General features: G+C 46.4%; 1 protein-coding gene across 1 annotated transcript; it reads right to left on the bottom strand.

Moving 5' to 3' along the window:
- Positions 1–29,417: 29,417 nt before the first annotated feature.
- On the bottom strand, positions 29,418–70,855 carry LOC142908435 (NACHT, LRR and PYD domains-containing protein 3-like). The gene is made up of 9 exons (XM_076059139.1): positions 70,584–70,855; positions 62,067–62,354; positions 55,275–55,658; positions 51,278–52,952; positions 41,691–41,777; positions 33,598–33,681; positions 32,930–33,016; positions 30,800–30,883; positions 29,418–30,037 (listed from the first exon to the last, which is right to left on the bottom strand). The coding sequence occupies exons 1-9, from the start codon at positions 70,783–70,785 to the stop codon at positions 29,956–29,958; spliced, it is 2,973 nt and encodes a 990-aa protein (XP_075915254.1). The 5' UTR covers positions 70,786–70,855; the 3' UTR covers positions 29,418–29,955.
- Positions 70,856–72,089: the final 1,234 nt, after the last annotated feature.

Here is a 72,089-nt window from a genome sequence, read left to right as displayed (position 1 = left end):
CAAAAGAGCATGCGTCTTGCCTTGAATCTCGTTGAAAATTGCACGCACAACCAGGCTGCTACAGAGAGCAATGCACATTATACCATCGGCAAGCCAATGTTTTATTCGTATATGTGACATTTAGTAAGATCAAGTGCAGATGCAAATGTAATTTCATTATTTGTGCAGTCATTGATGACCTGGCTGAGGCCATGAAATATCTGCACTAGAGAAGTCGCTCAATAACAGGAAGCTGGCTTGATTCAGATGAAGGATATTGGCAGTACCAGCATCGCGCTCTGCCCTTGGAGCTGCCTGGCTACTGTTTTCATGCCTTCTTGACTGATAGCATGACTGAAATATTAATGGGGATGATATAACGCTCTAACGTTGTTCACGTCTCACAGCCGGAAAACTGCCGACTGCTTCGCTCCTGACAAAGCGCTGATACACCGCTGGATCGAGTAGGATGGTCCTTGTGGCGAGGCTCTCAAAGTGGAAGATACCAAATCAGCCTCAACCCAATGGTGGTGTTTAGGAGAGCATGTATTTATTAGTATATATAGGCTGGCTGACAGATATGAAGTTATTCCTTCGGTGGTAATAAACAACAACAATAATAATAATTGTTACCCTTTGTCATACCACTTATGGGTGAAGTCTTTCCATACTCGATAAGTCGTGGAGATTGTTTGACCATACTCCATCATGCTTGTCAACGTGGGTTGATGACGAGAAGGCTCAAGGCCAGTTTGCTTGATGGTAACTATGACTGAGAATCAAACTAAAGTGGCCTGATTCATATTGCAATTGGCCAACCATTGTGCCACCGTTACACTCGTATGCATAAGTTAACAGGGAAAAAAACTATACCATTTTTGTTACTGTGAATAAAATGACAAAATAACATTGCCACTTTGGTCAACTCGTCGTCTTGAAATTACGGAATGTACAAATCTAAAGTCTTAGGTATAATGGAGAGAAGGGTTTTGCTAGTTGGGCGATCTCAGAATGGGTAGCAGGTGGCAATCCAAATCAAATGCCATTTTTCATATTTCGTGTGTTTAGGTCTGTTGTAGACAAAAAAACGGCCTGCGATGAAACATGTCCTCTATTCCGACATGTGTAAAGAAGCTCATTCGCAGGATACATTTTCATGATGATTTATTTCACGATAACATATTTACAGGCGAGAGTACGACTCACACGTTTCACAAGGCTATAACTACCGCAGTCCTGGTGGTTTCTAATAGAGTAATATCGAACAGTCTTTGTTGATGGTTTCCACCATGTAGATCTCCAACAGTCGGCCTCGATGTCGTCCACCTGCAGTTGTTCTTCAGTCCCCAAGGAATCAACCCATTTGCGGGCCTCGCTCCCCCTTATATACCCCTACGGCCACGCCCTGGTAACTTCCAGCACTTGCCCCCGGTAGATTCTATCAGCAAACTCTATCGTCATCTACTTCCCTTCTCTTCGATGGCAAAGGTTATAGTGGTGTCAGTGTTGATGGGTGGAGACAGGTACAGGGTACTTTACGGGGGAAGGCTCGTAAAAGTCGTACTCCTGCGTTGTAAATACTTTATCGTGAAATAAATCATCAATAAATTGGAACCTGCAAAGAAGCTTCTTTACACATGTGAGTGTAAGCCTGAGTACAATCTCACGTGTTGTTGCTGTAGAGTATTTTCATTTTACCAGTGGGTCAATGAGATAAGGGGATGGTGATTAAGTTAGTGAGTGATAGGATGGGTGGGTCATTCTTGAGAGCATGAAAAAGTGCGTGAGTGAGGTTGACACAGTGAATGATCAGGTGATTGTGTGAATGATCAGGTAAATATATGACTCATGAGGAGGGAGAGGGAGCATTTATGTAAGTCATAGAGTAAGGGAAGTGGGTGAGTTCATAATGGAGTGAGTGAGTACCAGTTTATTTAGTTGAACAAGGCGAGAACTAAAGCGACCAGGATGAGTCTCATTTGCAAGAGAGACCTGGATCACCCAAATGACCAAAGCTAAATAAAAACACAGAGTTACAGAAATGAAAGCAAATATAAATAATACAAAACAACTGATGTGTCACATGGGAAATCGACGTAATGGAGTTAAGGGATGATAGAATATGTGAGTAAGGTGCGACACGGATGTCCTCTGGCCCTTTCACGACTTAACATTTTTTTTGACTACGTAGTTTGAGACGATTTCCATGGATGTACCAGTAGAATTTATATCTGGTATAGATAAATGGGAGGCTGATCGATGCCCCAGTCCGGTCATGGTATGGATCTCTATTGTTAAACCATATTATGAATGCGGATGATCTGGTGATTACTTCCCACTCTATGGAGAAGTTGGAGACACTACAGCTAAACATGGAGCATGCTCATAAAAATTATGGGCCGTTACCATCAGCCTCACAAAAACAAATCACCTCCCTGGGTATTTTACATCATCAAAATGCTCCTTTCCCTCAATTCCCCATGTATTTTGGGGCAGTTGTGGAGAGAGTGGAGATATTTCCGTACTTGGGCAGTGTGCTGATGACCAACTCTGTTTCAGTAGCCGAGGTCTCACTTCGAATCATTCGAGCGGCATTATATTTCCATCAGCTGCTGAACACTGTGTGGAAGCTACCTGGCATGTCACTCCATACAAACCTTCATGTCTTCTGGACCGCAGTTATGCCCTCCCGTATCTCTCTCGAAAGTAACATCTGCGCTGGTTTGAAACATTTTGGTTAGCCCACGATCTATCCAGGGTTTAACCAGACTGGACTTTGTGAGGAGCTCAGATTCCTGGAATATCTGGACAAATGCCCATCTGTGGGCTCCTCCAGCAAGCGAGGCTGCGTTGGTTGTGTCATGCATTCCGTATGCACAGCCACGGCATCCCCCAAGCAGCTTCAATTTGGCTGGATAGATGGTGCTAAATGGGCGTGGTACGGGCTAGAGAAGAGATGGACTGATGTGGTACAGAAGGATGTGGAGCTGATTGGACTTATTGATGACTGGTATCAGCAGTGTCATGATCGGCTTCTGTGGAGGAGGTTCCTGAAAAGCGCTGCTGGGGAGGTGGAGGCAGTCGCCCTCCAGCAACAGCATAGGGCAGAGGAGCGAGGCTCAAAACAACGAGCAGAGCGCCAAACAACTGACACAAATAAAGTTGGCACAGTGGGGAGCACGGCTATTGCATCTGCCGATCATTTTCCCAAGTCAATCCATGGCATCTGCGTCTATTACATGACCTCCTGCCAGCCAGCCTTCGACACTTCACGTGGCCTCAAAATGCACCGAGCATGGCACAAGTGCTGTGGTGACACTCTTTGGTTCTATTGGGTAAAGTCACGTAGGTAAAAAATAAAAAAAACAAAAATCACGACGTTTCGGCCACAACACAAGCGGCCTTCATCAGGTGAAGGGACGAGACTGTCTGGAGGACAGCGAAAGCTTTAAATCTGCTGTGGTGATGTCACCGCCACTTAGGGGTGACCGACGGTTGTTGCGTTGTTGTTGTGCGTGTGTGCACGGACGCATGTACGCCTGTGAGTCTCGTGTATGGAGAGAGAAAGAGAGGCAGCCGTGCGTTGTGCTGGCCCGTGGTGCCATTCTGAGCTTCATAGGCGCTGCTCGCTAACAGCGCTTGCCCCAACATTCTGGTAAAGCTATACGGCGAATGATTGTCGCTGTTGTGTGTGTGTATGGACGTTCACCCCCTCTCCCACCGCCCCCGTGTGTGCAGTTTTAGGGACTCATTACGCCCCCTCCCGACAAGCAGACCAGCATCCGAACTAAAGGTAAGTGACACTAAAAACAGATTTTTTTTTCCATTTAAGTAACTTTATGTTTTGCTCACAATACAGTATTTATTACAGTGTTGCATGCAAATGTACGATATTTTGTCTTACATATGACTTTGACAATGTTTCCATGTTTTGCTGAACCGTGATAACATCTTAAAAAACTTACAGTATGTGGATTTAAATACAGTACACTATTGTATTCAGACTTATGAACCGTTCGACTTACGGACAGTTCTCAGGAATGGAACCGATAAGTTGTACTATTCGCTAACAGCACCTTCCATTGGTATGGTTGACTACATACGATGCAAAGAAAGTTAAATATAGATACATATATATTGTACAGCACTTTCCCCAATAGTATGTTGATGTTCTATGGGGTATGTTTGTCTTTCTGAGTAATGTTTTAATTGGGGCGGTGTCATTTTCACAATTTCCCCAATGTTTTTACATTGGCCGACTTGCGCGTCAGCAATTTTCGCACCCAATGGATAAATCTCTTCTTCTTCTTGTGCTTGGTGGCAGTGGTGGCAGAAGTGGTGGTGGAAGTTGTGGCAGCGGCGGTGGAAGGGGCATCGGTGGCATCATGGTACATTTGAGACAAGGCGCATTTCAATTCTTTCAGCTGGCTACTGAGATGAAGGTTCTCTTCATGCAGCCTCTCTTCCCCATGCCACATGTCCTCGTGACGCACCAGCTTCCCGCGTAGCCTAAACTGTTCCTGGCCTCTCTGTGGATCCAGGAAGTTCAACTCCGTCAGGTGGGCGTGCAGCGACCTCCGGAGATCTTTGTTTTCACAGCGCAGCGACATTTGCCGCTGTGCTGCATTGCAGTCTCGGAGAAAATCCGCATGGAGAGACTTGCTCTCCCTGCAAGGCACTCTCGTGGACTCCAGCTCCAACTGGCACTCTTTAAGCTGTTGAACCAGGCTCCTGTTCTCTCTCTGGAGAGTCTCTCGGTTCTCCATCAACTCCTCCTGCTGCTGCTGTAGCTCCAGACGGAGCATCTTGTTCTTCTGACAGAGCTCCACATTCTGCAGGCTCATCCTCTCCGTAGACAGCGTCGTGACCTCATGGTCAAAGTCTGAAATGGAAAGCGTAAAAAGAAGATAAATGAAGATCCCCATCCCAAGCATGGCCAAGACCAGAACGTCAACGATCAGCAGCGCCATGCTCAGGTCGTGTTGACGGCACGCGGGACGGAAGGAAGTGAGACACGTCACGAAGGGGCGTGTTATTTATACCAACGTCATTACCGGATGAGACGTACGCTATGACGTACCAGCCATCCCTGCCCACTTATTGTCAATCATTGCCCATAACGTGACTCCAGAGCCCCGCCCCTAACCGCGCAGCTCCTCCCCCATACTCTTCTTCCGCCTTCCCCACGTGGCGCGAAGCGAGCCAATCACGCGAGAGGCGGCGCGCGGTCGGCCCCGCGACCGCTTCCCGCCATTCTTGCAATGGGCGGTGGGGGGGCGAGATCACTCCACGTCGCGAGCGGGAGGAGGAGGGACGAGGGGGAGGGGCCAGGAGGGACGAGGGGGAGGGGCCAGGAGCAGGAGGGGGGGAGCCGCGGCGCCACGTGGAGACCGCGACAGCAGCAGCAGGAGGTGGTGGTGGTGTTTGTGGTTGTAGGCACGGGAGAGGTGGTGGTGGTGTTTGTGGTTGTAGGCACGGGAGAGGTGGTGGTGGTGTTTGTGGTTGTAGGCACGGAAGAGGTGGTGGTGGTGTTTGTGGTTGTAGGCACGGGAGAGGTGGTCACGGACAGGCGGTGAGTGCCGGGTGATGGAGGGGGGGGGGTGAGGGAGTGGATTGCAGGGTGAGTGAGTTAATGAGGAAAATTAATAGGTGAGGAGGGTGAGTGAGTTGAAGGGTGAGGTGAGTGGATTGCAGGGTGAAGCGACCTTTCCACAAATGATAGATCAGCTAAATGGCTAATCACGTTAGAAATGTGTAGCACCAGCCACAAATACTCTAGACATGGGATCCCCTTTGACAGGGTCAGTGTCTACTTAGATTCACTCACTCCGCCTATTGTCATGTGGCGTGTGCAGCTGCGTCGTGATACTTGGTAGAGTGCTGTCTTTGAGGCAGAGAGCTTTAAAACCGTGTGCAGTGGTTAATTTGCTTAACAGCTTTACACTGAACTCATTGCTTGTGGTAAAACATATTTGCGACTTTGCTGATTGAGAACTATGCAGATTTAGATTTATAGTAACATGTACTTGGTGTGAGATGAACTTCCATACAATTTCCTTTGCTCAACATCTTGGAATTAATGTCTTTTTAAATGGTCAGCTTAAGTGATTCCGTGATGTTTATGTAACTTGACCATTAAGATAATCTATGGAGCACAATTATTTCAGTATTATTTGTCATAAGTAAACTTTAAACTGAACCCATATGTGATATTATATTGCCTGATTATTTTATTTTTTAATGTAGTCTACATGCTCTTCTGGGGATATTACCCCACATTTACCATTCATTGATGTTCCCTTTGACATTGGTAATTGGCATTGTTACACCATAGTAATTCATGGGCAATTATGTAATTCTCTCTGTGTCTATCTCTCTCTGCATCTGTCTGTGTGGGTGTCTCTCTCTGCCGGTGTGTTTTTCTCTATATGCATCTCTCGTGTGTCTCTTTGTGTGTGCCTCTCTCTGTGTGTGGATGTCTCTCGGTGTCTGTGTCTCTCTTTCCTTTTCCACGATGTATTGTATTTATATGCAAATTCTACCTCTAGCCCCGCCCACTTACCCTTGGGCTGAGCTTATCTCAAGCCAATATAACTTCGTGTTTCAGCAGCTTTCTCGCTATATTTTTTCACCTGATGATGGTTGCTTGTGTTGCGATCGAAACGTCGTGATCTATTATTTTTTTCTACCTACGTGACTTTACCGAAAGAACCAAAGAGTATTGTGATTGTAATTTTGATTGTGATCGTTGTGGTGGAGGTGGTGATATTGATGGTGGTGTTAACGATAGCGGTGATTTTGGTGGTTGTAATGGTGGTATTGATGGTGGTAATGGTGGTTGACTATTACCCCTCTCGTGTCCTTCCACCACCAGGTTTAAGAATCTGCTGGTGTCTGTGCTGGAGGTGGACGTCGGATATCTGTGCGGTCTGGAGCGGTGGACAATAGACTTCTGCAGCTCAACCAGGTGGACGCACTGGGCAGGGGGCAAGATGGTTGTGGCCTTAGAGACCCACTTACTCCCACAGAGAGCCATAGACTCACTCACAGAGTACACTCACACAGAGAGCCAAAGTCTCACTGACACAGCCATAGGCACACTCACATGGAGACACATAGACTCACTCACACAGAGAACCATTGATTAACTCATTGTTTTTTTTTTTGGTAAAGTCACGTATGTAGAAATACCATAAAATTATATTAAAATAAATCAATCACGACGTTTCGACCGCAACACAAGCGATCTTCATCAGGTGTAAAAACAAATAGCACATAGGGTGACATCAGCGCAACACATAGAGAGCGTTAAACTGCACGGAGGTAAATACAACAAGAAGATGAGAGACGAGAATTCAAAAAACCTAAGAAAAATTTACGTGATGCAAAACCAGTCGGCCAACGACACAGTTAGACACTTGCCTGGCAGACCACGAATTTCAGAAGAGTGCTAAATTTCGTGTTCATCCTCTGGGTTGAACATACCAGCATAGACAGAGTGAACAAATACGAGGTATAATATAGCAGAAATACATATACAGGACACAAGAGGTAAGAAGAGGAAAGACGGACAGAGAAGCAAGAAAAAAGGGGCCGGAGGGATGAACAGACAGAGGCTTAAAATAAGTAGTAGAGGTGGGGGGAGGGGGAGGGGCCGAAGAAAGCAAGGGGCACGGCAGCAGCAGAAGAGGGAGGGGCAGGAAAATGTAAGGGGGCGCAATTAGTTTAGTACAGAATTGTAAAGGTAACTTCCCCGTAGAAGTGTGTTAATAAAGAATTAAAGCTTTCGTGACTGCATAAATTACTCATTGTTTTTTTCAGTAAAGTCACGTATGTAGAAATACCGTAAAATTATATTAAAATAAATCAATCACGACGTTTCGACCGCAACACAAGCGATCTTGTGTTGCAAGATCTTGTGTTGCAAGATCGCTTGTGTTGCGGTCGAAACGTCGTGATTGATTGATTTTAATATAATTTTATGGTATTTCTACATTAGTGACTTTACCGAAAAAAACTATGAGTAATTTATGCAGTCACGAAAGCTTTAATTATTTATTAACACACTTCTACGGGGAAGCTACCTTTACAATTCTGTACTAAACTAATTGCGCCCCCTTACATTTTCCTGCCCCTCCCCCCTCTTCTGCTGCTGCCGTGCCCCTTGCTTTCTTCGGCCCCTCCCCCCACCTCTGCTACTTATTTTAAGCCTCTGTCTGTTCATCCCTCCGGCCCCATTTTTCTTGCTTCTCTGTCCGTCTTTCCTCTTCTTACCTCTTGTGTCCCTGTATATGTATTTCTGCTATCTTATACCTCGTATTTGTTCACTCTGTCTATGCTGGTATGTTCAACCCAGAGGATGAACACGAAATTTAGCACTCTTCTGAAATTCGTGGTCTGCCAGGCAAGTGTCTAACTGTCTCGTTGGCCGACTGGTTTTGTATCACCTAAATTTTTCTTAGGTTTTTTGAATTCTCGTCTCTCATCTTCTTGTTGTATTTACCTCCGTGCAGTTTAACGCTCTCTATGTGTTGCGTTGATGTCACCCTATGTGCTATTTGTTTTTACATCTGATGAAGATCGCTTGTGTTGCGGTCGAAACGTCGTGCTTGATTTATTTTAATATAATTTTATGGTATTTCTACATACGTGACTTTACCGAAAAAAACAATGAGTTAATCAATGGTTCTCTGTGTGAGTGAGTCTATGTGTCTCCATGTGAGTGAGCCTATGGCTCTGTGTCAGTGAGACTTTGGCTCTCTGTGTGAGTGTACTCTGTGAGTGAGTCTATGGCTCTCTGTGGGAGTAAGTGGGTCTCTAAGGCCACCACCACCTTGCCCCCTGCCCAGTGCATCCACCTGGTTGAGCTGCAGGAGTCTATTGTCCACCGCTCCAGACCACACAGATATCCAGACGTCCACCTCCAGCACAGACACCGGCAGATTCTTAAACCTGGTGGTGGAAGTAAGGACACGAGAGGGGTAATAGTCAACCACCATTACCACCATCAATACCACCATTACAACCACCAAAATCACCGCTATCGTTAACACCACCATCAATATCACCACCTCCACCACAACGATCACAATCAAAATTACAATCACAATACTCTTTGGTTCTTTCGGTAAAGTCACGTAAGTATAAAAAATAATAGATCACGACGTTTCGATCGCAACACGAGCAACCACCATCAGGTGAAAAAATATAGCGAGAAAGCTGCTGAAACACGAAGTTATATTGGCTTGAGATAAGCTCAGCCCAAGGGTAAGTAGAATTTGCATGTAAATACAACACCACATCGTGGAAAAGGAAAGAGACAGACACTGAGAGACATCCACACACAGAGAGAGGCACACACAAAGAGACACACGAGACACGCATATAGAGAAAAACACACCGGCAGAGAGAGACACCCACACAGATAGATGCAGAGAGAGATAGACAGAGAATTACATAATTGCCCATGAATTACTATGGTGTGACAATGCCAATTACCAATGTCAAAGGGAACATCAATGAATGGTAAATGTGGGGTAATATCCCCAGAAGAGCATGTAGACTACATTAAAAAATAAAATAATCAGGCAATATAATATCACATATGGGTTCAGTTTAAAGTTTACTTATGACAAATAATACTGAAATAATTGTGCTCCACAGAGTATCTTAATGGACAAGTTACATAACCATCATGGAATCACTTAAGCTGACCATTTAAAAAGACATTAATTGCAAGATGTTGCGCAAAGGAAATTGTTTGGAAGTTCATCTCACACCAAGTACATGTTACTATGAATCTAAATCTGCATAGTTCTCGATCAGCAAAGTCGCAAACATGTTTTACCACAAGCAAAGAGTTCGGTGTAAAGCTGTTAAGCAAATTAACCACTGCACACGGTTGTAAAGCTCTCTGCCTCAAAGACAGCACTCTACCAAGTGTCACGACGCAGCTGCGCACGCCGCATGACAATAGGCAGAGTGAGTGAATCTAAGGAGACACTGACCCTGTCAAAGGGGATCCCATGTCTAGAGTATTTGTGGCTGGTGCTACACATTTCTACGTGATTAGCCATTTAGCTGATCTATCATTTGTGGAAAGGTCGCTTCTGAAAAACAGCCACATAGCTCAGTGGGTCTCACCTGGTAAAATAAAATAGTTTATAGAGTTCGTTCTGCCTCAACGCGTGTTTTCATAACGCCATTTGGATATGGCACGATGGATGTATTAGGGAACACGTTTTATAACGCGGATGCTAAGTGGTTGAGTCAACAGAACCACGTCGTGCGAGTAGGAATGTGCGGTTGTTCGGCTGCCTGGGCACAGCGTCACACGAGGCATTGGGATGCTGCTGGATGCTTCCTGATGCTCCCCACGCGCCTCAGTCTTTGTTCAGCCGACACACGCATCTCACGCTGTTATCACGGACTGTGCTTTACCCTGTATTAGTCATTGTAACGAGGGAGTTTACATGACGTGGTGTTTTTCAGCAACGCAACTACCGCGTTATTGAACACTGCAGTAAATATTGTCGCGGTGTGGAAGGAGCAATGAACGTCATCTTGTGGCATGGAAAGGCATCGCAGCCCTAGCGAGCATCCAGAGACAAAGCCTGCACGCACGGCAAAGTTGTGATTGACCCGGGGACTATTAGCAAGTGACACGTATGGACTAATGGTTACTCTAAATGACGATGTTGACGTTGGTTATAACGTGCTACAAATATGCTAAACGCACATCGCATTAGCTCTGACAAATAGCGGACTTGTTTTAAAGTTATCGTTTACAATGGTTAATTTGTATATCATGCCAAGTGAGTAATTTGCGTGTGGACCCTGACAGCGGCACTCAATGTCCAACTCTTGCGAATGCTCTCAGGGGATCTTTACCGTGCGCTGCGTTCACTCACTCAGCCCCAATCTCCCTGTCGTGAACTCACCACTCACCCACTCACTCACCTCACCCTTCAACTCACTCACCCTCCTCACCTATTAATTCTCCTCATTAACTCACTCACCCTGCAATCCACTCCCTCACCCCCCCCTCCATCACCCGGCACTCACCGCCTGTCCGTGACCACCTCTCCCGTGCCTACAACCACAAACACCACCACCACCTCTCCCGTGCCTACAACCACAAACACCACCACCACCTCTCCCGTGCCTACAACCACAAACACCACCACCACCTCTCCCGTGCCTACAACCACAAACACCACCACCACCTCTCCCGTGCCTACAACCACAAACACCACCACCACCACCTCTCCCGTGCCTACAACCACAAACACCACCACCACCACCTCCTGCTGCTGTCGCGGTCTCCGCGTGGCGCCGCGGGCCCAGGGGGAGGCCTCGCGGCCCAAGAGCGGCGCCACGGCTCCCCCCCTCCCGCTCCTGGCCCCTCCCCCTCGTCCCTCCTGGCCCCTCCCCCTCGTCCCTCCTGGCCCCTCCCTCTCGTCCATCCTGGCCCCTCCCCCCCGCCTCCCTCCGCCCCCCCCCACCCTGCGCGGCCCCGCCGCCCATTGCAAGAATGGCGGAAAGCGGACGCGGGGCCGACCGCGCGCCACCTTTCGCCTGATTGGCTCGCTTCGCGTCACGTGGGGAAGGCGGAAGAAGTGTATGGGGGAGGAGCTGCACGGTTAGGGGCGGGGCCGTGGAGTCACGTTGTGAGCAATGATTGACAATAAGTGGGCAGGGATGGCTGTTACGTCATAGCGTACGTTACATCCGGTATTGACATTGGTATAAATATCACGCCCCTTCGTGACGTGTCTCACACTTCCTTCCGTCCCGCGTGCCGTCAACACGAGCTGAGCATGGTGCTGCTGATCGTTGGCGTTCTGGTCTTGGCCATGCTTGGGATGGAGATCTTCATTTATCGTCGTTTTACGCTTTCCATCTCAGACTTTTACCGCGAGACCATGACGCTGCAAACGGAGAGGATGAGCCTGCAGAATGTGGAGCTCTGTCAGAAGAACAAGATGCTCCGTCTGGAGCTACAGCAGCAGCAGGAGGAGTTGATGGAGAACCGGGAGACTCTCCAGAGAGAGAACAGGAGCCTGGTTCAACAGCTTAAAGAGTGCCAGTTGGAGCTGGAGTCCACGAGAGTGCCTTGCAGGGAGAGCAAGTCTCTCCATGCGGATTTTCTCCGAGACTGCAATGCAGCACAGCGGCAAATGTCGCTGCGCTGTGAAAACAAAGATCTCCGGAGGTCGCTGCACGCCCACCTGACGGAGTTGAACTTCCTGGATCCGCAGAGAGGCCAGGAACAGTTTAGGCTACGCGGGAAGCTGGTGCGTCACGAGGACATGTGGCATGGGGAAAAGAGGCTGCATGAAGAGAACCTTCATCTCAGTAGCCAGCTGAAAGAATTGAAATGCGCCGTGTCTCAAATGTACCATGATGCCACCGATGCCCCTTCCACCGCCGCTGCCACAGCTTCCACCACCACTTCTGCCACCACCACCAAGCCCAAGAAGAAGAAGAGATTTATCCATTGGGTGCGAAAATTGCTGACGCGCAAGTCGGCCAATGTAAAAACATTGGGGAAATTGTGAAAATGACACCGCCCCAATTAAAACATTACTCAGAAAGACAAACATACCCCATAGAACATCAACATACTATTGGGGAAAGTGCATACAATATATATGTATATATATTTAACTTTCTTTGCCATCGTATGTAGTCAACTATACCAATGGAAAGTGCTGTTAGCGAATAAGACAACTTATCGGTTCCATTCCTGAGAACTGTCCGTAAGTCGAACGGTTCATAAGTCTGAATACAATAGTGTACTGTATTTAAATCCAGATACTGTAAGTTTTTTAAGATGTTATCACGGTTCAGCAAAACATGGAAACATTGTCAAAGTCATATGTAAGACAAAATATCGTACATTTGCATGCAACAATGTAATACATACTGTATTGTGAGCAAAACATAAAGTTACTTAAATGGAAAAAAAAATCTGTTTTTATTGTCACTTACCTTTAGTCCGGATGCTGGCCTGCTTGTTGGGAAGGGGCGTAATGAGTCCCTAAAACTGCACACACGGGGGCGGTGGGAGGGGGGTGAACGTCCATACACACACACAACAGCGACAATCATTCGCCGTATAGCCTTACCAGAATGTTGGGGCAAGCGCTGTTAGTGAGCAGCGCCTATGAAGCTCAGAATGGCACACGGGCCAGCACAACGCACGGCTGCCTCTCTTTCTCTCTCCATACATGAGACTCACAGGCGTACATGCGTCCGTGCACACGCACAACAACAACGCAACAACCGTCGTTCACCCCTAAGTGGCGGTGACATCACCACAGCACTTGTGCCATGCTCGATGCTTTTTGAGGTCACGTGAAATGTCGAAGGCTGGCTGGCAGGAGGTCATGTAATAGACGCAGGTGCCATGGATTGACTTAGGAAGATGATCGGCAGATGCAACGGCCGTGCTCCCCACTGTGCCAACTTTATTTGTGTCAGTTGTTTGGCGCTCTGCTCGTTGTTTTGAGCCTCGCTCCTCTGCCCTATGCTGTTGCTGGAGGGCGACTGCCTCCAGCTCCCCAGCAGCGATTTTCATGAACCTCCTCCACAGAAGCCGATCGTGACACTGCTGATACCAGTCATCAATAAGTCCAATCAGCTCCACATCCTTCTGTACCACATCAGTCCATCTCTTCTCTAGCCCGTACCACGCCCATTTAGCACCATCTATCCAGCCAAATTGAAGCTGCTTGGGGATGCCGTGGCTGTGCATACGGACTGCATGACACAACCAACGCAGCCTCGCTTGCTGGAGGAGCCCACAGATGGGCATTTGTCCAGATATTCCAGGAATCTGAGCTCCTCACAAAGTCCAGTCTGGTTAAACCCTGGATAGATCGTGGGCTAACCAAAATGTTTCAAACCAGCGCAGATGTTCCTTTCGAGAGAGATACGGGAGGGCATAACTGCGGTCCAGAAGACATGAAGGTTTGTATGGAGTGACATGCCAGGTAGCTTCCACACAGTGTTCAGCAGCTGATGAAAATATAATGCCACTCGAATGATTCGAAGTGAGACCTCGGCTACTGAAACAGAGTTGGTCATCAGCACACTGCCCAAGTACGGAAATATCTCCACTCTCTCCACAACTGCCCCAAAATACATGGGGAATTGAGGGAGGGGAGCATTTTCATGATGTAAAATACCCAGGGAGGTGATTTGTTTTCGTGAGGCTGATGGTAACGGCCCATATTTTAGTAGCATGCTCCATGTTGAGTTGTAGTGTCTCCAACTTCTCCTTAGAGTGGGAAGTAATCACCAGATCATCCGCATTCATAATATGGTTTAACAATAGAGAGCCATACCATGACCGGACTGGGGCATCGATCAGCCTCCCATTATATCTATACCAGATATAAATTCTACTGGTACATCCATGGAAATCGTCTCAAACTACGTAGTTAAAAAAAATGTTAAGTCGTGAAAGGGCCAGAGGACACCCGTGTCGCACCTTACTCACATATTCTATCATCCCTTAACTCCATTACGTCGATTTCCCATGTGACGCATCAGTTGTTTTGTATTATTTATATTTGCTTTCATTACTGTAACTCTGTGTTTTTATTTAGCTTTGGTCATTTGGGTGATCCAGGTCTCTCTTGCAAATGAGACTCATCCTGGTCGCTTTAGTTCTCGCCTTGTTCAACTAAATAAACTGGTACTCACTCACTCCATTATGAACTCACCCACTTCCCTTACTCTATGACTTACATAAATGCTCCCTCTCCCTCCTCATGAGTCATATATTTACCTGATCATTCACACAATCACCTGATCATTCACTGTGTCAACCTCACTCACGCACTTTTTCATGCTCTCAAGAATGACCCACCCATCCTATCACTCACTACCTTAATCACCATTCCCTTCCCTCATTGACCCACTGGTAAAATGAAAATACTCTACAGCAACAACACGTGAGATTGTACTCAGGCTTACACTCACATGTGTAAAGAAGCTCCTTTGCAGGTTCCAATTTATTGATGATTTATTTCACGATAAAGTATTTACAACGCAGGAGTACAACTTTTACGAGCCTTCCCCCGTAAAGTACCCTGTACCTGTCTCCACCCATCAACACTGACACCACTATAACCTTTGCCATCGAAGAGAAGGGAAGTAGATGACGATAGAGTTTGCTGATAGAATCTACCGGGGGCAAGTGCTGGAAGTTACCAGGGCGTGGCCGTAGGGGTATATAAGGGGGAGCGAGGCCCGCAAATGGGTTGATTCCTTGGGGACTGAAGAACAACTGCAGGTGGACGACATCGGGGCCGACTGTTGGAGATCTACATGGTGGAAACCATCAAGAAAGACTGTTCGATATTACTCTATTAGAAACCACCAGGACTGCGGTAGTTATAGCCTTGTGAAACGTGAGTCGTACTCTCGCCTGTAAATATGTTATCGTGAAATAAATCATCATGAAAATGTACCCTGCGAATGAGCTTCTTTACACATGTCGGAATAGAGGACATGCTTCATTGCAGGCCGTTTTTTTTGTCTACAACAGACCTAAACACACGAAATATGGAAAATGGCATTTGATTAGGATTGCCACCTGCTACCCATTCTGAGATCGCCCAACTTGTAAAACCCTTCTCTCCATTATACCCAAGACTTTAGATTTGTACATTCCGTAATTTCATGACGACGAGTTGACCCAAGTGGCAATGTTATTTTCTCATTTTATTCACAGTAAAAAAAGGTATAGTTTTTTTTTTCCCTGTTAACTTAGGCATACGAGTGTAACGGTGGCACAATGGTTTGGCCATTGCAATATGAATCAGACCACTTTAGTTTGATTCTGTCATAGTTACCATCAAGCAAACTGGCCTTGAGCCTTCTCGTCATCAACCCACGTTGACCAGCATGATGGAGTATGGTCAAACCATCTCCACGACTTATCTAGTATGGAAAGACTTCACCCATAAGTGGTATGACAAAGGGTAACAATTATTATTATTATTGTTGTTGTTTATTACCACCGAAGGAATAACTTCATATCTGTCAGCCAGCCTATATATATACCCATAGATAAATGCTCTCCTAAACACCACCATTGGGTTGAAGCTGATTTGGTATCTTCCACTTTGAGAGCCTCGCCACAAAGACCATCCTACTCGATCCAGCAGTGTATCAGCGCTTTGTCAGGAGCGAAGCAGTCGGCAGTATTCCGGCTGTGAGACGTGAACAACGTTAGAGCGTTATATCATCCCCATTAATATTTCAGTCATGCTATCAGTCAAGAAGGCATGAAAACAGTAGCCAGGCAGCTCCAAGGGCAGAGCGCGATGCTGGTACTTCCAATATCCTTCATTTGAATCAAGCCAGCTTCCTGTTATTGAGCGACTTCTCTAGTGCAGATATTTCATGGCCTCAGCCAGGTCATCAATGACTGCACAAATAATGAAATTACATTTGCATCTGCACTTGATCTTACTAAATGTCACATATACGAATAAAACATTGGCTTGCCGATGGTATAATGTGCATTGCTCTCTGTAGCAGCCTGGTTGTGCGTGACATTTTCAACGAGATTCAAGGCAAGACGCATGCTCTTTTGAGCTAAAATTGGACAAAGAATGGAACTGACCAACGGCAAAAAAAGTTTTTTCCGTAAAAAAAATCCTATAAATAAAACTAGCTAGATAATCACCTGCCAACTCTATGGCAGGTGATTATCTAGCACATCAGATGTAAGGTCAACATTAACAATGAAATGGTGGCCAAATTATGGAAGGGAAAAAGGAAGCAGATGAAAAAAATTAGTTGAGATGAGAAGATTTAGTGGAACACAGTGAATTAAGGTTGACAAGAGATTTCTGCATTCTCTAAATTATTCATCTGTTGTCTTCAGAAATACTTCCAGTGGGCAGTTATTCGATTGAACCATGTCATATTGTTCCAAATGATTTTGATGGCCATTGTCAATAGTTTTTGGAGGGTGAGGGGTCCAATAAGACAGAAAGCTAGCATTAAAGATCATAAGATAATATCTCGATAAGACACTGAATCATCCTTTCATCCCTCTGGAGTTGATGAGTACCTCTTTGTGGGACATTAACATGAGCTATTCCTTGGAAAGTGCCAACTATGATAGGCATTCATAATTGCCATTGACCTGGTGCCACTGCCGCAGGCTCTTTTAAACAAAGACATTTCATTTTTAATATTTACGAGATGGTTACCCCTCCGATTGCCTTTTTTTCTCAATTACTGTATTTTACAGTATTGAACTGATACAATGTGTTTTTCTGTTCACTAAAAAAAAGGCCATGACCATCATGAACGTCGTCAGTCGGATGTCAGAAGTCCTCCAACATGATAATGTCAGAATAGACATGAGCCTTACTGGTGAGCTACAGGGATATACTGTGACAGTGTCGCGGATGGATGACGCATCCTCCTGGGTGCTTCTTCTTTGATGCTTTCATGGCGTGTGCCGTGTAAAATTTCGTTAACATGGAAATTCGATTTCGTAAATAGAAAAATATCCATAATTTGTCAATTGCATGAACGCGAAATTCCGTAATCCGAACGTCTGTAAATCTATGGATATCTGTAGAGCCAACATCTGGAATACCCAGAATTTAATTGCTTCATCAGTTGGAGGCACTATCTACTTCAACACCGTAGGAAAAATGTCACTGCTGTATTAAGGTGATGAATTTGCAATGATTATTTGACGGTGGTACCATGGATCCAGGTTGGTGCAAGTGCACAGAGAAATATACAATTGTTCATGGCATTACCTGAACAGGATCAGGAAAATAATTTATCACAACAAGGCTGGGAGAGGGTTTTTCAATGCCAAGTGAGTTGTCGATTGTTGCTTTTTCATCATAATTCACGTTGCTGGTGAGTACGGATTGGAGAATGCAGAAGGAATATATGTGAGAGGATAGAAGATGTGTTGACTATAAGCAGTGACATTGCATTTGTGTAGGGACTGTAAAGAGAAAGTGCTAGAGCGTACACGTTGAGATAATTAGAAACAAGTGGCCGGAAGGTACTGTATTGATGATAATAAATTATCCAATAAACAATACACTTGCCACAGTGGAGTGGGGGCACTGTCTGATAGGGGCGGGGCCAAGGGGTATATTAGGGGAGCGAGGCCCCCGATCTCTGCACTTGCCCAGGGATGCACAAAGAACAAGGTGGACGAGATTGGCACAGACTAATTGTGGAGCGATAAGGTGGAAACCATCAGGGCTGACTGACAGCCGTAGTAATAACGCTCTAAGTTGTAAATGTGTAGTGAGTTCAACTGAGTCGCAGACGTAGACTTGGAGGCAACACATTTATTTAACTCCAACACACGGGGTAACTTCCCCTTAACATAATAACAACCTATGGTGGTGACCACCAGGCTAACTACACTAATTACAACGTAACTAGCTACTACGGACTGGGACCAACAGCTCGGGTCCAGGTCCACGTGTTGGAGACTCGTTGAACGGAGAACGTAGATCATAGAACGTAGACCGTCGACGAATGTTTCTTCCAGGATGAACAACAACAACAACAACCCTGGTCCCTCTCGGGACCCGGCTTATATTCTCTGTGGCGTGGCTGCCTCCACCCTTGGCCATGACCACCTTCCAGAATCCTCGAGCAGGATCTGGATCCCAACCACGTGACCCCCCCCCTAGCCCTCACTTGGGGCCCCTTTGTCAAGTCTCCCTTCAATAAAAGAACAAAACGAACAACCCGTTAGTGTCCATCAACAAATAAATACTTCAACCCATCTATACAATATATACAATATATACAAAAACCGAAGAGTCTTTGATCGAGTCCTTGTGACCAGGCTCCCAGGAGAGGTGGGCATACTCTCCTCGGGGGTCCCAGGGGGGATTAAAAAATGTCCCATCGAGCAAAGAGCAGTCGGCAGGGCAGACGGACCTTCTGCTCCCGAAGCTTGTGAAGATGGCGCAGGTGGCGGCTTGGGGGACGGGATCACATGACTCCCCTGAGGACCAACCTCAGTGGGTACACACCTCAGCTCGCCAGACACATCTGACATTTGGCCCCTGTGTAGTGTAGATGGGATGAATTCACGCAGCGTGATGAAAGGCTTGAGGCGAGAGGGATGTACAAACCAACTCCGCCGACCCAAGCGAATTTTAACACACTGGAGCCAAACGACCCGAATCACATCAAACGGCCCCCTCCAGGGTTTAAACAATTTGGGTGACGTACCCACCAGTACTTGGGGACAGTGCAGCCAGGCTCTGTCACCTGAAGCCCAGTCATGTCCGGAAAGACGGAGACTCCTCTACCGCTCATTTGACAATTGGCACGAATTGGAATTTTCTCTGGAAGCCTCGTGTGCTTCTGAAAGCCTCTGAAGGGTAAAGCGCCTGGACTCCGATATTTTAGATTTAGCCTTGTTTGGCTCGGCTCATAATTGGACATCAATCTGGGGGTCGTGTTCTCTTCTGTACATTAAAAAAAATGGTGAGAAGCCGGTGGATGGGTGAGGGGCCATTCTATAGGCAGCCAGGACCCCGGTAACATGCAAGTCCCAGTCAAGCTGGGACTCACTGACCTGATGGCTCAACATGGAGGTCAGAGTCCTCTGCAGCCGCTCCACCATTCCATCCGTTTGGGGGTGGTATGGTGATGTGCGTATTTTCTTTGTTCCCAACAAGTCGTACACCTCCCGCAGCAATTTTGAAGAACATGTCTTGCCCTGATTGGTCAGAAGATGCTCAGGGGCCCCTTTGTCCATCACATAGCAATCAAGGAATGCCTCGGTGATGGCCACATCCGATTGGTTGGACGGCAGCCAAGCCATCGGCCACCACAAAAAAATTTTCGACGCCCACCAGTAAATACTTATTGCCACGAGGGATGGTAGGAAATGGACCAAGGATAACAAGAGCGACCAGCTCATTTATGCGGGAAACCTGAATGGATTGCAATGTTGGATAGCATGGTTTGGACGGGGGTTTCCGCTGCGCACACTGCACAAACCCCTTCAATACATTAGTGACATCTTCCACCATGTCGGGCCAGAAGAAGTCGAGCTGAAGTGTGGCTAACGTCTTATGCACCCCCAGGTGCAACAGTCGCTCGTGCACAGCCCAGATGACTTTACCTCGTAGGGCAGTAGGCACAACAATGTTGTAACGCTGCAACCCTTCATTCCAATGCATGAGCAATCTGCCTCTGAGAATGACAGAGGCTACACCCCGTCGATCCCCACCCCCGTCCACCTCCTTGACACGGCGTTGTAACTTGAACAGGGAAGCGTCTTCCACCTGAAGGCGTCCAAAGTCCGCATGGTTCATGCCAATAACGACGTTATGCGCCACAGGACCGTCGGCTTTCCTCAAAGGTGTCAACCTCAGCCAATGCCGGAAGGGGACGAGGCAAGTCCTCAGCAGGTGCCTAACAGCACCCCGGCCCGAGAAACACGTGCACCCGTCGCTCGTTGGTAATCGCAACAGGACATCCGCGTTCGTGTGTTGGGTACCTTTGCAATAGGAAACAGTAAAGGAAGCGTTCTGGAGGACTTCCAACCAACGTGAAAGTTGGCCAGACGGTTGCTCAATATGCAGCACGTACTGTAGCCCTGCATGGTCAAATAACACCTCAAAGCGTCTGCCATAAAGATAGGGGCGATACTTTTGCACACAATAAACAATTGCCAAAAGTTCCGCCGGAGACATCACTGCTGCCATATGCTACAGCACTTCCCATGCCATTAACGTCTTGAGACAGAACAGCGCCAATTCCGGTGTTGCTAGGATGAACGGCAAAGGAAATGTCGGGGTAGTGGAGGGGAGGGGCGTTAACCAAGCCATCCCAGAGCACAACAAATGCGGCCTCCTCCTACTCCCCCCAATGGAGCTTCTGACCTTTTGCCATCAGGGCATGGAGATGTTTGGCGATAGTGGCGAACCCGGTGACAAAACGACGGCAATAGGACGCAAATCCAATGAAACTCCGCACATCCCCCACCGTTGTGGGGTCAGCCAAGTACGAACACACGTGGTTTTGTTCAGGCCCATCGCTATCCCTGATTTACTGATTATGTGGCCAAGATACCGAACCGATTTTTAGAGCAGTTGACACTTCTGCAGTTTAAATTTGAGATTCGCCGCATGCATGTTAAGAAAGACAGCACATAACCATTCCAGATGTTTTTTTAAACGTACGGCTAAAAACGATAACATCGTCCAGATATATTAGGCATGAGTCCCACTGGAGGCCTGCCAGAACTAGTTCCATCAATCGCTGGAACCTAGCCGAGCGGAGTGAAGGCCCATCGGAAGCCGATTTAATTCAAATAAGCCTTTTAGGTAAAAACGAATTAAAATAAAACAAACAATTAAAACACGACGTTTCGGAGGCAACGCAAGCTTCCGTCTTCATCTGCTGTGGCCGATCACTGTTACAACGCTATGGGTGATCATGAGATTGTCTTTTCCGATACCAAGGTTCTTTGTAAACCTACAGATTATCACCAAAGATTTGTCCACGAAGCCATGCAGATATACAAACACAGGCATAATTTCAACCGAGAGGATGGTTTAAAATTAAACAACCACTGGAAAGACGTTTCGAATCATACCAAACGCTAACTAATTTCTAACAGCAATTTCAAGCAGTGGTATACCAAACATATTCTTTCTGAACTTTTCTATTTTCCTTTTTTTTTTACTGCTCCCTTACAGCACATCCTGGCCGATATTGTCCGTTTATATTGCACACACACAGTGACCCATCTCCCGCAACCTCCACACAACAAAAGACGGATTAACTCATCCCTGCACACACACAACGACCCATGCCCCGCTCCCTCTACACAATAAAAGATGGATTTACTCAGCCAAGACGGATTAACTCAGCTCCACACCCCACTTAAGTCCCCCCACATGGCCCCTCCCACACGCCCCCCTACCTTAACCTGTATTTAAGCGCTAGGTTCCCAGAGCCTCGCCACTTGGTGCAGCGATTTTGGCTGTGACTGGTCCCACCTGAAGACGGAAGCTTGCGTTGCCTCCGAAACGTCGTGTTTTCATTGTTTATTTTATTTTAATTCGTTTTTACCTATGTGACTTTCCCGAATAAAACCAAAGAGCATGAATCCTTGCAGTCACGAAAGCTTCAAATCTGGGTTGGATTGTGTGAGGAGCTCACAAATCTTTGAAAGATCTGGACAAAGTCCCATCGGCGAGCACCTCCGGCAGGCAAGGCTGCGTTGGCTAGGTCAGGTAGCCCGCATGCCCAATCACCACATGCCTAAACAGCTTTTGTTCGGCCGGATAGAGGGGGCTAAACGGGCGCGACACGGGCTAGAGAAGAGATGGAGTGACGTGGTACAGGAGGACGTGGAAATGAGTGGACTTGCTGATGACTGGTAACATAGGAGTAAAGATCTGCCTCTGTTGAGGGGTAGTTGGAGGCAGTCGCCCTCCAACAACAACAACAGAGGGCGGAGGAGCGACGCTCACAACAACGAGCGGAGCGCCGGGTGGCTAAAGCACAGCCATTTGGCACAGTAGGGGCACAGGTGGTGCATCAGCCAGTCTTCTCAGTCATCTCAGTCAGTCGACCCGTGGCACTTGGGTCTGGGGAGCGGTAGTGTAGCGTTTAACGCGCTTTTCTATAAACCTGGCCACTCGGGTTCGATTCCCGCTCACGGCCAACACCAGTAACGATTATCTGAAAAGGTATTGGGCCTCCCCTAGGTCGACTCAGCCTTAAATGAGTACCTAGTGCGGTGTGTAAACATCGCCACTTGGGAGACAAAGGCGGTCGGGCGTGGTGCTGGCTACCTATCCCCTCGTAGACCGTTCCGGCCTTCATAGGTGCTTGCTAACAGCACTTTCCCCTCCAGTCTGTTAAGGCTATACGGGGGATCTTTGATCTTTGTGAGGAAGTGTGTGTTACTGTGTGAGTGTGTTACTGTGATGAGTGTGTGGGTGAGGGAGTGTATTGTGAGCGGGTGTGTGTGTTCTTACTGTGTATGAGTGGGTCAGTGGCTTTGTGTGAGAGTGTGGGTGAGGAAGTGTTTGTAAGTGCGTGTGTTACTGTGTGTGAGTGGGTCAGTGGCTGTGTGGGTGTGTGGGTGAGCGAGTGTGTTTGAGTGTGTGCATGTGTGAGTGTGTGACAGTGTGTGTAAGTGCGTGAGTGGGGAGAGGTAGTGAAGTGACAGAGTGCCATCTGTTGACCAGGAGGGATAATTAAGGGTATGGGTGCGTTATATAACATCCCACCATAACGGGGGGCGTAACTGCGCTAAGGTCAGAGATCAGTCGGGAAGCTCCGGGAACCTGCTCGAAGGTTCTAAAAGGGCGCGTGGCCGGGACACTATATTTTTTCCAGGTGTCTACTTCACTACCTATCAATCCGAAATGAGTGCTACTCCACAATGTCGAAACGCAGCGAGAACGATTGCGCCGAAACCCTGAACGCTCGTACGCACTGTGGTGGTGCATAGTGTACAGCTCGTCGAGATGAGTCGATTCCCGCATCACCGACCATCAACAGACTAAAAATGACTGCGTCACGGACATTATTCGAGAGCCGGGGTGCTATGGTACCCTGGGCGACCCCCATAAGGTTCATATAAGTGGGACGTGACCGGAGGTTCGGGGCTGTGGTGGGGGTCCGAGTCCTGGCTGCCGTCGCTGTCTTCGCCGCCATCTCTTCTCCATCGCCCGGCCGCATGGCCGATCCGCTGTACGGCTCCCATCGTCGTCGTCGCTGTATCAGTCAGCCAGCTGTGTAGTTTAGACGCCATGGGTCAGCCATGCGTAGCCCAGTGTGCATACATCGCTCAGTGATTGTGCCTGTCAAGTGTGAGGAATAAACACGTCACTCGCTGCAGCAGTGTGGCCGTTAGCGCTGCGCTGTGCTACGAACCCGGTGACCCGAGTTCAATCCCCGCTCATGGCTAACACCACCAAGTGACTCAGCCTCAAACGAGTACCTGGTGTGGTGTGTGAAAACATCGCCTATGGGGAGACAAAGGCGGTCGGGCGTGGTGCTGCTCACGCACTCCCTCGTATGCCACAGTTTCGGCCTTCATAGGTGCTGCTTCTCGCTAACAGCACTTGCCCCAACAATCTGTTAAGGCTATACGGGCAAATTTTTTGAGTGTGAATGAGTGTTGGTCTGAGTGTTTGTGAGTGTGTGAGTGTGTGAGAGTGAGTGTGAGAGTGTGTCTGAGTGTGTGTGAGAGTGTGTCTGAGTGTGTGTGAGAGTGTGAGTGTGTCAGAGTGAGTGTGAGAGTGTGTCTGAGTGTGTGTGAGAGTATGTGCGAGAGTTTGTCTGAGTGTGTGAGTGAAACTGAGTGTGTGAGAGTGTGCGAGAGTGTGAGTGTGTGAGTGAAACTGAGTGTGTGAGAGCGAGTGTGTGTGTGACGATTATCTGAACCAGTCCTGGGCCTCCCCTAGGTCGACTCAGGCTCAAATGAGAACCTGGTGCAGTGTTGTGAACTTCGCCACTGGGGAGACAAAGGCGGCTGGGCGTGTTGGTGCTGGGCACCCACCCCCTCGTGTGCCACAGTGGCGGCCCTCATAGGTACTGCTCGTTAGCAACACTTGCCCCTATAGTCTGTTACAGGCTATACGGGAGATCTTTGTCTTTGCAGAGTCCACGTGAGTCTAACTCTAAGTGTGTATCTATTAATACACAGACATAAAGGCTCCCACAGGATATACACACTCACTCACATACTCAAACACTCATTCACACGCTCACTCGCCCACACTCACTCACTCACACTCAAACACTCACTCACACGCTCACTCGCCCACACACTCACTCAATACTCACTCACTCACTCAAACACTCACACGCTCACTCGCCCACACACTCACTCACTCACATACTCACTCACTCACACTCACACACTCGCCCACACACTCACTCACATACTCACACACTTACTCACACGCTCACTCGCCCACACACTCACTTACACACTCAGTCACTCACAGACTCATTCGCCCACAGACACATTCACAAACTCACTCAATCAATCACTCACTCGCCCGCACACTCACTCACTCGCCCACAGACACTCACACATTCACCCACTCACCCACACATTCACACTCACACACAACAACAACCGCCATTCGACACTAAGTGGCGGTGACGTCACTACGACGACGCTTGTGCCAGGCCATGTGCACCTTGAGGCTACGTGAAATGTCGAACGCCCGCTGGCAGGTCACGGGGCAGACCCAGGTGCCACGGGTCGACTGACTGAGATGACTAGTTGATGCACCACCTGTGCCGCCAACTGTGCCAACCTGCTGTGCTTTAGCCACCCGGCGCTCCACTCGTTGTTTTGAGCGTCGCTCCTCCGCCCTCCGTTGTTGTTGGAGGGCGACTGCCTCCAACTGCCCAGTAGCGTCCTTCATGAGCCTCCTGCACAGAGGCCGATCTTGACACCGCTGGTACCAGTCATCGGCAAGTCCACTCAGCTCCACGTCCTCCTGTACCACATCACTCCATCTCGTCTCTAGCGCGTGCCGCGCCCGTTTAGCCTCCCTCGATCCGACCGAACAAAACTGTTTCGGCATGTGGTGGCTGGGCATGCGGGCTACATGACCCAGCCAACGCAGCCTTGCCTGCGGAGCTCACCGATGGGACCTTGCCCAGATCTTTCAAAGATTTGTGAGCTCCTCACACAATCCAGCCTGGTTAAACCCAGGATGGATCGTAGGCAGGCTAGCCTAAATTTTCTAACCGGCGAAGATGTTCCATTTGGGGGGTCTACGTTTCGCAAGCGTAGAGAAGGGAGGGAATGACCGTGGCCGAGAAGACCTGAAGCTTAGTGCGGAGTGACAGACCAGGTAGCTTCCACACAGCGTTACGCAACCGATGGAAAGATAATGCCGCTCCACTGATTCGGAGTGAGACCTCTGCTGTTAAACTGGAGCCGGTCATAAGCACACTGCTCAGGTATGGGAAACTCTCCACTCTCTCCACAACTGCCCCATCACCGATTGGGAGTTGTGGGGGTGGAGTGTCCGATGGTACAAAATACCCAGCCAGGTGCTTAGTTTTGGTGGGGCTGATGATAATGCCCCATCTCTTAGTGGCACACTCCAGTCTCAGCAGCAGTGTCTCCAACTCCTCTGAATGAGCAGCTATTACCAAATCATCGACATACATAATGTGGTTGAGCAATAGGGAGCCATCCCTTGACCGCACCCGGGCATCGATCAGCCTCCCATTATATCTTTACCAAATGGAGATTCCCCCAGTACAGCTATTGAAGGCTTCACGAACTACGTGGTCAAAATAGATGTTAAATAATGTGGGAGCCAGAGGACATCCCTGTCGCACCCCAAGGTGTACAGGGAATGGCTCTGACTCCCAGACACGTAGTTTTACCCGGGCCCGTTCACCATCAAGAAGGTCCTCTATGATCGTGAGCAGAGGGTCAGGGACTCCAAAAGCACGAAGAACAACCCAGAGCCCAGGCCTACTGATGGTATCATAGGCCTTGACCAGGTCAATAAAGCAGAGAAGTAGGTCTTGCTGGAATTCCCTACACCTCTGCTGTATCAGATGGACAGAAAATATGGCATCTGTGCAGGACCGCCCTTTCCTGAAACAGCATTGGTGCTCCGCAAGCCTCTCCTCAGCGTGCCTGGAAAGGCGATGTTGAATAATCCTTGCCAGGACCTTTACCGGCACACTGAGGAGTGAGATACCCCTGTAGTTGTTACAGTCTGTGCGGTCACCCTTCTCAAAGAGGGGGACCACCAGGGCATCCTTACAATCCTGCGGAACCCGTCCAGTGGTCCAGACTGTTGTTATGTCATGTAGGGCAGTCTGTGCAAAAAAACGCCACCGTCCCTCAGCATTTCGCTTGGGAGATCATCTCTGCCCGGTGCCTTTCCTGTTCTCAGACTCCGGATCGCCTTCAGTACTTCCTCAACAGATGGCACCTCAGCCAGCCACTCACAGGGAGTGACTTCTTTCAATATTTGAGGCACTGCAGCCTCAGCAGGGTCATCCCCACTTTGTGCCACGATGTTTTCCTGGCTGAGGGATTTCCCCTACACCCAGGACCTCACAGAAATGCTCAGCAAATCTGCAAACCTGTTCCTGGGGGTCGGAGTTTGGATCACCGTTTTTTCCTCTAATGATGGTAATAGGTGTGGTGCTGCAGGTTACTTTTTTGATGGAGTTAAATAGAGATTTGTGATCGCGGGCCACTGAGGCAGACTCCATCTCCTCAGCAACCTGCAACCACCACCCATCCTTGCAGTGCCTCACGGCTCTTCGAACCTCCGAGCGAAGGCTGCGATAAGCCTCCTCATTCTCTGACGTGGGATTCTGTAGCCGATGACAGTGGGCCTGTCGCTTTTTCTCAACCATCCTGAACACCTCCTCTGTCAGCCAGGGTCTCTGGGGAGGTCTGGACCGCGTACCCAAACCAGCCATTGCAGCTGCACGAGTCACAGTCCTAAACCTCGCCCATTTACCCTCGACATCAGGAGGAGTGGGGGACGATGCCAACCCCAGCCGCAAGCGATGATGAAATTCTCGCTTGCAACTTTCATCAGCTAACTGAAACCAGGCCACTTTAGGTTGGAATGGGGTCCTGGCTGTACACCCACCACTGGAGTGGAAGAATGACAGGCCCATCTTACAGATGACTAGTCGGTGGTCAGAGGGCAGATCAGCTCCACGATAGGTCCAGGTGTCAAGGACATGGGCTCGCATCCTCTGGTCCGTCACTACGTAGTCCAGCAAATGTTCTTGCTTGGACCCGGCATGCATCCATGATGTTGTGTGGATGCGCCGATGTCGGAACAGCGTGTTGGTAATTACAAGCCCATGGGCTGCACAAAAATGTAGCAGCCTCCTACCGTTGTTATTGAGCTAATCTGGCCCATGCCCTCCAATCACTCCAGATCAGGTGCCAGCATCATGACCAACTCGGGCATTGAAGTCACCCAACAAAATGACTCTATCCCGAGGGGCCACTTTAGCCAGCACCTGTGACAGGAGGTCATAGAAGGCATCTGACTCATCGGCTTTGCCTGCATCCCTCCCTTCGTCTTCGGTGGGGGCATAAGTAACCACGACCACCACTCCTCGCCTCCGGTTGAGCCCCCGTTTAGCCCCTGTGGTGGTCACAGATGCCATGAGGGGAGGAGCCAATCAGAATTAGCCCTCCCCCCACAGCACTGTCCACGACAAAGTTGCCCGTCCTGCACTGCGAGGAGGTAGGGGGTTGTTTTGCCAGACACCTGCCTGACACCTCCCTGGGTATTTTGTACCACACACACATTAACTCACTCAAAGTGACTTAGTCACACATTCATTCACACACTCATTCACCCAACAACCGGCATTCGCCACTACGTGGTGGTGATGTCACCACGACGCTTGTACCAGGCTATGTGCATGTTAAGGCCACGTGAAGTGGCAAAAGCCTGCTGGCAGGTCACGGGGCAGACCCAGGTGCCACGGGTCTACAGACTGAGATGAGTGGCCGATGCACCACCTGTGCCCCCTACTGTGCCAACCTTCTGTGCTTTAGCCACCTGGTGCTCTGCTCGTTGTTGTGAGCATCGCTCCTCCCCCTCTCCATTGTTGTTGGAGGGCGACTGCCTCCAACTGCCCAGTAGCGTCCTTCACGAGCCTCCTCCACAGAGGCCGATCTTGACACCACTGGTACCAGTCATCGGCAAGTCCACTCAGCTCAACATCCTCCTGTACCATCTCTTCTCCACGTTTCGCAAGCATAGAGAAGTGAGGGAATGACTGTGGCCGAGAAGACCTCAAAATTCGTTCGGAGCAACAGACCAGGTAGCTTCCACATAGCATTATGCAACCGATGAAAAGATAATGCCACACAACTGATTCGGAGTGAGACCTCTGCTGGTTAACCATAGCCAATCATGAGTACACTGCCCAGGTATGGGAAACTGTCCACTCTCTCCACAACTGCCCTATCACCAATTGGGAGTGTCCGATGGTACAAAATACCCAGGCAGGTGCTTAGTTTTGGTGGGGCTGATGGTAAGATCCCACCTCTTAGCAGAAAGCTCAAGGTTCAGCAGCAGCGCCTCCAACAGCTCTTCTGAGCAAGCAGCAATTACCAGATCGGCAAACGTAACATGGTTGAGCAAAAGGGAGCTATCTCTTGACCACACCTGGGCATTGATCAGGCTCCCATTGTAGCTGTAGCAGATATAAGGCTTCAGGAAGTACGTGGTAAAAATATATGTAAATTAATGTGGGAGCCGGAGGACATGCCTGTCGCACCTGAAGGTGTAGAGGGAATGGGTCCGACTCCCGGCCATGCAGTTTTACCCGGGCAGCAAAGAATATGAAATCCTGCAGTCACGAAAGCTGTAAGTGAAGATAAGTAATGTAATAATAGGAAGGTGATATTTAAAAAAAAATGGTGTATTTGAACGTGAGTTCACACAATAAAAAAAAGATATTTTAACGTGAGTTGACACAATAATGAAGATGAAAGCAATGGGCAAGTTATAAGCAAAACATATTAGCTGTATGATTTGTATGCTGTGTATGGCATTGTGACAAATGCGAAATTTATGAAAATGTTTTTAGCTACGTGACGTAACAGGTGAGCTGCCAGACCACTGAAAATCACCCCCTGCCTCGCAACCCTCCGCATTCCCCCTGCCACCCCTCCCCCACTACCCCAACATTGCTTCCCTACACCACATTCATAAATACAGTTACACCATCCGAAGCTCATCAGAATCTTGGAGCCGCGTTCTCCCTTGGCTTCGTGTGGGGTTCACAGAGAGAGAAAGCTCCCCGCTCATTGTCGTCTCAGTCAGGCTCAGAGTCGGTGCCGGTGATCGGAGCTCTTGAGGTGAAATGCACCGGGCTGCTGTGCGAGTCGTGCGTGGGACAGCTCCATCTGTTGCAGCGCCAGTGTCGCCTCTCCGCTTAAATCTACAAACGCAGGCCTTCTCTGGGAGTCCATTTGCTCCTCAGCTCCTGCTTCCCCTCCTCACTGAAGTCATTGCACTCCACCCTGCAGCACAGAGAGAGGCTCACGCTGACACGGGTTCACACGGAGACTCGGGCAGCTCCGCACCGTTCGAGACCCATGCAGCCCACAACAACCACTCTGGATGAAGGTCTCCTCATGCTATTAGAGCTGCTTCACCATACTTCACCACGCGGGTCAGTGCAGGTCTGTGATGGCAGGGACTGCAGATCTAGGATCGTAGAATAGTTCAAGGGTGGATTGTGCTGCACACTGCAGTCTGTTGCCCACAACTTAGCTCTGCTGCCTATAACGCCTGTGGTTATGTGCGGTGGTCACAAATTTAAGCACTCCAGGCTAAACCCTGTTTATCTTGCAGATTTAAGATCAGGCACATTCCTCAGTCGTTTGGTCATGTTCATTGGTCTGATAATGAATATTCTTATTATTTGGAGGAGCTGGGTCAGCCTGGTGGCGTGTTGGCTGTTGTGTTGTCCAGCTCTCTCTGATGATGGTTGCTTGTGTTGCAATCGAAACGTCGATTCTATTATTATGTGATTTTATTTTCTACGTGACTTTACCAAAAGAACCAAAGAGAATATTAAATGCACTGGAATACACTCCACTACTCACTCCACTTCTGGCAACGGCTCTCATAGCACACAAACATGCTGTGAAGGTCCATTTCCAAAACGTTGCCTTTTCCATATTTTCTCCTGCTGAGGCCACAGTGTTACTGACGAATCTACGTTGTTTTGTCTGTAGCAACAATCAGAGCACGTAGGAGACACGAGCATCATAACTTACCTGAGCTTCCTCAATGCTTTGTTGGTGATCATGATTTCATGGAGAGCTGGGATCGATTTGTCCGTCAGTGAGCAGCCTATCAGACTACAGGGAGAGAAGAGGCACTGAGTGGGGTGAAACTGGACAATAAAAAGTATACACACTCACAAAAAATGGAGAGCAACTCAACATATTTTAGTACAATAAGTGTGGAAATGTCGTAGAATCAGCTAAACAGAGGGAGGGAGTAAACATTTCGGACCCAGGAACGCAACCCTATTTGTCTATGAATTGTTTAATGCGGCTTCATCCAACACAGCATTTTACAGAAACGTAACCCACCGCATTTGGCGAGATCTGCAATATTTTGTATTAAAAATCGCATTTGTTCATGAAAGGTCACTAGATACAGGCAGAGGAGCCAGAATCTAAATCTGAATATGTATTAATAATGGAGAATCCGAAAAGCTAAAAAGCTCTCTTTCACAGATGTCCACGCTACCAATTACGAGGCCAAGGCTGGTTTAAACTGTATATTGGGTAAGGATCAAATAATGTTCAAATGTATAGGGTTGGCGTATAAGAGCCATTGGTGATTTATGGCTTTAATAAGAGTTAGATTGTGGTGTTATTAATGTAAACGTATGGGTGGGGAATTAATGTAAACGTAAGGGTGGGCAATTAATGTCAAGATTGCAGCCGTTCATTATATAAAATTCTTAATTGTAATCTATGACGTTAAAAAAAGATGATCATTGATTATATTTAGAGCGTGCCTATCTGGGTTCCAACATCCGGTGAAACCGATAAAACCGCTCCAAAGGCTGAACCAGTCTGGCGATCGGCACAAAGTATGTGACAAAACAAGCAGCTATGCTTTATTTCAGTGTCAAACAATATATACAGTTCATTACACACTACATACAATAACTTAAACAATGAAAATACTTCATCATTAGACCTCCTTTGCCAGTATCAAAATATAATAATAGGGTTTTTTCCCCTTTTTCTGGCAACAAAACTGAAACCTTATTACAAGGATTCATGTCTGCATTAACCACAATACCTGCAGTCAAAATGCAAACAAAAAAATACTATGATAATATATGCATTGTCCTTGAAACTGAAGGGAAGTCCCTTGGTGTGGACCAATCAGTTTCAAAGACAATGCATATATTATCATAGTTTTTGTTTGCATTTTGACTGCAGGTATTGTGGTTAATGCAGACATGAATCCTTGTAATAAGGTTTCAGTTTTGATGCCAGAAAAAAGGGGAAAAAACCCTATTATTACATAATGAAAATACTGCACTATATAAATGTTCCATGACTAATAACTATAGTCATAGAAACAGAAAGCATGAAGTGCGATCTGGCGAACATTGAGTGCAATTCGGCATTCACCAGAGCATCGGTCTGAAGGCTGCATCAGTCCAACGATTTACAAACACAAGTTGTTGTTGTCAAACACAAGTTGTTGTCAAACACAAGTTGTTTAACAAGAGCATAGTACACACATCACCCCATGCAGATTCTTTGATATTGGAGTGGTGAGTGCGGTACAGTAAATGTTGTGGCCGAAACGTCGTGATAATGTTATTTTATTAAGTTTTATTTTTATTCCATTCTACGTGACTTTACCGAAAGAACCAACAAGAGTAAATAGTCACTTTTTACAGCAGGATATTCATTTTGTCTTTGTATATTTATTTAAGCGATTTTTAGGTCGCAAACTATTTAATAACACTAAATATATATATACAGAACACCTAAAAATATAATCGTATTTAAGAATATGCAAAAATAAGTCATTTTAAATAATGATGCGATTATCTGGTGTTTTTGAAAATCCGGCTGCCAGATAATCGATGATCTAATGTATTAACATAATATAATTTAAAACAATATAATTGGTTAGAGTAGGTAATGTTACAATTGTAATTGTATTGTTAATTAATAGTGGTTAAAAGTGCTGTAAAAAGTGTGGTTAATAACTTAATTGATGAGTGCATTAAAATAAAGTTATAATCGACGTTAAATATACAACATTATCATGCTATACTGAGTATCTTGGTGTTTTGTGTCTGTATGTGTGTATATATTTGTTAAGGTGTACTTATATTAGTGTGTGTGCATCAGGACATTACTCACTCTAACGTCTCCAAACTCCCTTCTCTCCCCAACATCCCGTCCGCTAAAAGTCGGAGGCCGCTGTCTCCGATCTCGTTCTGACTCAGCCTAAACCCGGGTGGACGCGAGAAGGGACAGCGCTAACTCACTGAGCCTACGGGAACCGCGGAGTCAAACACGTGGTGAGTGAGGGACACTCACAATGGCAGTGCACATGACCAGAGCACGCACGTTCATGAGCAAAGATGCTCATTGTTTAATGCTTCTGTGTTAGACATTTTATATATAATAGGTGGCATTCACAAATATCAGTTTACTCACAATCATCCATTCAGTTATTCTGCATTGTACCTTTATAATATGAAAAGTGTTTGCGTTTATAAAAACACAAAGTTGCCACAGAGGATCACACACAAGTGAAGTACATTTCCATCGAGAACACAGGGAGATGTTTTCAATTAATATATCTGCTAACAATATGTTGTGAATATGAATATTGCTTTAAACTATGGGTTAAACTAAACAAATGTGTTAAGATTACAGTAAACATTTTTTAAAGTGAACTCGATTAAGCAGGACAGCAAGATTAAATGTATTCACATTTAAATGTTTACTTCACAACGCGTTGCACCAATAATTAGCACAGTTCGTGCACAGAGCGCATGTGAGAAACGAACAGCAGAGCTTACCCGAGACTCTTCAAACCTGTGATGGCCTTGAGGATGACACTGAGAGAGGAACCCGACTTGTCCGTCAGTGAGCACTGATACAGGCTGCAGGGAGAGAAGAGACTGTTAGTGGGGGCAGAGGGGATGGGTGGAGGGTCTGGGCACAGAGTGGGGGATTGTGAGGGGTGGGGAGGAGTGGTGAGGGGTGGTGGTTGATGGGACAGTGGTTGAGGGTCGTGTTTGTGGACATGGTGCACAAATGAACCTCATGTCAACTTTAATTGGAGCTTGCAAATAGCAACTCCTGTTTAGGTTTTTGGGTTGAATGTGATGTGTGTGAATGCCTATTATGTGTATATTTGTGTTAGTCCATCTCTATGCGTGTTTGTACATGTGTATCTTAATTCTAGATTTGTAGCTTTCGTGACTGCAAGGATTCATACTTTTTGGGTTTTTTTCGGTAAAGTCACGTCGGTAAAATAAAATACAATAGAACAATAAAATCACGACGTTTCGGAGACGACACAAGCTTCTGTCTTCAGGTGGAACAGTCACAGCAGAATGTGTCAAGTGCACAGTTCCAAGACGACTTGGATTATATATAGGTCAGGGGGGGGGGAGCCAGAAAGGGACGTGGGTGGGTGGGAGGGCTGAGTTAAGCCTCCTTTTGTTAAACTGCACAACAGTAGGTAAACAACCCTTTTGGTTTTCTGTTTTTTTTTCCAGGGGGAGGCGATGCAAGACATTAAGTACAGTTTAACAAAAGGCGGCTTAACTCAGCCCTCCCACCCATCCACGTCCCTTTCTGGCTCCCCCCCACCGACCTATATATAATCCAAGTCGTCTAGGAACTGTGCACTTGACACAGATATGTGTTGCCTCCGAAACGTCGTGATTTTATTGTTCTATTTTATTTTACTACGTGACTTTACCGAAAAAAACAAAAAGTATGAATCATTGCAGTCACGAAAGCTTCAAATCTAGAATTAATTACCTCTACGGGGAGGATTTTCACCTATCTGTAAGACCTTTTAACAGACGAGATAAGAAGTCACAGCTCATCAAGACGCTGACCTTCCTCAAAAGATGCCGCGACAACAAGGTAATACCCATCGCTTTTACACTAACATCTGCTGCTGTATCTTCACCGAACTCTAAAAGGATTCTGTTTAAGGCTAGCCTATCACTAATCTCAGAGAGGATAAGAGTACTCCGATTTGAACACGATAGTTTAGACAGGACTCTCCAACAATCTCATTTAATGTTAACACAAAAAATGTCCCCTTCTGATTGGAACCACGTTGACAACATGACGGCTGCCTCTGCTGATTCACTGTGCAAAGCTAACCTGATCGCTAAATTCAACCGCCTATCAAAGAAGAACCCAGGATGACACATCACAAAACTAGACGTTAACAAAATCGTTATTAATCAGAGTAACATCCCGATTTCTGACAACCTGAAAACAGTAATGGCTAAAGGACTAAATTTAGCATTCACCCCTAAACATATATCAGTAGAGGATATCATCTCTCAGGTAGATGTAGCCGTCCAAGGTATAGGACACATCCAAGCAGACGTTGCAAGAGCTGAGATAGCCACTATTCTTAAAAATGCTAAGAAACCCACTAGCAACATCAGCAAAAACGAGCGATCTGAACTCGCGAATTTAAAAAAAGAGAGATCATATAGTCATCCTCTCGGCCGACAAAGGCAATGCCACTGTCATTATGGATAAAAACTCATACAACAAGAAAATCCAGGACCTACTCAATGATGGGAGTTACTCAAAAATTAAAAATGATCCTACTAACAGCCTAACGATGAAAACCAACAAGATCATCACTAGTTCGATGTCCCTAATCGAACCAACCAAACGTCCCCCCCCCCCCTAAAACCCTCCACTGCAATACCTCCAAGATTCTATGGTCTTCCCAAAACCCATAAAGAAGGTACCCCACTACGACCCATCGTATCCACGATCAACTCCCCTACCTACAAGCTAGCCCGCTTTCTGTCAGATACTCTGCTTCCCTTCACTGGCAAGACCACCTCAGCAGTACTTAACTCAACCCAATTGGTTTCTATGGTCAAACACATTGTACTATCTCCTGACGATATTCTCGTCAGCTTTGATGAGGTTTCTCTTTTCACCAAGGTCCCAGTACCTGATATCATAACAATAATTGAACATTTGGTCCAACATGGACTGAAGCCAGAGGTACCTGCGCTTGCTAGGCACTGCCTCACCAACACCTACTTTACTTGGAATGGCACCTTCTACAAACAAAATGAGGGTACCCCCATGGGTTCTCCCTTGTCACCAGTGATAGCCAATGTTTTCATGGAGAAATTTGAATCAGACGCCATCCAAACATCCACCCTTCGCCCTTCCCTATGGAAGAGATATGTGGATGACACTTTCGTCATTTGGCCACATGGCCTCCCAGCATTGAACCATTTCCTAGACCACATTAATTCCAGACACCCATCCATCAAATTCACCATGGAAGTGGAGAAAGATGGCAAGCTGCCATTCTTGGAAGTTCTGTTTGAGAGGAGGACTGATGGATCTTTGGGACATTCTGTTTACAGGAAGTCCACCCACACAGACTCCTACTTGAAGCCTGAGTCCCACCACCACCCGACTCAAAATAACTCTCTCATCAAAACGTTATACCATAGGACCCATTGCATTTCGGACCAACACCACCTGGCCAGTGAATTAAAACATGTACATCTGGCCCTCAAGATGAACGGATACTCTGACCGTACCATCCGCCAAGCTGTTTCTCCCACCATACAGAAACAACCACATGAGACCCCGATCAAAATCATCACGTTACCATACATAGCAGGCGTTACTTAAAATATTTCCAAAATTCTTAACAAACACAAGATCCAGGTCTGGTTCAACACAGTACACAAAATGCGTGATCTGATCCCATCCGTGAAGGATGTCATCCCTGACTTACAGTACCCCAGTGTTTACAAATTGAGTTGTATCTGCGGTGACTGCTATATCGGGGAGATGAAACGACATATTTCTGACCGAATCCACGAGCACAAATCAGATTTGAAACACGGCAAAACGAATTCTTCGGCCGTGGCTGATCACTGCTTCAACACAGCGGGTTCTCATGACATTGTGTTCTCTGATGCCAAAATTCTCTGAAAACCTCCCGGTTATCACCAAAGATTTGTCCATGAGGCCATCCAGATATACAAACATAGACAACGTCAACCGAGAGGATGGTTTCAAATTGAGCAACCACTGTAAATATGTGATAAATCAAGTCATACATTAGCTGCCTTTTAATTGTACAGCCATTTCCACTTCTCAGTGGTTGTATGTCAAAGTTTAGCTATCTTATAATTTTACAGCCATTTTTGTAGTTTACATTTTAGGTTTCAAAAAATTGGTCTGTACTTGATGTCTTGCATCGCCTCCCCCTGGAAAAAACCCCACCGCCAGAAAACCAAAAGGGTTGTTTACCTGCTGTTGTGCAGTTTAACAAAAGGCGGCTTAACTCAGCCATCCCACCCACCCACGTCCCTTTCTGGCTCCCCACCCCCCGACCTATATATAATCCAAGTTGTCTTGGAACTGTGCACTTGACACATATTCTGCTGTGACTCTTCCACCTGAAGATGGAAGCTTGTGTTGCCTCCGAAACGTCGTGATTTAATTGTTCTATTTTATTTAATTTTACCTACGTGACTTTACCGAAAAAAAAAGTATGCGTATCTTAGTTTATGCATATATGCATGCATGTGGGAAGTAGTGGTGCAGTGGTTAGCACAGTGAGCCACAAACCTGGTTCGATTGCCACTCACGGCGAACTTCATTGATTAATATCTAAAACGGCTGTGGACCTCACCTAGGTCGACTCAGCCTTAAATTGGTACCTGGTGTAGTAAGTAAACATCAGTTGGCTGAGTGTGGTGCTGGCCTCCCAGCCCCTCATGTGCCATTCTGGTCTTCATTAGGTGTTCCGTAACAGTATATGACCAAAAGTCTGCTAAAGGCTCTCTGTAGAATCTCTGTGTATGTATATATAGATCAAACAATCATGATTTCTCTTCGATATTGCATCATCCTGTAAGCGGTCACATCTGAAAGCGTTTCATTTAACATCTTATCACAACGTAATTGAAAGGAAACCCCCAGTGACAACTGTCTGAGCACAAAGTAACTTAGCACCTGGCCTGCATATCGGCATTTCCACTACAACTCTTCCAGTAGCCTCTCATTCCTAATTTCCTCAGAACATACTCCCATTTCCGCATCAAACAATATATACATTACATTGTACACTACATACAACTTAAACAATGAAAATACTGCACTTATATACATTTTCATGACTAATAACTACAGTAAAGAAACAGTAAATATACAGCGTGATCCGCCGAAAATTGCGTGCAGTTCGGCGTTCGCCAGAGCAACGGTCTGAAGGCTGCATCAGTCCGGCGATTGCCAAACACAAGTTGTTGTTGTCAAACACAAGTTGTTGTCAAACACAAGTTGTTGTTGTTAAACACAAGTCGATGTCTAACACAAGTTGTTGAACAAGAGCGTAGTACGCACATCACCCCATGCAGAGTCGTAGATATTGGAGTGGTGAGTGCGGTACAGTAAATAGTCACTTTTTACAGCAGGATATTTATTTTGTCTTTTTATATTTAGTTAAGCGATTTTTATATCGTAAACTATTTAAAACAGTCTATATATACAGAACACCTAAAACAATCTTATTCAAGAATGGGCAAAAACAAGCTATTTTAAATAATGATGTGATCATCTGGTGTTTTTTGAAAATCCAGTGCCATCTCCCCTCCGATGCTCCTGCCTAATCGATGATCTACTGTATTAACACAATATAGTAGGTAACGTGACAATGTTAATTATATTGTTATTCATATTCTTAGCTCTTTCGGTAAAGTCATGTTGAAGGGGAACAAGAAAATAAAAAAAATATATAACAATAAAAATTCTCACGAATTTTCGACCATAACACAAACGGTCGTCATGAGGTGTGAAAAACCAACGGCAAGAAACATTTGAAAGAAGTTTCGGTTTGCATTTATTTATTTATTTAGTGACGGTGTATTTATTTATAACAAAAACGTCAGCGCCACGCACAGCGATTTGGCAGTTTATTTAGAAGGACGAGTCCATCTATGTTCTGAAAAGAGGCGGGGGGAGACGAAAAATGAGTGTATGCTGTCTGAAAGCCACCGTAAGCGTGAACAATCAATTAAGACCTGAAATGGTTTATCAAATCCTTCCAATGATTGCTAAGTCAGAATCCATCTTCTCGGTTGAAATTGTCTCTGTGCTTGTATATGTGGATAGCTTCATGAACGAATCTCTCATGGTAGCCAGATGGCTTACAGAGAAGCTCTGTCTTGGAGAAGTCAATGTCATGTGAGCCTACTGAATTATAACAATGATCTGCCACGGCCGAGGTGTTGGTCCTACCGTGTTTAAGGTCTGCTTTGTGTTCACGAATGCGGTCCGAGACATGGCGTTTGGTTTCTCCAATGTAACAACTATCACAGATGCAACTTAGTTTGTAGACACCAGGGTACTGTATGTCCGGAATCACATCTTTTACAGACGGAACCAGATCACAGATTTTATATAATGTGTTGAAACGGACCTGGATCTTGTGTTTATTCAAGATTTTGGAGATATTTTTTTTGTGATCCCCGCAATGTAGGGTAAAGTGATGATTTTGAAAGGCTCCCCAAGAGGGTCCTTCTTCATGGTTTGAGTGATAGCTTTGCAGATTGTATAGTCGGAGTAACCATTAGCCTTAAGAGCTTTGTGTACGTGCTTGAGTTCACTGCCTATGTGTTCCTGGTCGGATATGCATTGGGCTCTATGGTACAGTCTTGATGAGATAGTTCTTCTGTGATGGATGGTGGTGGGAATCCGGTTTCAGATAAGCATCCGTATGGGTAGCTTTCCTGTAGACAGTGTGGCTCATTGAACCATCAGGTCTCTTTTTTATTAGGACATCCAAAAAAGGTAGCTTGCCATCTTTTTCGACTTCCATGGTAAATCTGATGGCTGGGTGTATGGAATTGATGTGGTCGAAGAATTGGTCTAGAGCAGGCCGGCCATGGGGCCAGAAGACAAAAGTGTCATCCACGTACCTCTTCCATAAGGTTGGGCGCAGAGTGGCAGTCTGGATGGCGTCAGTCTCAAATTTCTCCATGAAAATGTTAGCTATAACCGGAGATAGGGGGGAGCCCATTGGGGTGCCCTCAGTTTGTTTGTAGAAAGTTCATTCCAAGTGAAGTATGTATTGGTTAAACAGTGTCTCACCAGGGGGGGTACCTCAGTGTTTAGTCCTTGATGAACCAAGTCTTCAATGATTGCGATGGTGTCAGGTACAGGAACTTTGGTGAATAAGGAAACTACATCAAAACTGACAAGCAGGTCGTCTGGGGACAGGGAAATACCCTTGATTGTCGATACCAGGTGAGTAGAATTTTCTACCGCAGAGGTGGTTTTTCCAGTGAAAGGACGCAGGATTTCAGACAAAAAACGAGTCAGTTTGTAGGTGGGGGAGTTGATAATAGAGACGATGGGACGAAGGGGTGTATCTACTTTATGTATTTTTGGCAAGCCGTATAATCTTGGTGGCCTGGCAGCAGAAGGTTTCAACGAAAACTGTTTAGATTGATCAATTAATGCGGTTGAATCAGAAATTATTTTGTTGGTTTGTGTGACGAGGCTGTTGGTGGGATCTATTTTTATTTTTGTATAACTAACATCGTCGAGTAATTCTTTAATTTTGTTGTTATATTCTATTTTATCCATGATGACAGTAGCATTGCCCTTGTCAGCTGAGAGGACGACAATGTCATCCCTCTTTTTTAATTTATATAATTCAAAACGCTCATCTTTGCTGAGGTTGCTAGCTGGCATCTTAGCGTTTTTGAGGGTTGCAGCGATTTCAGATCTTGCTACGTTCTCTAGCGATGTGACCCAGGCCCCTGAGAGCAACGTCTACTTGGGCAATTATATCATTAACTGGTATGTGTTTAGGTGTGACTGCAAAGTTTAGACCTTTAGCTAAAACGGATTTCAGACCATCGGAAATAGAACTGTTACTGCGATTAATTACGACTTTGTTTACGTCTAACTTTTGGTGTATGGGTCCGATCTTTTGTTGAAGAGGAGGTTAAATTTGGAAATCAGGTTGTCCTTACATTTGGTCGACATAGTAGCACCTGAAGAGGCAGTCATATTGTCTACATGTTCCCAATCCGATGTGGACATTGTTGCCGTCAATAATAAATGTGATTTGTAGAGTGTTTTGTCTAACTGATCTAGTTCGGTGCGTATAACTCTGATTTTTTATGAGATAAGAGCTAAGCTAGTTTTGAAAATAATTCGTTTCGCATTAGAAGAAGTTACAGCAGCAGAGGTCAGTGTAAATGCGATTGGTATTACCCCAGAGTCGCGGCATCTCTTCAGAAAGGTGAGAGACTCGATCAGCTGAGCCTTCTTATCCCGGAGTTTGTTGAAGGATCTTAAAGTTATGTGGAAACCCTCCCCGTAGAGGCGGTTAAATTTTGATTTAAAGCTTTCGTGACTGCAGTAATTCATATTCTTAGCTCTTTCGGTAAAGCCACGTTGAAGGGGAACAATAAAATAATAAAATATATATAAAACAATAAAAATTATCACGACGTTTCGACCATAACACAAACAGTCGTCATCAGGTGTGAAAAACCAACGGCAAGAAACATTTGAAAGAAGTGTCGGTTTGCATTTATTTACGCAGATAGAAAATAATATTTGATTATTTTTCTATCTACGTGACTTTACCGAAAGACCCAAAGGTATGAATTCCTGCAGTTACGAAAGCTTTTAGTGAAGATATAATTGTATTGTTATTTAATAGTGGATAACAGTGCTGTAATAAGTGTGGCTAATAACTTAATTGATGAGTGCATAAAATTTAAGTTATAATCGACGTTTGAATACAACATTATTATGCTATACTGAGTATCTTTGTTTTTGTGTCTGTAAATGCGTATATATTTGTTTAGGTGTGCTTACATTAGTGTGTGTGCATCAGGACATTACTCACTCTAACGTCTTCAAACTCCCTCCTCTCACCAACATCCCGTCCGCTAAAAGTCGGAGGCTGCTGTCTCCGATCTCGTTGTGACTCAGCCTAAACCCGGGTGGACGGGAGAAGGGACAGCGCTGACTCACTGAGCTCACAGGAACTGTGGAGTCAAACACGCGGTGAGTGAGGGACACTCACAATGGCGGTGCACGTGACCAGAGCACACACGTTCATGAGCAAAGCTGCTCAATGTTTAATGCTTCTGTTATACATTTTATATATAATAGGTGGCATTCACAAATATCAATTTACTCACAATCATCCATTCATTTATACTGCACTTTACCTTTATAATCTGAAACATGTTTATGTTTATAAGGGTGTTGTTTTGCAAGACCTCGTCTACAAAAAAGACAAAGATCCCCCGTATAGCCTTAAGACTGTAGGGGCAAGTGCTGTTAGTGAATACCGATGAAGGCCGGAACGGCACACGAGGGTGCGGGTGGCCTGCATCACGCACGACCGCCTTTGTCTCCCCAGTGGTGATGTTTACACACCGCACCAGGTACTCATTTGAGGCCGAGTCAACCTAGAGGGAGGCGCAGGTTCGGTTCAAAAATCGTCACCGGTGTTGGCCGTGAGTGGAAATCGAACCCAGGACGCCAAGTTCATAGCACAACGTAGCGCTAATCACGACACTATCGCTCCTCGTCTACACACCTACATACACACACAGTAACGAAAGTAAATAAGTCATTAAATAAATTTTAAATTCAAAACAGCAATAGAAACATGAGAATATATAGTTCTCAGCATATCTAACAAGCAATTACATAATGCTACAAAAGGAAAATCATTACGTAATGCAATACAAAATTTACCTCAATTCTCGTGAAGCTCGGGCTCGGTGCACGTGACATTTTGGAGGCGGGGCTTAAGTAAACATCCGCAACCTCAATGTGCTGCACTATTTGTACTTATGTCACTAACGCAAGCATTGTCAGACGTAGAATTTTTTTACAATGATTCATGGGAGCATTTCCGTAAATTCGGATTTCCCTAAATCTGGGACTGCCTGCACATACATGCCTGTATTAACTAACTTTGTCCATTGCTCATTCAGATCACTGGACGAATTGCACCTTACGAATGTCAATCCATATTATATGAAGATTGCTTGCATTTATTTTAATGTAAAAAATACTGTAACATTAAAACTGCAGACTCAAACAGGGGTATGTATAAGCGTCTGTGAGTGTGTAGCAATGTGCAAGTATTGTATATGGATATTAGTGTATATGGATATTAGTGTATATGTACATGTGAGTGTTTATATTCATATATGAGAGTGTGTATATTAGTGTACATGTAAGATCTAATACATCTGAAAATCGAAATAGGCTCGAGCCTGGATGGTGCTTCTATCCATGACTAACATGCATAGCAACAGGTGTTGTAGCCTTGCGGAGCTGCGTTATGGCAATGGAACAACATTCATCTCTATGCTCTACACCAACCCACACTGACAAGAGTGGTGATGTCTGGTCAAATAATCCCCAAGACGTGCATGGTGTGGGAGTGCCTTATCTAGCAGTGGAGTGACCAAAGGCTGTACTTGTACATGTGTAGGAGTGTGTGAGTTTATATGTACACTATGTGTACGTTTGTGTGTGTACATGCATGTGTGTATATACGAGTGTCTTTGATTGTGTATTTATATGCGTTTAGGGGAATGGTGGGAAAGTCGTTGGCACATTACATTACGAACTAAGTGACCTGGGTTTAATATCTGTGTAGAGGTGTTAACTACGCGCTGTTGCGTAACCTGCGTTGCCACCAGGGCGGTGCAGCATTACCCCTGGGTACAACGGTTGGGGTCAGTCGAGGTGAAACGGATCGTGGCCAGGGTTTGGTGCGAACCAATCAGACGGTTCCACGTGGGAATGTATGATTGGTTCTACCTGGCCACGAAGGGGTATAAGACGGGTGACCCAACGGACCTCGTGGAGTTCTCTCCCTGCACGAAGACAGAAGACTGGGCTGAAGCCTAGCTAGGACCCTGGACCAGCCTTTCAGCCCTTCTAAGGGCTAAGGCTCGGCATACCCAGTGGTCAGGACCCACCGGGCCAGCGGTGGGTCAGATAGCCTCCCTTAGGTCCTAGCCGGAGGACTAGGATAGCGGTAGACGTGTGAGTCCCGCCAAGTCCGTAGGTTGTACCTCCTTAGATATCAAGGAGGTTAGCGGTAGACGTGTGAGTCCCGCCAAGTCCGGAGGCTGTACCTCCCTAGGGTATCGGGTGAGGGGACCGAATATCCCTCTGTGTGTGTTAAGCGATGTATAAGGAAATAATACAATAAACAGAGTGTGCCTCCTAAAGAAGTCTGCTCGTCCTTACAACACTACAACTGGAGTCAGAAGTGGTTGGAAATGGAAACCAGAAGTTCAGCCCACGCGCGGAGCCAGAACGAAGATAACGCTGTCTCACCTGCAAGCACCACCAGCTCCGCTGAAAACGCTGCCGCGTTGACGGCCGCCCAGCCACCGGTTGAGCAGCCGGTTGCTCCCCCTGCCATGGGGGACGGACTCAGGGCAGCACACGGCCGTCTCGCTCAACTCCTACACGCCGCGGCCTCCATTCTCGAAGAGATCAACTTGGAGGTTGCGGGCAGGCCGAGTCAACCGCCGGCAGACGTTCCCGCCATCGGCCAGGGCAGACATTTTGATTTTCCCGCCGGGGAACCACGTGATTCCGCCGGAAGCGGAAGCCAGGGGCATCCTGGGAACGCGGGGGGCCCATCACAACCCGCAATGTCATCAGCACGCGACGCTGCGAATTCAAGTTTCTCAGCGGACGCTGCGTCATCACTGTACCGACACGGTACAGTAGACTCTATCGGCCGGGAAATCGCCGATCTCCGGCTCGAGACGGTACAAGCTGAGGGGGAGACGACGTCCGCCCTCCAACAACGCCTGCCCATCTTCCGAGAATTCACATCTGAAGGGGGCGACTGGGCGGCGTTCCAGCGTCGCTTCCTGAGCCACCAAGAGATGGTGGGCTGGTCGGACGCACAGGCGCTCCGAGCACTACCGGCCACTTTGGATGACGACGCTCTCGCGTCGCTCCTCACCATCCCCAGGCAACAAAGGGCGACTCTTCAATCGGCCCTCCGACGGATGTCCGACGTGTACGGGCCTCCATCCGACGTCCGCAGCCGATTTTACGACAGGCGACGCCGCCCTAAAGAGTCTCCGTTGGCATTCCGGACCGCTCTACTGGCGATGGCAAGAGCGGGTTACCCTCACATGGACGACGAGGCCATCGATGCCATCGTTCTCCAGAAGATGCTGGAGCTGGCGCGCGAGCTGCGCATCGTCATCCAAGCGGTGGACGACGACGGTATGTGCTCGCTACGAGCCGCTCGGTGCATCCACGCACATCTGCTGCTCCACACGGAATCGACCATCGCCGCCTCGGCTTCGACGTCGGAGCCTGCCAGCAGGGACGCCGAGTTCTCCCCCGACCGGGCCTTCATGGCGACCAGGTCAACGTCCCGGCGATCGTCCGACCACGCTGGTCGCCGCAACGACCAGCAGCGGGGACGGCCTGCTCCACGCGGCGACTTGACGTGCTTCAACTGTGGCCGACGAGGCCACATCTCCTCTGACTGCCGTGCGCCTCGACGACGCCCCTCCGCATCCCGGGACCAGGACTACAGGACGTCCACGGCATCGCGGCAAAACCAGGCAAGTCGCGACGCCTCTCACGCTCGGCCCTCATTCACAGCATACACACTGCAATGCACCATAAGAAGGGCTCGCGATTCGGCGTGTGATGGGGGGTATTCTGGCGTTTGTTCGCGGCCACTCGGACCTGGGCAGTGGTCTGAGTTGGCCCATAGGGTAGTCGCAGCGACGGCAGGTTCGTCCGTGGTTGTCGGATCAATCGAGGGTGTGGAATTTCGCGTGTTGGTCGATACTGGTGCGTCGGCTACGATCATTTCGGATCTGATTTACAATATACTGCCCGTACGATGCCGCCCCTTGGAACGGGTTTCTATCCCATGTTTCGCCGCTAATGGCAGTTCACTTGGCATTATTGGGCAAATTCGGGCGCAAATTTCGATTGGAGACATTAAATTGGCAGGGCCTATTTTGGTCTCTTCTTCCCTCGCCGTGCCGTGTTTGTTAGGCACTGATTTTCTCGCGAAAATGCCTATTAAGATCCTTGTAGATCAAGGCTGCATCGAACTCCCGTCGGGTCGACAGATGGCGTTCTTGCCCACACCCTCGCATCCGCGCATGGCTAGTGCCTCGGTGCAGGCGTTTGTTGCGAGCACAGTCCGCATTCCACCAGGGACACAAATGCTCGTGCCCTTGCAACTTAAAAAACCGCTAGCCCCGGAGACCTCGGCACATGGCATTTTGCTGGGGCCTTCAAACGCAGCTGCTAAGGGGTTAGATTTGGTGGCTGCACAGACCCTCGTAGCAGCCGACAGGGAGCCGTTCTTGCAGGTTTTGAATGTCGGATTGTCCACAACCGTCATTCCGCAAGGAACTGTGCTCGCTCACGCGACCCCGGTGCCGTTGGGGACCGGAGTCGCGGGACACGTGCATGACACGCCGCAGGTCCCACCTCCTTCCGAATCGGATGAGAGATGGTTGGACGCGCTCTGCACAGACACGGGTGATCTGTCTCATTCGCAGCGAATTAAATTGCGCGCTCTTCTGCGAGAATTTTCCGATGTCTTTAGTAAATCTAAATTTGATATTGGCTGCACCAAGCTGCTGCGTCACCACATTGATACTGGTGACGCTGCCCCGATTCGACAAAACCCGTTTCGGCTTACCCGGCGGAGAAACAGCATGTTAAATCGGCTGTGGATGACATGCTGAAGGCCGATATAATTTCTCCCTCCACTAGTCCCTGGGGTGCTCCAATAGTGCTGGTCAAAAAGCACGATGGCAGTCTCCGTTTTTGCATTGATTTTCGGCGCCTAAATAAAATCTCGGTAGCGGACGCCTACCCTCTCCCTCGTATGGACGAGTCATTGGATGCCCTGGCAGGGGCGCACTATTTCTCCACCTTGGACCTTCTGTCGGGGTTTTGGCAACTCCCCCTCGACGAATCGTCAAAACCTAAGACTGCTTTTCGGACACCACAGGGCCTTTTCGAGTTTAATAGATTGCCCATGGGTCTCCACTCAGCCCCAGCGACGTTCCAGAGGCTCATGGAGCTGGTCCTCGCTGGGCTCCAGTGGGACTCATGTCTCATTTATCTTGACGACGTCATCGTCTTTAGCCGCACGTTCGGCGAACACATCGAACGGTTGCGTGCTGTCTTCTTGAAAATGCGGGCCGCTAACTTGAAATTCAAGCCGCAGAAGTGTCACCTTCTGCGTGAGTCTGTGCGCTATCTGGGCCACATAGTTAGCCGCTCGGGCATCTCTACCGACCCTGAAAAAACCAAATGTGTTCAACATTGGCCGACCCCTACATCTGCGGGCGATGTTCGTAGTTTTATTGGTTTTGCGTCGTACTACCGCCGGTTTGTTGCTGGCTTCGCGACGATTGCCAAGCCGCTCCACGCCCTTACGTCAAAAGGGGTGGCGTTTCATTGGGGGGACGCAGAACAGGCTGCGTTCGACTCCTTGCGGAACGCGCTTGTGACGGCACCGTCCCTTGCGTACCCCGATTTTTCCGTGACATTCGTGTTGGACACCGACGCTAGCAATACGGGGATTGGGGGTGTTCTGTCCCAAAAAGTTGACGGCATTGAAAGGGTTGTTGCCTATGGTAGCAGAGTCTTGTCTCTTGCTGAACAAAGATACTGTGTGACCAGACGTGAGCTGCTGGCCATTGTTTTTTTTATTCAGCAATACAGGCCGTACCTGTATGGTCAGCATTTTACCGTGCGATCTGATCATTCGGCTTTACAGTACGCTCTGCGGGTTGACCAACCGTCCGGGCAGCTTTCTCGGTGGCTCGAAGTCCTTCAGGACTACGATTTCAATGTCACTTACCGTAGGGGTGCACAACACACGAATGCCGATGCGTTGTCTCGCCTTCCGCCGGCTCAAAAATGTGCGTGTTTTTTGGGCTCGGGCCGTTGTAAGCCGCCACTGCCTGCGCAGGTCGCGCCTCTCACAACGGTGTCAGCCGCACTTCCCGCCGCCTCAGCGCCGATGTTGGATCACGCAGATCCAATGGCCAGTGACGATTTGCTGGGGCTAACTTTGGCCGAATGGGGTCGGCACCAGGGCGAGGACATGTCGTTATTGAGGTTGCGTCGCCACGCGAATAATGTGGTTCCAAGACAGGGCAAATTTAATTCATTTGTCATGAAGCGCGGCTTGTTGATGCATTGGGATGCTGACTCGTGTCAACATAAAATCGTCGTGCCATCCGCCTTGCGATGCAAGGCCGTATGGGCGGCGCATGAGCGTTTATTGCACCTGGGTGTTCATAAGACCATTGGGTTGTTGCGGTTGCAATTTTTCTGGCCGGGCATGCTGCGCGACGTCACTGACATTTTGCTGGGATGCACCCATTGTGCGCAACGTAAACCGCCGGCTAAACCGGCATGTCCACCCCTGCAACCCATTTCGGTCTCTCGTATAAATGAGTTGGTGGCTCTCGATATTTTGGGCCCTTTTCCTACTATGCCACGGGGTAATAAGTACCTTCTGGTTGGGGTAGAGTATTTTACACGGTGGCCTATGGCCTGGGCACCTCCCCAACCAGTCGGCGGCGGCCGTTGTGGACGCCTTTGTTCAAGGCTACGTCCTGGACAAGGGCGCACCAGAACGGTTGCTGACCGATCAGGGAAGAAATTTTTCAGGAGCCTTGCTGACTGATGTGTGCCGCCTGTTGGGCACTAAGAAAGTGCGTACTTCGCCCTACCATCCCCAGACCGACGGCATGGTGGAGCGCCTTCATAGAACTCTCACCGCTATGTTATGCCATCAGGTCGATGAATCCCACCTCGATTGGGACTTGCAGGTTCTGGGGGTCCTCGCCGCATACCGTATGGCACCTCACGCGGCGACGGGATTTTCCCCGTTCTTTCTAATGTACGGCAGGGATGCCTTTCCTCCCGCCGACGTTCGGCTGGAAATCGAACAGCCACCGCAAAAGTCAAAGCTCGTTGACCACTTGCGATTCAACCTCCGTAAGTTGGCCGAGGCACGGGAGGCCGCCATTGAAAATTCGGCTTCCCGCCAACGGGCGAATTTGCGACTGCGGGACCCTCGGTCGTACACGCATCGGTGGGCACCGGGAGACAGGGCATGGCTCCACTGCCCCCAGGTGCCGGTGTCCACGTCGGCCAAACTCCTCAGACCATGGCGAGGCCCGGTTGAGATAGTGGAAGTCCTGCGTCCCCAATGTGTTAAAATTAGCTGGGGACGGCGTCGCTGGTGCGTTCACCCCTCTCGGTTAAAACCCTTCATCACGCCATGCGTCCCTCCACAACACACACGACATGGGGGCCGAGTGTGCGACGCGTCCGACGAGCCGGATGTTGCCCCGTTGGTGCCTAACCCGCAGCGCAGGCGTGTCATTCCTCCTGCAGATGACGCGGGAGTGACGGCTCCATGCAGGCCACGTTCGGCCTCAATGGACCGTGGAGCAGCAGGTGTCCCCGTGGAGATGCATAAAGGCCCACCGGATGCTCTGGCTCATCCTCCTCCTTCCCTTGTGCCTGCCATCCCCTACGATGGTCCCGCGAAACGCACGCGCGCAAAATCTCGCCGGTTGTTATAATGTTTTTTTGGCATGTCTAGTGCCTTGTACATACGTTATGTTGTTAAGGGGGGTATTTATAGGGGTTTAATTGTTCTTGTTGTTCGTGAGGCACACTCACAATTCTTCTACCATTGGTAATTTCGGAGTTTCCCATTGTTGCAGCCGGGACGGCTGCAACAATGGGAAACCGGGCCAGCGGTGGGTCAGATAGCCTCCCTTAGGTCCTAGCCGGAGGACTAGGATAGCGGTAGACGTGTGAGTCCCGCCAAGTCCGGAGGTTGTACCTCCTTAGGTATCAAGGAGGTTAGCGGTAGACGTGTGAGTCCCGCCAAGTCCGGAGGCTGTACCTCCCTAGGGTATCGGGTGAGGGGACCGAATATCCCTCTGTGTGTGTTAAGTGATGTATAAGGAAATAATACAATAAACAGAGTGTGCCTCCTAAAGAAGTCTGCTCATCCTTACAACACTACATCTGTAAACAGCATCAGTGGTGAGTGATAAAACAAATCTGGTCCTGGAACTCTCGTAGGGTGACTCAGCCTTAAATGAGTACCTGGTATGGTGTGTAAACATCAGCAATGGGGAGAGAAAGACAGCCAAGGACGGTGCTGGTTAGGGAAGTGCGATCAGCACTTGCTTTAAAAGTGTATGTAGGCTCCACGGGGAGATTGTCTTTGTGCTCTAAAGTGCAGTGTAATAGTGTGTGCTTGTTCTCTGTCACTGGCTTCACTTTCCCCACCAGTTTATATGGGCTACTTGGGGGATCTTTGTCTCTTTAATGCTTTACAACTAAGATTAACACCCATTACCAATCAGCTGTCTCTGTAATGGTGAGCACCATCACTGACCATGATCCACTGTGAACCAGGGGCTTGAATCGGACACGTGGATCAAATCGTTACCCTCACTCTCCACCGTAGAGTCGCTATCAGGGCTACATTTTCTTAGTATGGCCGACGGTCACCTCACTTCCTGCACATAGTGTGAGGGCTATCATTATCGCTAATTAAATGTTGCTGAAGATGATGGAAGACTTTACAGCATCCATGCATATGCATAACTTTTTTTCCTTTTGTACTTTAATGTACAGTGAATGCAGAATTTACTGTGGACCCACCTACTCACTGTACATTTACTCACCCACTCACACTAATTAACTCATTCACAAACCCACTCACACACTAATTCACTCATTCACCAACTCACAAACATCCTCACTTAACTCCACATATTCACTCATCGATCCACCCACCAAGTCACCCACCAACTCAAGCAGGTACGAACTCACTCACTCACTGAACCTTATCCCTCAGTGGATGAGTGGGCGTGGGTATGCGGCTGAAGAGTGAAGGTATGGTATGGGCAAGGGTGGGGGATGGGTTATGGAAAAAGTGAAGGCAGGAGCAGATTGGGGGTTAATGGGAGGTATCAGGGGAGGGGTGACCGTGGCGTGCGGGGAGAGGAGTGAAGTGAGTGAGGACAATGATGGCAGTGGCAAGGGGAAGAATTTGTCAAAAGTTGTGTTCATGCTTGGGCTACGCAAGACCGAGTGTTTACGTGAGAATGGAGTTACATTGTACTGTGTGCACAGTTACTAAGTGAGGATTCTTATAGACAAATATCTGCCATATAGCCTTAACAGACTGCTGGGGAAAGTGCTGTTAGGGAGCACCTATGAAGGCCGGCATGGCATATGATGGGGTGGGTGGCCAGTATCACGCCCGGCCGCCATTGTCTCCTGAGTCGCAATGTTTTACGCACTGCACCTGGTGCTCATTTAAAGACGAGTTGATATCACACCCACATATACATATGCACACACAATTTGTTAAGTAGTGATTGCGAGGTGTGCCAGTCTTACACTAGATGTTTACATCTGTGCAGTCCAGGATGAAGCCTCTTCATTTCCTCGGTGCCGATGCCGCAGCCCGACAGGTAGAGTGTCGTCACAGGTTCTTCTCGCTGCAGCAGGATCCAGGAGATGGCAGCGCAGTCTGGCAGGGACAGCCTTGTGAGTGACAGGTCTATCTCAGTCATGGACCGAGTGGCATCATTGAGGGACTTGCGGTCGTGCAGCTCGTGCACACAGTGCAGGAGACTGATGAACCTGTGTTTGTCAAGCTTCTGAGTCTTCATGCTGCGATTGAGCCACTCGATTATTTCCTTTTGATAATCTGCAGATGGAGGATCCAAGATACTCTCAAAGAACTTCCATGGAGTGCTTGATGCGAGTCCACAAAAAAACCTCTGAAACACATCAAACCTCCCATCTTTGCTGTCCTCAATAGCTTTGATGACGTCACTCACTGGCCGTGTTGAATGTGACAGATGCACGGCTATTGCTGCAAATAATTCCTGCATTGTCAAGTGTGAAAATGAATAACAACTCCCTTGTTGAATGCCCTCACATGTGAACACTTTGTTGATGAATGTACTTCCTAGTTCAGAAGAACTAACAAAACACTCTTCTAGATCTTTTTGGCTGAACATCTGGATGTTTTGCTGAACCCCCTTCAGAGCCATATTGGCAAGAGACGATACGATTTCCTTGGCTCTGCGGCTGCCACATCCATGGTGTACTATGAGCCCAAACACGTATTGTGTGAAGAGGTCGGTCATTGATTTGAGTATAATCTCAGAATGATCAGACTTTTCTAAATGTTCCTTCAGTGTAATGGCTGCTATATGGCAGAATGAAGGGTTCTGGCACAATGTATTTACTGTTTCATTTTCCTGCAGGAGCTTGAGTGCCCTTTCTGCTAAACTTCTATCTTGGTAATAATTGCATAAAAATTCAATTTTATCTTCATTGGAAAACCCAGTGATTTCAACAGCTCGATCAACATTCACTCCACTCAGCTGCTCCATGGCAATGGGTCTGGTCGTTATCAAGACCGAGGCCTTGGGCAAGAGATTTCCATTCACTAGGGCAGCAATGATGGCTTCTACTGTTGCCGTCTTACGTGGATCAGAGCAAGGATTGGCATAGTGAAGGCACTTTCCAAACTCGTCCAACCCATCCATAACAAAAAGGGTTCTCTCTTGGTTTGTGAAAACCTCATCCGCTTTGTTTCCCAAACATGAGTGCAGCTTAGAAAATAGCTCCGCTAGTGACATCTCTCCAACATCATTTATCTCCCTGAACGTTATGAGCACAATGTGGTCAAAGTGTTGTGCAAACACTCTCTCATCTGACAGTAAGCTGTGCACAATTAATTTGCTCAACATGGTTTTACCGCTGCCTGGAGTCCCCACTACAATAACCAGTCGGGGGTGTGTTTTTTTTCCAATGGGATCAAAGAGCTTCTTGTGAGTCATCTCTTCTCTCTGTGCTCTCTTCATCAGCTCCTCGTGCTGCTTGCCTCTAGCTAGTAACTCGTGCTCCTTGGTTTCTTGCTGGCGGTAGTAGGGAACCAGAATTGGCTTCACCATCCTCTCTGGCAAAAACACTGCAGGTTCTCCAGGTCGTGCATTATAGTTTCGTGTTAATGAGGTCTGCTTCAACAAGAATGCTCTGTAATCATCACCAGGCTTATCTAAATGAAACAAATAATTAAACGAGCAAATTAGTTTTACTTACACTAAAAAAAAATCCTATAGCAGACAAATATGTTTAAAAGAAACTACATTAAAAACGCGTAGCGTATTCGTTCACCATGGATAATGCAGCAACATCATGTACATCACGGATTATTGTGTGGAAGCTTTCACGATGTGTATTCTACATATGCATTTTTTATAAACACTGTACCTTTGTAAAATATTTGTTTTTTATATTAATAAAAAGGTTGCCACCATTTATCTTGTGTGTATTGCATGTGAAAACGATAGTACCACCACATCTAGCATTACCGTGTACATCAGCATTATCACAACCTAATTCTATCAATCTGTGTGTAAAATTCACTGCGGCCTTGTCCTACAATTATTGATTTTTGTTGTTTAGGATGTTGAATTTTACTTTTTATATTTCACTGGTATTGGGGCTGTTTCCTCTCCCATCTCAAGCTGGCCTACATCACGTAGCAATGGGACTACACTGGTGGAGTGCAGTACACCAGGCACGGTCCAAGCAACAGAGAAGATGAAGTGCTTTCACCTCCACAACAACAGCCACCATGAATTACAGAACTCGAAGCATTCCACGTGATGCATCGTAGGTTCACTTGAACTTCAACTAATCTGGCTACTGCATCATCAGCAAACACTGTGGCAGCCGCTACATTGTAGAGAGTGTCGATTTCCAATGACAAATTTGCTCAATAACTTCCATCAGCTTTCCAAGGAAACATTGAACCCAGTGGCTCACCACTTGGGCAATGGTGACCATAAGTAGCGTGATCCCTCTGTATCTGATCTTATTTTAATCTATCGGGAATCATATATTCGTAGTCATTATCTCCCGTGGACTTTTTTTTCCAAATGACGAGGGCTACAAATTTGACATTTAATCTGGAGTGAATTATAACCAATCCAGTTTCAGTTTCATTTATTTGGTATAGCCCTGTGAGCCATTCGACTCTTGAATCGAGTGCAACCGCAACAAACAAAACCAGGAACGAGAAACATCTTAAAGTGACTACGCACAAACAGAAAAATCCAGAAAAAACAGCAAAGTCTTCCAGAAAAAGCACCGTATATCAAGGCTGTGTGCAAAAATCCCAGTGGGATGCAAGTCAAACAATAACAACCATAAGACAATTTAGATTAAAGTTCAGTCTAACTCTGTACTATAACAAACAAATATGGCTAAACCAAAACGTTTTCGAAATCACCAAAATAAAGCTATAAAAGCAATGTAACAGTGATCATAGGAACTGATTGAAATTTAACAATAAACGGTATACATAACATGTACTACTAAACTTTGCAGCCTTAGCTGGCTGCATGAGACACTCCATAACAGCATGAGTATCAGTAGGAGTATCAACATTTGTCAAGAGTTAAGAGGAGAGAGTAGGTTCCGTTTCAAGAGTCAATGACAATAAAAGGGTGGGTGTCATTAGAAAGAGCAGTGATAGCTACTCAATACAAAAAAAATTGGAGTAATAAATGTCCACAAAGAAGGAGACATTGTACTGAGAAGAGCAGATAGCCAAGGACCGAGCCATGTGGAACACCATAGAATTGGGGCTTCTGAACAGAAGGCAGTTCTTGCTTGGAAAAATAGGGCTCACTTTTAGAGGGTGAAGCAGAAGCAGTGGGGAAGTGTGTGAGAGATACCTGCGTAGCCATGCCGATTCAAGAGGATGGAGTGGTGTGTGGTATCCAAAGCAGCCCAAAAGTCAAGAACTAGAAGCAGCTTCCATAATTTAGAGAGGTGGTCATTCACCCTGCATAAAGGAAACGTTTCAACGACATGGCCTTGGTGGAATCCAGATTATACGAAGTCATGGAGACCATGGCAGCTGATGTGTTTGCTGCCATGGCCAACCATCTTGGGCTTGACACTTGAAAGAGAGCTTCATAGCTCATTACATTCTTCCAGCTCAAATAAAATAAAATGTCCGTGTCTGAAGAGATTAGAGAAAATCACCATGTTTAAGTCTTTTGCAAGGAAAGGGAGGTGTAGGATAGGACAGAAATTCAGGAATGTTGGGGTCCAGTGTGGATGTAATGTTTTGATACTGACACACATTTCCATTATCCATCCATCCTTTCCTCCAAATTGCTGATCCCTTGTACATACCCTGCTATGGAATGGAACATGAATGTCCTCCTCCTGAGAGGGATGTTGCTATGCAAGAGTGGTGCAGTTTGCGAATATCAAATGACAGTTCATATCAGTTCAAAGCAATTCCGTCACTTAAACTTGCCAGAGACATGTGAATGGATATGTGAAGTTTAGCATCACTCACGAGAAGCTGCTCCAGGGATGGCTTTACCCGCAGTTCTGCTCAGATCGACACCCATCACGTTGAGCTGCTGCTCATGCTGTGATATCCACTGATCCAAGAGAGTGATCTCGGATCTCAGTCGCACGAGCACATCTTCAAGAAATATCATGCAGACTTGTTCTCCCTTGCTGAGCACCAGGTTAACCAGACGCCGTGTTTGCACAACGGGGTCATTCTCGCTGTTAAGAGACGCGTATTCACTGTCCAGGACTATCCCTGATTGAAAGGAATAGTCAAGCGCTTCTAAAGACTTCGCCCGGAGGTATTCCTGCAGTTTCACTTTGTTGGTTCTAATAATCTCATATGCAGGATCTTTTGATGCCATCACGACCAATGCAGAGTCACCTGAAGAAAATGAAAACCACGGGTCACCTGTAAGCATAGCTGTGTAATTTTAGCCAGGTACGGGAAAGAATAATACTTATTAAAATAAAATGCTGCTACTAAAATCTGAGAGGTCTCGGTTAGATACAATTGTGACTTTAGGTATATGATTGTGAATACATTGAGATATTTAAATTGTAACGCAAGCTTAAAATTGTTATTGGAATATATGGAAATGCATTAAATAGCACCTTAGGCATCTCAAAACACTCTTCAGTGTCATCATATGAACATTCATATGAAGACAACACTACGTAAAAAAAGCAAAATGTAAACCTAATTCAAAACACCACACAGGTTTACAGATTAAGCAGCTGCGTGACACCACGCGCTCACTGCCTCGACCACCGTGATGCCACGCAGACGGCGAATTGTGCTGTAATGTGCAGTGATCGGGATAGCGTCACCTCTCGTTGAGTGACGATTAGAGTGTGGGAGCCAGGTTTGATCTTGGGTGGTTCCTATGTAGTGGGCACTTCCATGCTCTCAATGTATGGGTAGAGGGTATTCTGAGGTTGTCTAGCAGTGGCATGACGTTACATACACTTCACGGAAATTTGTGAACAGAAACTTTGTGGAAGTACAGTAGTCTCCCTGTTCACCAAGGTCCCGGTACCTGATACCATTGAAATAATTGAAAATTTGGTACAACATGGACTAGACCCCGATACACCTGCGCTGGTTAGACACTGCCTCACCAATACATACTTTACCTGTAATGGCACCTTCTACAAACAAAATGAGGGTACCCCATGGTTTCTCCCTTATCACCAGTGATAGCCAATGTTTTCATGGAGAAATTTGAATCAGACGCCATCCAGACTTCCACCCTCAGACCTTCCCTGTGGAAGAGATATGTGGATGACACTTTCGTCATTTGGCCATATGGCCTCCCAGTTATGAACCTTTTCCTACACCACATCAATTCCAGACGTCCCCACCATCAAATTCACCATGGAAGTGGAGAAAGATGGCAAGCTACCATTCTTGGATGTTCTGTTTGAGAGGAGACCTAATGGCTCATTGGGGTATTTTGTCTACAGGAAACCCACCCACACAGATTCCTACTTGAAGCCTGATTCCCACAACCACCCAGCTCAAAATAATTATCTCATCAAAACGTTATACCACAGGGCTCATTGCATTTCGGAACAACACCACCTGACCAGTGAATTAAAACATGTACACCTGGCCCTCAAGAGAAACGGATACTCTGACCGTACCATCCGCCAAGCTGTTTCTCCCTCCATACAGAAACAACCACTTGATACTCCGGTCAAAACCATCACACTACCATATATAGCAGGCGTTACTAAAATGATCTCCAAAATTCTAAACAAACACAAGATCCAGGTCCGGTTCAATACAGTACACAAAATCTGTGACCTGATCCCATCCGTGAAGGATGTCATTCCTGATTTACAGTACCCCGGGGTTTACAAATTGAGCTGCACTTGTGGTGATTGCTATATCGGGGAGATGAAGCGACATGTCTCTGACCGAATTCGCGAGCACAAATCAGATTTGAAACACGGCAGGACGGATTCTTCTGCCGTGACTGACCATTGTTACAATGCTGTGGGTGATCACGATATAGTGTTCTCCTATACCAAGGTCCTTTGCAAACCTATAAGTTATCATCAGAGATTTGTCCACGAGGCAATTCAGATTTACAAACACAGACACAATTTCAACCGAGAAGATGGTTTCAAATTAAGCAATCATTGGAAAGATGTTCTAAATCATACCAAACATTAAACTAATTTTCAATGGTACAGTATATTTATCCAAGTAGTGATATACCAAACTTTCACAGCAGATTATATTTCCCTTCAAAACAACGTTTGTAATCTCCCCTCCCACTCCCCCCCGTGTTAGGTGCTATATCAGCACTTTATGCTAATTCATTTGTCAAAGCGTTTGGTTTCCTACCACACAGCTTAAAGGACGCGACCTGGCTTGACTTTCTTAATTCCAATGCTGTCTTCGTGACAGCACGGTCCCTTCACCTGATGAAGGCCACTTGTGTTGTGGCCGAAACGTCGTGATTTTTGTTGTTTTATTTTTTTACCTACGTGACTTTACCGAATAGAACCAAAGAGTATGAGGTACAGTGTGTTTGTGTGAGGAAGCCAAAACTTAAAGTACACACATGAGGCAGCGTCAGTGTTACTGTGATGTTCATTATGTTAAATAAATCACTTATCCAGGACAGCAGTGGTCCAGGTGTCTGTGCAGCCACCTTCCTATGCCTTTGAATCTCCACTTGCACTGTCTCTTAGGAATCCTTCAAAATGAGCGGCACGTTACATCATCATCAGCAGCCATTGTCTCTCTACCGCTGGATGAACGCCTCCCTATATTTGTTTAACGTGAGAAATTAATGAAAAAAATTCTTAATTTAACATTTTTAATTAGTATCAATAATAATGAAGCATCTGGCCAGTGAATATGCACCACGTGCATTTAAAACAGCATGCAGAGCATGAGACTATAATGAAACTTGAATTTGGAGCTTTCGTGACTGCAGGAATTATTCTTTGTTTTTTCGGTCAAGTCACGTAGAAATAATAAAATAACATAATAGTGTACGACGTTTCGATTGCAACACAAGCAATCATCATCAGGTACAGAAGAGCTAAATTTACGAGAGAGAGGAGACACATAACCGCAGATATATATACAGACACAGATACAACAGGGGATACAGAGAGAGAGAGAGAAACGTGGGAACACACTAAATCAAACAGGGTTTAGCAAGATTTGGAAACCATATAACGCAACACAGACGGTCGGTCAAAACACAATTAACGCAAGGTCAGGTTGATTACGTTATTTCAAAGATTGCTAAATTGTAAGTTAAGTGTGAAATTTAAAATCTAAATAATATACAGACCGCATACACATATATAGACATCCAAGCAGAACGAGTTTGCACAGAGACACATGGAGAGAGACAGGCACACAGTGAAGCATCATCTCTGTGTCAAGGTTTTAAATAGACAGAGAGGGCGGGGCTGAGATGTAATGGGGCAACAAATTCGAACGCGGCACGAGGGCCAAGGAAGAAACTACACATGATCGGCGAGACAATGGGACATAAATTAGCATGAAGCATGCAGCAAAAACCTGTTTGATTTAGTGTGCTTCCACGTTTCTCTCTCTCGTTTCTCTTTCCCCTATTGTATCTGTGTCTGTATATATATCTGCGGTTATGTTTCTCCTCTCTCTCGTAAATTTAGCTCTTCTGTACCTGATGATTGCTTGTGTTGCAATCTAAACGTCGTACACTATTATGTTATTTTATTATTTCTACGTGACTTTACCGAAAAAAACAAAGAATAAGACTATAACGAGTTTTTTACATCATGTTTGCAAACCCAAGTCACCCATTCTTTAGTTTGAGATATTTATACATTTAACCCTATGTTGTATTGAGCCGTGTGTATTGTACTGATGCAAACTAAATATCTATACTGTACATATACAGGCCTGTGACTTAAGCGTTCTTTCAACGAGAATGTGCTATAACAAGCAATTCGAATTTTAACCCATTTTTTTGCAAAATGAGCAAATGTTTGCGTAACGAGCGGAGGCGGTTTAATCAACTTGTTTTCTTTGGCAGCAGGGAGCACACGGTGGCCTGCAGTTGTTTGCATCGCGCGCTTTCAGATGCGCTTCTGCTGACATCTGGAATTATCTCCCTTATGATATTAGGAAGCCACTGGGCAATGCACTTTATTGAAAACTCATTTCGATGGAAGTGAGTTCTGCGTTTAGTTTGTTGTCCTTCCTCCTTACTTCACGTATGATAACGTGTTGTAGGTATGATTTTTTGAGCAGTCAAATAGTACGAGGAGATACTGTTATGGGGGAAGGATGGGGTGAAGGCGTGGGCTCAGTCACATCTACACAAAAATTCTGAAAAGAGTAAACATTGACACCTGGCCAATGAACACCCATTATGATGTTTTCGCCCTAACGCTCAACAACTATGTTGGCTTCACTCTCGGAATGTGGCTCATCCACCTTTGTCACACACGGGCAGTGGAGGGTGTTCAGCCTTGTCAAACACAGGCAGTCGACGGAGCAGGATGGAAAATAATAGGAGGGCGCATTGACGGAGCTTCTCGAATGCATCTGCATCTCAAGTCACTGTGCACAACAGTCAGACATAAACATCACGGGGAAGAAGATGGCATGTAAAGACTGCATGCATACATTTTTACAGAGAGAACAGACAGTGATGGGCACAAGAGAAGCGGGTGGATAGCCAGAGAGACAGGTTCAGAGAATTGTACCAGAAGGAGGGAATTTATCATTGCTAAATAATTTACATGCGTGTTTCTAAATGTGGAGGGTAAAACCGAAGGGCCAGAAAAAATTTCCACGTGACCACCACGGGGAGAGAACATATAAAAGCCCACGGAGGTTTTAACTAATTTTTGAGAAGTGATCTGGCCACTAAAGAGAGCTCAACGAAGTGGCTTGCCATGTGGAGATTTACAGCTGCGAAATAATCTAAGTAATTTCGATGCATGATTCTAAATGTGGAGGGAAACACCGGATGACTCGGAGCAAATATCCACCCGACCACGGGGTGAACTTCAAATATACAACAGGCATCAGGGTCAGGACCGACCCCACGACCTCCTCCATACCAGGCTAGGGAATTAACATCTCGCCACCACGGGGACCCATGATAGGGGGTGGCAGGCAGAAGTGAGACCAGTGAGGATTTTCAAGACGGCGAGGGCGATCTTGTTTTTAATTCACAAATGAATTGGGAGCCAGTGGAGGGATCATAAACAAGACCATAGCTTTACCAACAAAACAGGCGAAACAGAAAAAAATCGAGTACTGTACTATGAAAGACAAGACTCCCAGTTGCTTGACACACTTGATAAAAAGCGAGTTTTAAATTGCATTCAAAATTTTACAGCGAGGTGGGTTCCACTTCAGTATAACGTCATTGTAAACTCAGGCTTCTACGTGGGAATGAGTCTCATAGGCAACACCACGGGGTAAACGAGACAGTGGAGGTTTGTCGCCCCCTCATGTGACTGACTGGGCACGATTAACAGACTTCAGCCCCCATTGACAATGTCTGTAAATGGGGAGGTGGGAGTCAATCGAGTCAGCAACAAAAAACCGTGACTTTTAAATCGACACTTTTTCTGGAAAAATACGATTGACCATATATTACAGTGATGCAAATGGCAGTAAAGTAACGAAGGCCACCAGGCGCTGTACCAGTATACCGCGTCAGATTAATATGGGACGCCGCGGTGGCGAGATGTTATCTCCATTGCCTCGTATGCAGGAGGTCGTGGGTACAATCTCAACCCTGACGCCTGCATATTTGGAGTTTGCAAGTTCTCCCCGTGGTCGCGTGGATTTTTTTTCTGGGTCCTCCGGTTTTCCCCTCCACACTTAGAAACATGTGTTTTGATTATTTGGCTGTCTTTCAAATGTCCACATGACAAGCCACTTCGTTGGGCTATCATTTGTGGCCAGGTCGCTTCTGATCTTTTGTTTTGAACCTCACGTGACAAACGCTAAATCCAACCAACACGTCCAGTGCAGATACAATGAAAAAAAGCAGCAAATGCACCAGAATGAAGCAGGAAACATCTCGCCAAGTCGTATATGGATCAAAGAGACAACTTAAGAAAAATAATAAAATCCACAACCAGACCTGGATATGATAGTAAAATAAATTGCTCAGGAGCAGCGTCCTTCACGAGCCTCCTCCGTGCCTACAGCACGAGCTCCAACACAAACATCCCCCATGCAGCTCCACAGACTGGTGGGGCAAGTGCTGTTATTGAGCCCCTATGAAGTCCGGCATAGTACACGAGGGGGTCGGTGGTCAGAACAAGGCCGGATCGCCTTTGTGTGCGATGTTTACACAGCGCTCCAGGTCCTCATTTGAGTTACACACACACTGACCTCCCTACCGCCCACCGTGCACACACTCACACGTTCTACACCATCTTGGACACACATAGAGACATTCATTAACAAAAATAAAAAGACCCCGTGTAGACTACACAGGCGGTTTATAATCTGGACCACACCACCCACCGTCCTCCACGCACCACGAACTCCCCACACTCGCCCACGCTGTGAAGTGTCACACCACCCACCGTCCCCCACGCACCACAAACTCCCCACACTCACCCAGGATGTGAAATGTCACACCACCCACCATCCCCCATGCACCACAAACTCCCCACACTCACTCACGATGTGAAGTGTCACACCACCCACCGTCCCCCACACACCACAAACTCATCACACAATCCCACGCCGTGAAGTGTCACACCACCCACCGTCCCCCACGCACCACAAACTCCCCACACTCACCCACGCTGTGAAGTGTCGAGTCGCCCGCGTCTCTCGCCCCTGACACGCGCAGACGCGGCCCGGCTGCCCGTGTCGCCTCCTCTGCCGCTCTCTCAGACTCAGGCCCTGACACCAGCAGTGGCATCAAGAAGCATCCTCCAGTAGCAGCAGCAGGAAGGAGAGGGGCGGGGTGAGTGGGGGAGGGGTAAGGGGAAGGTTGGGGGGAGGGTTTGGGGGAGGAGTGGGGGGAGGGTTGGGGAGGGGAGAGGGAGAAAGGGGTGGGGGAAGGGGGGTGGGGAACGGTGGCACCTGCAAGCAATGGTTATGTGTGGTAAGTGTTACATTTGTTGCTTTACTACTTTATTTTACAAATTATGTTTTGTATCTGTGACGGTAATAAAGTTAATATTCTTGGTTCTTTCACTAAAGTCACGTAAAAGGGAAATAATAAAATAATAAAAATAAAACATTATATTATTAAATTCTCACGACGTTTCGGCCACAACACAAGCAGCCATCCTCAGGTGAAAAAGCACAGAGCTGTCAGAAAGACAGCGTCCTAATGAACATTGCTAAGCTTGGCAGCGCATTTTTAAGCTGGATTGGAGGAGCAGAGCGCGTTGACAAAGGAGTTTACATAGCAACAGAGGAATGTATCATATTGACGCTAAAGAACTGCAATTACCACTACTACTATGCAACAAACTGACGTGAAAACAACTAAATATAAACTACATCAATTTAAGCAACGTACTCAATATAATTTCGATTTAAAGCTTTGGTAACTGCAAGGATTCATCTTCTTTGGTTCTTTCGGTAAAGTCACGTAGAATGAGAATAAAATAATACAATAAAATAAGACAATAAAATTCTCACGACGTTTCGGCCACAACACAAGTAGCCTTCTTCAGGTGAAAGAACAACACTGTCGGGACGACAGAGCTTGAATGAACGCTGTTAAGATTCGAAGCGTCTTTTAAGCTCGGCGAGAGGCGTGGAGAGCCTTGACAAAGGAGTTTACATATCAAAGCAGGAGAATTTAGCAGTGAAATAGCTGAAGGATTAGCTTGTGACAGAAATAGCTGTGTTAAAGTCAAAGTTTACATATCAACAGAGGCATTTAGTATATGGACGTTAAAGGCCTCCAACTACCAACTATCATAAAGTAAACCGATATGAAAAAACTGTCTGTATTACATCAATATAATAAATGTACTTAATATATTCTTCAATAAGCTGAGCTATTAATCACAAAGCAACTGGGTATACACTACACTATATAATGAATACCATATAGTAAACAAAAAAATACAAGCTACCTCAATGTTATCAATAAACTCTATATACTCTCCAACAGCTGAGCCACCAACAATAAGTCGTTATATATCACAATGCCATATGGCGAAAAATGGTGTTTTTTCCCCCTTCCCCTCAATGCCAGCACCACGGACAGCGACGTTCAGGGGGACGAGTCAATCCATGCTCGGAACGGAGGAGGGAGGAGAGAGAAACAACTACAATGCGCTGTTATACCCCCTGTTATAAACCATACCATTAACCGTGGTGTGAGAGGTGTTAAGAGGCAATGCCAGCGAAAGAGCTGCGGTCTGACGGTCACCATAAAAAAAACAATTAAGAACCGAAATGGTTTAAAACATCTTTCCAATGGTTACTAAGCCAGGATCCATCTTCTCGGTTGAAATTGTCTCTGTGCTTGTATATGTGGATGGCCTCATGAACGAATCTCTCATGGTAGCCAGTTGGCTTGCAAAGAACCTCCGTCTTGGAGAAGTCAATGTCATGTGAACCCACTGAATTATAACAGTGATCTGCCACGGCAGAAGAATTCGTCCTACCGTGTTTCAAGTCTGCTTTATGTTCGCGGATGCGGTCCGAGATATGTCGTTTGGTTTCCCCAATGTAGTTGCTATCACAGAGGCACTTTAGTTTGTAAACGCCCGGGTACTGTATGTCTGGAACAGCATCTTTTACAGATGGAACCAGATCACGGATTTTATGTACTGTGTTGAATCGGACCTGGATCTTGTGTTTATTCAGGATTTTGGAGATCTTTGTAGTGACCCCTGCAATGTAGGGTAAGGTGAGGGTTTTGAGTGGCTCCTCAAGAGGATCTTTCTTCATGACTGGAGTGATGGCTTTGCGGATTGTGTAGTCGGAGTAACCATTAGCCCTGAGAGCCTGGTGTACGTGCTTGAGTTCACTGGCAATGTGTTCCTGGTCGGAAATGCATTGGGCTCTAAGGTAAAGAGTCTTGATGAGGGAGTTCTTCTGGGATGGATGATGGTGGGAATCCGGTTTCAAGTAAGCATCTGTATGGGTAGCTTTTCTGTAGACAGAATGGCTCATTGAACCATCAGGTCTCCTTTTAATTAAGACATCCAAAAAGGGTAGCTTGCCATCTTTTTCGACCTCCCTGGTAAATCTGATGGATGGGTGCATGAAATTGATGTGGTTGAGAAATTGGTCAACAGCAGGCTGGCCATGTGGCCAGATGACAAAGTGTCATCCACGTACCTCTTCCATAAGGTCTGGCGTAGAGTGGCAGTCTGGATGGCCTCAGTCTCAAATTTCTCCATGAAAATGTTAGCTTAGCAATCATTGGAAAGATTTGATAAACCATTTCAGGTCTTACAACCGGAGACAAGGGGGAGCCCATTGGGGTGCCCTCAATGTTTGTAGAAAGTTCCATTCCAGGTGAATTATGTGTTGGTTAAGCAATGTCTCACCGGGGGGGGGGGGGGGGGGGGGGGTACATCAGTATGCAGTCCTTGATGAACCAAGTCTTCAATGATTGCTATGGTGTCAGGTACCGGAACTTTGGTGAATAAGGACACCACATCAAAACTGACAAGCAGGTCGTCTGGGGCCAGGGAAATGCCTTTGATTGTCGATACCAGGTGAGTAGAATTTATTACCGCAGAGGTGTTTTTTCCAGTGAATGGTCGCAGGATATCAGCCAGAAAACGTGCCAGTTTATAGGTGGGGGAGTTGATAGTAGAGACGATGGGACGAAGGGGTGTATCTTCTTTGTGTATCTTTGGGAGGCCATATAATCTTGGTGGTCTGGCAGCAGAGGGTTTCAACGAGAACTGTTTGGTCTGATCAATTAATGCTGTTGAATCAGAGATGATTTTGTTCGTTTTGGTAACCAGGCTGTTGGTGGGATCTCTTTTTATTTTTGTATAGCTGCCATCGTTGAGTAGTTCTTGAATTTTGTTGTTATATTCTGTTTTGTCCATGATGACAGTGGCATTGCCTTTGTCAGCTGATAGGACGACAATATCATCTCTCTTTTTAAATTGAGATCATTCAAAGCGTTAATCTTTGCTGATGTTGCTAGGTGGCATCTTAGCGTTGCCAGTGAACTCAAGCACGTACACCAGGCTCTCAGGGCTAATAGTTACTCCGACTACACAATCCGCAAAGCCATTACTCCAGTCATGAAGAAGGATCCTTTTGAGGAGCCACTCAAAACCCTCACCTTACCCTACATTGCAAGGGTCACTACAAAGATCTCAAAAATCCTGAATAAACACAAGATCCAGGTCCGATTCAACACAGTACATAAAATCCGTGATCTGGCTCCATCTGTAAAATATGCTGTTCCAGACATACAGTACCCGGGCATTTACAAACTAAAGTGCCTCTGTGGTAGCAACTACATTGGGGAAAACAAACGACATATCTCGGACCGCATCCGCGAACATAAAGCAGACTTGAAACACGGTAGGACGAATTCTTCTGCCGTGGCAGATCACTGTTATAATTCAGTGGGTTCACATGACATTGACTTCTCCAAGACGGAGGTTCTTTGCAAGCCAACTGGCTACCATGAGAGATTCGTTCATGAGGCCATCCACATATACAAGCACAGAGACAATTTCAACCGAGAAGATAGATTCTGGCTTAGTAACCATTGGAAAGATATTTTAAACCATTTCGCTTCTTAATTAATTGTATTTTACGGTGACCGTCAGACCGCAGCTCTATCGCTGGCATTGCCTCTTAACACCTCTCACACCATGTTTAATGGCATGGTTTATAACATGGAGTATAACAGCGCATTGCAGTTGTTTCTCTCTCCTCCCTCCTCCGTTCCGAGCATGGATTGACTCGTCCGCCTGAACGTCGCTGTCTGTGGTGCTGGCATTGAGGGGAAGGGGAAAAAAACCCACAATTTTTCGCCATATGGCATTTTGATAAATAACGACTTATTGTTGGTGGCTCAGCTGATTGGACAGTATATAGAGTTTATTGATAACATTGAGGTAGCTTATATTTTGTTTTTTTTTTATTGGTTTACTATGTGGTATTCATTATAGAGTGTAGTGTATACCCAGTTGCTTTGTGCTTAATAGCTCAGCTTATTGAAGAATATATTAAGTACATTTATTATATTGATGTAATATTGACAGTTTTTTTCACATCGGTTTACTTTATGATAGTTGGTAGTTGGAGGCCTTTAGCGTCCATATACTAAATGCCTCTGTTGATATGTAAACTTTGACTTTAACACAGCTATTTCTGTCACAAGCTAATGCCTCAGCTATTTCAATGCTAAATTCTCCTGCTTTGATATGTAAACTCCTTTGTCAAGGCTCTCCACGCCTCTCACCGAGCTTAAAAGACGCTACGAATCTTAACAGCGTTCATTCAAGCTCTGTCGTCCCGACAGTGCTGTTCTTTCACCTGAAGAAGGCTACTTGTGTTGTGGCTGAAACGTCGTGAGAATTTTATTGTCTTACTTTATTTGATTAATTTATTCTCATTCTACGTGACTTTACCGAAAGAACCAAAGAAGAGTACTCAATATACTTTTCAATAAGCTGAGCTATTCACATTAAATAACTGGGTATACACTACACTATATAATGACTACCATATAGTGAACCGATAAAAAAACTAAAATATAAACTACATCAATATAATCAATACTCAATATACTCTCCAATAAGCTGAGTTTACATATCAACAGAGGAATTTAGCATATTGACACTAAAGAACTGCAATTACCACTACTACCATACAATAACCGATGTGAAAAAAACTAAATATAAACTACATCAATTTTATCAATGTATCTTCTTTGGTTCTTTCGGTAAAGTCACGTAGAATGAGAATAAAATAATAAATTAATAAAATAAAATAACACAATTCATTATTTTATTCTCATTCTACGTGACTTTACTGAAAGAACCAAAGAAGATGAATCCTTGCAGTCACGAAAGCTTTAAAGCGAAATTTATCAATGTACTCATTATACTTTCAAATAAGCTGAGCTATTCACATTAAGTAACTGGGTATACACTACACTATATAATGACTACAATATTATTTCCCTTTTACGTGACTTTACCGAAAACAAGGATATGAATCATTGCAGTCTCGAAAACTTCAAATCAAAAGGTAATAAAGTTGCTTAAGAATGGAACATGTTAAGGCTGAAACGTAGCTCACCGTTTAGCATGGTATGATTGTTTTCTTATCGAGCATTTTCCACGGAACGTATCTCGCTTGTTAAGTGAGACATGCCTGTTTTACATTGTACTGAGACTATGTTGATTATTTTGATTGAATTCCTCACCAGGTGACTTGTCATTGGTCGGTGAGCTCACCTCACTATAACCACCAATGTGATCATCTCACCTTTCACGCAACTCGTGTGATGCACTGATTCACTCCGCGACACGTATTATATGTCTAAAGTGAAAGTCATTTGTTCCTAAAATAAGCATTGATGTTGTGCTTATCTCCTGCTTACAGCCCTGTTCCAGTGGTGGTGACAATTCCACTTTTCTATGACGGGAGGGATTTCAATTCTCAAGACAAGCAGTATTGAGATCGTGTGGCGCTTTTATGGCTGGTAGACCATATCTCAACGAAAATGTATTATTTTTCTGACCCCGGGCGACTTGCAAATGAGACTGACTTGACTTCACCTGACCGGACTTCCCCACAAAGTAGTGCTCACTTTATCGACCCATTTAGGATGATGGGATGAGTCAACCACAACCAGAGTTTGAACTCAAAATTCTGATTGCAAAGCCGTTTACTACGGAGATAGCAGGCCAGCTGGTTAACATATTATTTTTTATATTTAAAATCACGCTAAATATTAAACGTGGACTATCTGAGTCCATTGTGCCACCACAAAACAGAACGTGTATCCCTGCTGATGTCGTCTGCTTGAGACCAACGTGAGCTCACCATAGTCCACGTCTTCCCTCACACTGCTCCACTTGGAAATTTCCCATCGTCTTTGTCCCAAGTTCTTTGATACATCATGGGTCAATGTCTAGAAACGTGTTAACTCTCATCTATTACAACTTGAATCTCCGTGACCTCCCGCCAGCGGGCATTCGACACTTCAAGTGGCCTCAAGGTGCACATAGCCTGGCACAAGCGTCGTGGTGACATCACCACCACTTAGTTGCAAATGGCGGTTGTTGTTGTGTGCAAGTCTGATAAAAACAACCCCCACTTCCTCAATGGTGCCGGTCGGTTACCCTTTCGTGGCTGTGATCAATGCAATTGGGGAAATGCCGATTCCAATCGGCAGCTCCTCTCATGGTACTCGTTGTAGAGTGGAAAACTGGGGTTCTGCACGGTTGCAAGGGGCTAGTGACCCCTCCACCTTAAATTTAATTACCACAAAACCACAATGTAAAAATAAAACTAGAATTGTGCTGGAGGCCCCAGGTGAACAGGAGTCCATAGCGTCTCCTGAACAAACTCTATTTGGCAGAGCCAGGAGCCTGAATCTGCACCCTTGGGGTTCCTCTCGAAACATCATAAAGCCACTGCGAGTTGCAACTGTAAGTTGCCACATGGAATGTTCGAATGCTCACTATGGAGGAGAGGCTGCCACTCCTCTGTCGAGAGCTGTACCGATACCAACAGTCACTATAAAGGGTGGACAACCCTCCACTACCAAAAAACGTGGGGTGGCTATTCTTTTGAATAAAAGAATGAAGGGCATTTGAGAGCTTGGCGGTGAGGTGTGGAAAGATGTTCGCCCCAAGCTACTGTGAGCTCACCTCCCTATCAATGGGAAGCGAGGAATGGTGGTTTTAATGGTGTTGGCTAATGCCCCCACCGAAGATTAACATAAGTGGTGGGATGCAGGCAACGCCAACGAGTCAGATGCCTTTTATGACCTCCTGTCGCATGTGTTAGCTAAGGTGGCCCCTCTGAATATGAGTCAACCTTTTGGATGACTTTACTGTCCGAGTGGATGATGACGCAGGTACCTTGACTGGAGTGATTGGAAGGTATGGGTCACATCAGCTCTATAACAATGATAGGATGCTGCTACATTTATGTGAAGCCCATGGGCTTGGAATTACCAACATGTTATTCCAGCATAGGTGCATCCACTTCCTTCTCAACAGTTGATCTAACTATTTTTGTATTTTACCAAGTAAGGCCCACTGAGCTGTATAGCTCTTTTTCAGAAGCGATCTGGCCACAAGTGACAGCTCAACGAAGTGGCGTATTGCGTGCAAATGTATCGCTGCCAAATACTCTTAATGCATATTTCCAAATATGAAGAGAAAAACCAGAGGATCTGGATAAAAATCCACGTGACCACGAGGAGAGCATGCAATTTCCAAATATACAGGCATCAGAGTCGGGATCGAACCCACGACCTCGTGCAGCATTTATCCAGACTGGTTTGTGTGAGGAGCTCACAGATCGTTGGAAGATCTGGACACAGTTTAATCAGTACTATACTCTGGCAGCAAGGCTGTGTTGGCTGGGTCATGTAGCCCACATACACAGGCACCGCATGGCCAATCAGCTTCTGTTTGGCACAGAAAAAAGGAACACAACGGGCGTACATGGGCTAGGGACTGATACGATTCAGAAGGATGTAGAGCTGATTTGACTTGCCATGATTGGTAGCAGCAGTGTCAAGATCGGCCTCAGTGGAGGTAGTTTGTGAAGGACACGTCTGGGCAGTCAACCTCCAGCAACAATGGAGGGTGGAGGAATAGCATTTGGAACAAGGAACAGAATGCCTGATGGCTAACATGCAGCAAATTGGAACAGTTGGGTGCATAAGCGGTAGATCTTCCAATAATCTCAGTTAATCAAGGCATTATAACATTGTCTGGCCGGTGCCCTCCTCCCCTTGAGCCTACAAAAGTCCACGTGGTTTCAAGGTTCACATAGCCTGGAACAAGCACAGTGGTGACGTCGCCACAATTTATTGGCAAACGGCTGTTGTTATTGTGTGTATCGACGCCTTCCTGTACCGTGCCGGCCTTCATAGGTGCTCGCTAACATAACTTAACCCGATAATCTGGCAAAAACAATAAGGGGATATTCGTCTTTTAATGTGTGTGTTTGTGGCGAGAAATGCTGAAATTACAAACCTGGCCACAGTTGGCCGGGTTTGTAATTAGCAGCATGCGATATCTAAATTGGTTTTCGATCCTTCTCTAGGTTGACTCGGCATTAGATGAGAATTTGTTGCAACAGATAATCAACAGCACCTATGAGGTAAAAACCTACCTTCGTTCGCCATGCCGACCTTCGTAAGCACCCAATAACAGCACTTGCCACACCAGTCTGTGGAGCTACATGGGTATGTTTGTGTTGCAGCTCGTGCTGTAGGCGTAGAAGACGTGCGACCGTGGATCCTTTGTAGGGAGCGCGCGTCTGCTGTGGGTAGCGTGGAGCTACACGGGCGAGACACCGACGCAGCGATTCCCATAGCGAGTCACGAGATAGGCGCTGGAAAACAATCACGGGGAAGTGTGAGGATGGGTAGATGAAGTGAGCACCACTTTGGTGTGCTTTACATTACTTGTCACATTAACCCTTTATGTCACAACTGTACACCACACTATGGTAATGTTTCTCTATTTTGCATTGCAATGTCAGTAAAATGTTTTAATCCATAAAAAAGGAAGTGGTAGGTAGTGGTTAGCGCGCTGTGCTACGAACCCGGCCAACCGATTTAGATTCCCGCTCATGACCGACACCAGTGACGATTATCTTAACCAGGCATGGGCCTCTCCGAGATCGACTGGGTCTCACCTGGTGCGATGAGTTAACATTGCTACTGGGGAGACAAAGGCAGTCGGGTGTGGTGCTGGCTACCCACTCCCTCGCATAATCTGCCGGCCTCCCTAGTTACTCGCGAACATTACTTGCGCCAAAAAGTATGTGCAGGTTAATGCAAACGCTCGCATTCCACGAGTATTAGCAGATCAACTTTTCATAAAACCTGTGAATTGTTGATTATATGCACAGATAAACGAAATACATGAATAGGTATGTCCTTTGAAGAATGGCTATTGACCGAAACGCCACCGGTTATAACAAATATTTGTTTTTATGGGCACATAATATTCGTGAATTGTGCGGGATGTTTTGTGAATTATGTTTGTGCACCGCTGCAGTGGCATTTGCTCAAGATAGTTAGAGCCAATCAAAACGGTTTGAATTTTTCAATCAATACAGTAGATCCACTACAATTATATCTATCACCTTAAACACAAATAACCGCCAATGCTAATTCATAACAAGTCATAATTATGATTTAAAAAAAAAAAACTGAATGCAGGTTTACATGGAGCCATGAAGTTGCATTCACTGTAAATGAAATGGTGGATCTTAAATAGGAGATTCACAACGCTAATTTTTAGTTGTGAATGTGACGTCCTCAGGGAGGCCCATGACTCGTGCAGATAATCGTCACTGGTGTTGGCCGTGAGCAGAAGTCGAACTCGGCGACCCGGGTTCCTAGCACTGTGCACTAACCATTGCGCCACCGCTCCCCACACCCACCCCTCGAGCCCCCCACCCACCATTCACTGCTCCCAGCACGAACTTAGCAGCTGCCAAGCAAATAGCTGCCGGCCGTAGTGTGCCCCTACCGCCATGGGACGCATTTGATCGATAGTTCTACATTTTTATTTAAAGCTTTCGTGACTGCAGTAATTCATATTCTTAGCTCTTTCGGTAAAGTCATGTTGAAGGGAAACAATTAAATAATAAAAAATATATAAAATA

The sequence above is a fragment of the Petromyzon marinus genome (genome assembly GCF_048934315.1).
Source record: "Petromyzon marinus isolate PM22_M1 ecotype Great Lakes invasive population chromosome 84 unlocalized genomic scaffold, UKy_Petmar_22M1.pri1.0 chr84_unloc.3, whole genome shotgun sequence".
In the NCBI taxonomy this organism is placed as follows: Eukaryota; Metazoa; Chordata; class Hyperoartia; order Petromyzontiformes; family Petromyzontidae; genus Petromyzon; species Petromyzon marinus.
Note: the sequence above shows the minus strand (reverse complement) of the source record. Positions and strands in the feature narration are given on the sequence as shown.

Bases quoted from the DNA above. Each gene is read 5' to 3' on its own strand.
- LOC142908435 (XM_076059139.1), bottom strand. From the start codon at position 70,785: ATGGGAATCGCTGCGTCGGTGTCTCGCCCGTGTAGCTCCACGCTACCC. The intron at 55,659-62,066 runs GTGAGTGTGGGG...CATTTTCTTCAG, and splicing joins CTCGACACTTCACAGCGTGG to GTGACTCTGCATTGGTCGTG. The intron at 41,778-51,277 runs GTAAGACTGGCA...ACCCGGGTTTAG, and splicing joins CACAGATGTAAACATCTAGT to GCTGAGTCACAACGAGATCG.